This window comes from Acinonyx jubatus, chromosome B1, assembly GCF_027475565.1.
Source record: "Acinonyx jubatus isolate Ajub_Pintada_27869175 chromosome B1, VMU_Ajub_asm_v1.0, whole genome shotgun sequence".
Classification (NCBI taxonomy): domain Eukaryota; kingdom Metazoa; phylum Chordata; class Mammalia; order Carnivora; family Felidae; genus Acinonyx; species Acinonyx jubatus.
In genome coordinates, this window is record NC_069382.1 from 119,241,455 (window position 1) to 119,313,543 (window position 72,089).

At 41.6% G+C, this 72,089-nt stretch overlaps 1 pseudogene; it reads right to left on the minus strand.

Annotated features, from left to right (window-relative positions):
- Positions 1 to 16,757: 16,757 nt before the first annotated feature.
- On the minus strand, positions 16,758 to 20,549 carry LOC106978990 (ADP/ATP translocase 2-like; annotated as a pseudogene).
- Between the last annotated feature and the right edge of the window lie 51,540 nt (positions 20,550 to 72,089).

Sequence of the window (72,089 nt, forward strand, 5' to 3'; positions counted from 1 at the left end):
GCCCTCTCTTCTGGTTTCTGATGTGACCAGCTTTAGGATGACAAGGAAACAGTGAACTGAGACAGGAATAGCAGCCACAGGGCCAATTTGGGGGGGGGGGTGCCCAGGGAACACTAAGTCAGCCATCTTCCATGTTACTGTCCATAAGGCATTCATTAAAAATGCTCCACCAGGTAGGGTCCATTTCATCCACTCTGGAGCACAGGTCGTTTTAAAGCAGCCCACACGCTGAAAAACAGCTCTTCTAAAAGTAGAAAAGGAAAGAAATAAACCAGTCTTTACTAAATGCCTGTCTCCAGTACTTTGAAGAAGCACAACATGAGGGATGTAAAAATAAATAAATAAATAAATAAATAAATAAATAAATAAATAAATAAATAAAAATGCAGCTTTACTTTGGTCTCCTACCTCCCCTTCAAGATGTGTTCAGTGAGGAAAGCTTTCCTCTGGTTCAAGTGGGTGAGTGTGGTTGATTTTCCTCTTTCCCAGGTTGCTTCCCCACCACACCTCGACCAGCTGGTGAATCCCAGCTTGGGTTTACCTTGCTTCTCAGACTCTAACGTGTCTCCAGATCACCTGGAGATCTTGTTCAAGTGCAGATGATTCCATGGATCTGGGAGGGACCTAGGTTTAGCATTTGTAATGAGCTCCCAAGTAGCTGGTGCCACTCATCCCAGGACCAACCCCTGAGCAGCAAGGAGTCAGAGGACAGAGAGATGAACGAGGATAAGAAGTGTGTTATTTGGGGGGGCACCTGAGTGGCTCATTAAGTTGGGCATCTGACTTTCGCTCAGGTCATGATCTTGCCTGTTCATGGGTTCGAGCCCCACATCAGGCTCTGTGCTGATAGCTCAGAGCCTAGAGCCTGCTTCATATTCTGTGTCTCTCTCTCTCTCTCTCTTTCAAAAATAAATAAACATTAAAAAATAAGTTAAAAAATGTATTACTTGGATTAGTATGAGCATAAGTTGGCTTGGGGTCTTCTGGGCAGATATTTTAAAACAAGCTATTTTACGGGGGTTCTCATGAGGTCTTCAGAGATTTGTATCACTGGGGTTCTCTGACCAGTTACCCTGACCCGGCTTACACACCTCTCTTCTGGGTTATCACTCGCTCTTCCTTCCCCAACCCTCGGAATCTCAGATACATTTCTGTCTTCTTGTTGCTAGGGCCCTTTTGTTCTCTCTCTCTCCCTCCCTCCCTCCCTGTCTCTCTCTCTCTCTCTCTCTCTCTCACACACACACACACACACATACACACTCTCTGTCTCACTCTGGCTCCCGCTCTTGGTCTTTCTGTCAGTATCTGTGGTCCATGGAAAACCTTCGCAAAGCCTTTGCCTTGAAAAACCCTGGGGGTGCAGGCTATATCCCAAAGCAGTAGAAATTCCCCTTGTACCACCAAAGCAGTTAGTCAGTTCATCTCTCATCCTCTAGATTTCCCTGGTGAGAGTGACCTTTGCCCACTAAACCCCCAGCTGCAGGGGTCACACACTGAGCTTTCTGAGTCTTCTCCTTAAAGTCTCCGTCTCTTGGGGCACCTGGGTGGCACAGTCAGTTTAGCGTCCAACTCTTGATTCCAGCTCAGGTCATGATCCCACAGTCATGACATTGAGCCCCATGTGAGCTCTGTGCTGAACATGGAACCTGCTTAAGATTCTCTCTCTCTCTCTCTCTCTCTCTCTCTCTCTCTCTCTTTCTCTCTTTCTCTCCCCCTCCCCCTCCCTTGCACACTCTCTTTCTCTCTTTCCCCAAAAAAATAAAATCAAAAAAAATTTCTAATAAAATGGTAACACTATGACAGTGAAAGATGTAATAAATAAATAAATAAAATGAAATAAAAAACAAAGTCTCCCTCTCTGGTCTCGAAGTTAAGGAGCCATAGTCCCCACACGCTCCTCCTTTTAGGACGTTCACAGAGAGCTAGAGCTCAGAACACAGATTTCTCCAAAAACGTCTGTCTCACAAAACTGTTATGTGGTAACAGAAAAATGATAATACTGTATTTTTTTTTTAAGCAAAGGGATAATCAATACAGAATTAAAGATAGCGATGACCTCTGACAGGGTCACAGATGTAGTTTCAATAGTTTTGGAAGTGTTCTTGTTTTTTGTTTGTTTGTTTGTTTACTGTTTGTTTTTGAGAGAGAGACAAAGTGTGAGCAGGGGAGGGGCAGAGAGAGAGGGAGACACCGAATCCGAATCTGAAGCAGGCTCCAGGCTCTGAGCCATCAGCACAGGGCCCCACGAGGGGCTGGAACTCACAGACCATGAGATCACGACCTGAGCTGAAGTCAGACGCTTAACTGACTGAGCCACTCAGGCTCCCCAGAAGTGTTCCAGTTTTTATGTGGTGGGTTCACATAAGTACTATTATCATGCATTTGAGGGCTACACAGTCCCAAAATATGCTGCTTTGGCATATTGATTATTTTGAGGCAAAGACACTTGCAAAGTAGCAGATGTAAGAAGGGCCTTCTGGCTTTCCTTTCTTTTCCTGAAGGTGGGAGATGAAATGCCCATGTGAAAGATGCCCTCCCTAAGGAGGTAACCAGAAACAAGGAATGGAGGCCAAGAGAAATTGGTACAAACCAACTAAAACAACTTTTACCTTCCTTTAACCTCCTCATATATTTTAGTTATTTTTCCACAACGGCCACTCTTTGTTCAACCTCATGTGTAAGCACATAGGCCACTTCCTTAGGGCTTCATCTTCCTGTGCAGTCTCCATCTACATGTAAAATTATGTTAAATAAAATTTGTAACTTTTCTCCTGTTAATCCGTCTTTTGTCATTCGCAACCAGAAACCCTAAGAGTGTAGAAGAGAAATTTTATTTCCCTTACACACTGTGACCTATATTTCTTTTTATCTATTAATGACCACATGATAAAAAAGGAATTTTAAGTATGTGGGCATACAAGTTATTAATTGCTGCATAACAAACCACCCTCTCAGGTGGCTTAAACAATGATTTATTCTTGCTCCCAGTTTTGTCAGTTTATTAGGCATATTGTGCTCCATATCGCGTAGGTTGGAGTCACTCATGAAGCTACATTCAGCAGCTGGAGGGGCTGGGATGGAAGGTCCGAGAAGGCCTCACCTTTGCATCTAGGGTTGTGGAAGTGGCTCTTACCTGGGGCATTGTGATTCTCCTTCACAGGCCTTTTCTCTCTATGTGGTTTTGGATCATCAATTGCCTTTCCCATCACCTTCCTCTAAAGCAGGAGGGCCCAGAGTTCCTCCACAGCATGGCAGCTGGTTCCAAAATAGCAAAAACAGAAGCTGCCTGGCTGTGCCCAGAATTGGCAGTTTCACTTCTGCCATTAAACCTGTTAGTGGAAGCCTGCCACGTAGGTAGTCAAGTGCAGGGAAAGGGAAATAGAATCCACCCCTTGACGGAAAGAGTGGCCTATGCATACATAAAGGGAAGGATGTGTTGTCTGCTCTCTGTGAAGAGTATCAACCACATTAAGTCATGGAATGTTTTTTTTCCGTAGAAGAAAGGACTGTGGTCTGAGTTATAAAAACTGATCTATAGACATGAATCTGAACTTGAGAATTAGACTAATTCCACCTGTTCAAACTGTCATCACGCATACATATATCTTTAAGGTAAAAGCCCTCACATGTTAACATCAACAAGGAGAGATTACATGGAAAATAAAAGAAGGGGTCTTAGTTTAGAGACAAAGGAACATGTGTAAAGACAGGTTGTGGTGCCATCAAATTATGGGTACCTGGCAAACTAAACACCCCCCAGAACTAAATACTTGCGAGGAGGAATGTTTGACTCCAAAACTATTTGCAAAAATGAACATTAAGCAATAGCTCATTGTCACTGATGCAAACTTAGGCAGCCAGAGAAAACTCATCATTCATTTGCCCTAAATCAGCTTTATCATTTTACTACCTTATTTCTGTTAGCAGAATTACTCTTCCTCCATCAGTGAAACTCAAATTCCCTAAATGTGGTGACAGCTTTCCTTTTGTTCCTCCCATCAATCCTTCCTTCAGAGTGTTTCTCACATTCATCCTTTCTCTTCAGCTTGTATCCACAATATAGCCCAGATTTTTATAGCATTAAAACAAATAGACCATAATTTCCTTCTGTCTCTGATTTCATGCCCATCCCTGACCCAGTACACTTGAATAATGTCCTTCACAAAAACCTTCTTCAACTGTCCACACTCCCATTCAAAAAGTTTTTGACTCTTTGCCCTCTTCACTGCTCCTGGTGGGACCAGGAAGATGGTTTTCACAATCAGGTCAGAGATTTTTTCAGAAAGATGCCCCTCTTTGGAGATTCTATCCAGTGGCTGCTCTCTGCCTGCCGCACCCCCCAACCACCCTACATGCACTCAAAAAGAGACTGATAATTACTGGTGGGAGTGTTTCACAGCCATTATGATGGCGTAGGGGGAAAATAAAAAAGAGGAGAACCACTGGACTATAAGGTAAAGTCCAAATTCCTCATCAGGTACTTGAACTCATACCTCATCTATTTATGTTTTTAATATTTTTCCCACCAACCTTGACTGAAAATCAAATACTGATAAAAATAAGATTAAAACAGTAAGGGAACTTGGTCCCCAAGCTCCTAAGGCTTACCACATAATAGAAGAGAAAAACACTAAACAAAGTCATAATGTTCAGGAAAACACCAAGGTGCTAAAGGCCATGAAAGAATGCAGGCCCAGGGCTCCACAGGTGAGAGGAGACCTCTTGCATTCTCAGTCATTTTGAATTAAGAAAGAGTTTTTGGGGGGTGCCTGGATGACTCAATTGGTTGAGCATCTGACTTTGGCTCAGGTCGTGATCTCATGGGTTCAGGCCCCGCATTGAGCTCTGCACTAACAGCTCAGGGTCTGCTTCAGATTCTGTGTCTCCCCCCGACTCCCTTGGCCCCTCCCCCACTTGTGAGCGCATGTTCTCTCTCTCTCTCAAAAATAAAGAAACATTAAAAAAAAATTTTTAAGAGCGTTTCTCAAGAAAAAGAGAGAGAGAGAAAGTTTCTCCATTTAGATGTCATATAATAACTTACTCCCTATGGAAATGTTATACGAGCAACTGTTTATTCTCTTATTTGTAGGCTCACCTCATGCCAAACAAGGGTGTGGGCTAAAAAGAAGACTCAAGATCCAAAACAGCATAACAATTTTCTGACAGATCCTAAAAACAAATAAGATATATTCTGGTAGATTTTGTTAACCACCCTGCATGTCTAAAACGGGAAAGAAAACAAAACAGAACAAAAAAAGGAGAGACTGTGGGTATGTGTTGTTCATTCATATTTTGTGGGTTGTCTTACTGTTTGTTTGGTTGGCTATTTTTATTATTAATAAGCAAAACAGAAAAACAGAGTGAGTCACAAATAGAAGATGCGTATTTAGGGTCTCTGGCTAAGGATCAGGAGATGACAAAGAAAGAAAGGAGTGAGGACAGTGGCTCTCTTGAATCTAGAAAGGGCTGACTCACACAAGGGCCTCAGTTGTGCTCGTACCTCTCTCTTCCACCAGGGGGAATGTATCCTGTGCAAGCAGGTCTGGTGTGTGAGATTATCCTCCCAAGCAACCTCTTCGGGCCTACGAGGTGGAAAGAACAGTCTTTGGGACCAGATGGTCCTAGGTTTGACTCCCAGTTCCATCACTTTCTAGCCATATGAGCTTCCATTTCCTCCTCTGTGAAAAGGAAAAGATAAAACCTGTCTTGCAAATTAAGAGATGATATATGTGAAGAGACTGGTTCACAGTTGACTTTCGATAAACTGCAGCTATTATTTGACCTTGTATTAACAAGGTCACCATTATTGACCACGTAACCACATATCCCACTGAAAACACCACAGTGAGACCAACCTGCATTACCAAACCTTCCCAACAGCTCAAGAAACCATCAAAATTCACTAGCTGTAGGATTATACGCAAAGGTACTCACTTCTCTAGCTTTGTTACTCATACACTTGGGGATTATATCATTTAATTCCTAAGAATTCAGAGAAATTGTTATTTTACAGTTCAGGTCAGGTTAGTGTTTGGCATATAGAAAGTGCTCAATAATTGGTAAATGTTATCATTACTGTTCTCCTTTTACAAATTAAAAAGTGAGGAGGGGTGCCTGGGTGGCTCAGTCGGTTGAGCATCCAACTCCAACTCTTGATTTCAACCTAGGTTATCATCTCGAGGTTCATGAGTTCAAGCCCAACATCAGGCTCTGCGCTGCCCGTGGGAGCCTGCTTGGGATTCTTTCTCTCCCACTCTCTCTGCCCCTCCTCCACTTGCCAGCGCGTGCTCTCTCTCTCTCTCAAAATAAATAAACTTAAAAAAAAATTAAAAAGTGAGGAGAAAAGGCAGACACTGTTATTTTCAAGGTTTTTAATTTCCAATCATCTTATTTATCAAATGATATCGCCTCTTACCACCATCCATGAGCACAGATAAAATTAAGACCCTGCCTTTGAATTATTTTTTTTGGATCTTTTTTTTTTTCCTTTCTCTATTTTTTTTTTTCTTGCAAAGGAGGCATTAATGTTTTTACAAAGAGTCCTACTGGATTATCTATTTTATAGGCACTATTGGGAGCTCATTTTAAAAGATTTTTGGTTGGGAGATGGTAACAGAAGCACAAATAAATTTCAATATTACCACCTTTCCCTTAGATGACCATGGTTAAACTTTCCATCATGTGCAAGTAAATACAAATTACTTACTATATATATTTTGGCCGTTAGCCCTTCATAGTCTAGTTTAGCTTCCTCAAATTCCAGAAGGTGTAGACCATTTAAGATGCCTCATCTGAGGGACCTCAGAGTCATTTCACCTTCAGGAACCTCTGGGATCTCTGTGTGATAAAACTAGGTCATGTGGCAGGTGTAGTTCTGGACGGTGAGGTATGTTTCCTGTAAATATGTAAACGCTAGGTGGCTAATAGTGGATACCCTACTCTGTTAACAACGTGGGAGGCAAAAAGAACAGGAGATTATGGTGCATAAAGCATTTAGGTTTGGTTTCTTATTTTAAACTTTCATTTGGAGGGCAGATTGATGGGCGCCTGGGTGGCTCGGTCGGTGAAGCGTCCGACTTTGGCTCAGGTCATGATCTCACGGTTTGTGGGTTCGAGCCCCGCGTCGGGCTCTGTGCTGACAGCTCAGAGCCTGGAGCCTGTTTCGGATTCTGTGTCTCCCTCTCTCTCTGCCCCTCCCCTGTTCATGCTCTGTCTCTCTCTGTCTCAAAAATAAATAAACGTTAAAAAAAAAAAATTCGGAGGCAGATTGAATTGAGTCCACACAAATGTGACTTCAGCTGAAGGCCGTGTGGGGTATACACTGCAGGCCCATCAACAGTTTAAAAAATATCATTTAACTCTGGATCAACACTTAAGGAGACCCTACTCTGCACCAAGCACTGGGCTGGACCTTGTAACCCAGTTGTTTAAAGTAGAGCCTTGTTTTTTTTTTTTTCCCTGTTTCTGAATTTCCAGAGTATTGACCGGCACTTTTCTCCATACTTTAAGCCTCGCGCTTTCTTCTTTGCCAAGCCACCCTTTGCCTGGTGCTGTGGTAAAGAATCATGAGTTCCCGTTCGGCAGCAGTTCATCAGATAATTGTTCTCTTCCTTTTACGGACTTGATGTAGACACAGCCAATCCAGCTCATTCTGGTCAAGATAGCCCATTTTCCCGAAAATACTTCTCATTTTTTTAATAAAGAAATTGTTTTTTTAAGAGAGAGAGAGGGCACAAGTGAGTGGGGGAGGGGCAAGAGAGGGAGAGAGAGAATTTCAAGCAGGCTCCACGCCAAGCATGGAGTCCGATGCAGGGCTCGATCTTACGACCACGAGATCATGACCTGGGCAGAAATCAAGAGTCAGATGTTGAACCGACTGAGCCACCAGGCACCCCAATTCTTTTTTTTTTTTTTAAAGTAAGCTCTATGCCCAACATGGGGCTTGAGCTCACAACCCTGGGATCAAGAGTCAAATTCACTACCGACTGAGCCAGCCAGGCACCCCAGTAGTTCTTTTTTTCTTATCTGGACTGAAGCCCATGTGGCCCTCACCGGACTCTCTAGTAGTCACAGTGCCGGGCAGATAAAAGCTACGTAATATGTATTTGGCTGACTATACTTAGACTTTAATTTTCTATTCACAGAAGTATTGCTTCAGTTTTTTAGAGATAGATCTCACTATATACATTGAAAAGACTCCTCTGAAAGAGCCCTCACAGTCAAACCCGAAGTCTGAGGGACAGAGGACAAATAGGGTAGCACACCTGTGCATCCAGACTGACCAGGACTGTGGACTCAACCAGGCCACCGATTAGCAGGATAACAGTAGGCGAGCGGTTCAATCTCCCTGAACGTCTCCTTCCCGACCTGCACATTGAGAACAATAACCCCAACCTCATGAAGGTACTTTGAAGATTAAATAATATAACGAATGTCAAGAGCAGGGTGCCTATGCCATTTAATAAACATTCACTTCCTTTTTAATCCTCCCCAAATTTAACTTTGTCGTGAAGTTTGCCAAAGAAAGGAAAAGGTCCCCCGAAGTTGCTTGCTACTTCAAGGATTATAGATTCTCTCATTGCCCCGACTACTCAAGAAGTGTCAGGCACATTCCAAACTCCGAAGGAAATTAAATGCTGTTCCCCTGCCACCCACCAGGGCCCCAAGGCACATTAAAATAACATCAGGGCAATAATTTAAGCTGCAAGTTGGGCTGGCAGGGAAAGTACAGGCCCCACTCCTCAGAAGCTTAGCTACACCTATGGGCACAACCACAGCAAGGCTCCAGCTGGCTGACGTCACAGTCTAATGTTTTTGCCCCTGGCGCCCGTGGGAAGGAGCGGGAGGGTGAGGGAGGAGTGTGGTGCCTCCGGCGCATTGGAAAAGCCTGCTGGGGACCCCCAGTGGTCATCGGGAGTCATAGGTTTCTCTACGGAAAGAAAGCTTGTAGCCTCAGGGAAAATACCCGGGATTCAATTCTGTTTGTCTTCTTTCGCCAGTAACCAGGGCTTTTTCTCAGAAGTTAGTGGCGTGAGAGAAAGCAGCCACTTTAAAACCTCCTACACAGCCCTCAGGTCTAGAAATTGGAGTCCTATTGATGTGACAGGGACATCAGAAAGATGACTTCTGACTGGGAGGGTGATCTGAAATGGTCTTCACAATCCTCGACGGGAAAGCAGGAGGCAGAACAAGCCGACTGAGGACAGGAGAAAGTATGAGAGGATCCGTGATGAGCCCCGCTTTTCGTGAGGATGGCCGTCACCGCGACTGCATCCGAGGGCCTACTCCTCAGACCCATTTCCGCAGACACAGAAGAGAGAGAACAGGAAGTCAAGGGTGTCCTGCTCATCAACAAATTGCTGTAGCTCCTGTATCTCTGTTTCCTGAGTCTTTAGGCCTCTAACCCTCGTGAGAATAAAAAACAAAGCTATGCGATGCTAGGAATAAGTAATAAAGGGTGCGGCCTAGACTCCAAGGTGTCTGGACAACAGAGATGGACCCAACAAGAATTTATTTACACAAAGTACCAAGACTCTCCTGGGTAGGAACTTTTCTTTTTTGGGGAAAGACTGAGTGAGGTACATGTTAGCGTCAAGGAGGGCTATTGGGGGTGGTTTTTGTCACTCTGATTAATCTCCTACTCAGTCCTCCCTTTTCCTTGCAATGACGAGACCCAAAGCTCACTCCTCCTTCAGTAGTTAGAGAAGATGTTAAGTCACCAGGTGTGACACCTTCTACGAGAAGAGGCACTGGGGCGTCAGTAGCGCCCAGAGATAGCATCCTGGGCACAGTCATTAAGGACCCCACGTTGTGAAAGTTGTCTGAAACCTTAGTGTCTCTGCTCTCCCTGCTGACTGCCCTGCCCTAGTGGTCACGAGAGGTAGAGCCATCACTTTGGGCACCAACAGCGGTAGGAAACATGACCCCAGACGTCTCACATATCCTCTTCCCAGAAGAGGAAAATGGCAGACAACATAGGGAGCCAAGGAGCTAATTAGTTTGTTCATTCCTGTATCCTTCAAATGTGCTTGTTGTGGTGGATCAAATGGTGGCCCCCAAAATAGATGTCCATATTCAACCCCCTTTAACCAGTGGAGATGACCTTATTTGACAAAGGGACTTTGTGGAGCCCCTGAGTGGCTCAGTCGGTTAAGTGTCCGACTCTTGGTCATGATCTCAGGGATGTAAGATGGAGCCCCAAATTGGGCTCCACACTGGGCGTGAAGCCCGCTTGAGATCCTTCTCTCCTCTCTCTGCCCCTCCCCTGCTTGTGCTCTCTTGCTCTCTCTCAAAATAAATAAACTTAAAAAAAGAAAAGGACTTTGCAGTTGTAGTTAAGTTAAGGATATTGAGATGAGATCATCCTGGCTTACCTGGGTGGACCTTAAATCCAATGACAAGTGTCCACAGAGGAAAGGCACAGAGAGGTCGAGGAGAAAGCCATGTGAAGACAGAGGCAGAAATTGGAGCTGTGTCTGAGAACAAACTGAGGGTGGATGGGGGGTGGGAGGGAGGGGTGGGTGGGTGATGGTTATTGAGGAGGGCACCTGTTGGAATGAGCACTGGGTGTTGTATGGAAACCAATTTGACAATAAATTTCATATACTGAAAATAAAAAATTAAAAAAAAAAAAAGAAAGAAATTGGAGCTGTGTAGCCACAAGCCAAGGAATGTCAAGCCACCAGAATCTGGAAAAGGCAAGGAAAGACCTCTCCTCACAAACCCTCCAGAGGGTGTATGACTCTGCCAGCACCTGATTTCAGACTTCTGGCCTCCAGAACTGTGAAAGAATACACTGTATTGTTTTAAGCCATCAGTTTATGGTAATTCTTAAAGGCAAGCCCAGGAAACTGACCCTTTTGAAAAAAAAAAAAAAATTTACTGAGCATATTCACTGTGCCAAATACCTTGCAAGGTACTGGGGATAGAGCAGTAAACAAAACAGACTCTCATAGAGTTTATCATACCAGGAGGGAAGAGAGAAACATGCTGGCGAATAAATAAACAAGAAACTGTCTGAGAATGAAAAGTCCTACAAATAAATATGTCAAGCATGATGATTTGATAAAGAGTAATCGAGGAATGCTGCTCCAGACAGGGTAATTCAGAAAGGCCTCTTCGAGGAGGTGACATTTTAGCTGACGCCATTCAGAAATGACCAGAAAAAAATTGGGAAGAATCAGAGTCGGGATGTACTTTTTCCAAGGAAAGTCAGGATATACTTTTTCAGGATAGGCAGAAAATGCTATTTTGTAGCCACCATTATGCCCCCATAAAAGCCCCTAAATTCTTTGTTTTAGAATTTATTTTTTTTTAATGTTTATCTATTTTGAGAGAGAGAGAGCACTCTGGCACACATTTGGGGGAGGGACAGAGAGAGAGGGAGAGAGAGAATCCCAAGCAGGCTCCGTACTGTCAGCGCAAAGCCCTGCTGGGGGCTCATTCTCACTAACCAAGAGATGGTGACCTGAGCCAAAATCAAGAGTCATACTCTTAATGGACTGGGCTACTCAGGCACCTTCCCGAGTTGTTTTTTAAATTGTGTTTCTTGGAGCTGTAAGGTGTCCGGCTAAAACCTCTCCAGGAGCCATAGCTGGAGGGAGATTTGGAGGGGATTCAAGCAGGCCTTTATACCCCCGATGTCCCTGACATCAGAAAAGCAGCAGGCCCTCCAACTTTATGTACACAGCTTCCAAGTAAGCCTTTACTGAAGAAAGTACTCCATGGCTTAGAGAAAATTTGAAAAACACTGCCTCAAGTTGTCGTAGCCTAGGAAACATGAAATAATGCTATGTAGAATGTGTTTTATCCGGGGCTTCCTGCCCTTCAAAGAAAGTACAGCCAGTAGTTCAAGTTCACCAGGATCTGCACAGACAAAGGGAAAGGCATAGAACTTTATCTCTTTCTCCTGGGTTGTCTTCTCTTTGATGGACATCCACTCCTCCAAAAGATCCCATTTTCTCCTCGGGAAAGGAGGCTTTCCTTAACTAACGCTTACTTAACAAAAAGACGTGCTTTCATCTTGTGGAATAGATTTTTAACTTCATCATACAATAGTTTCGTTTTCACACTTCACCTAAATATTTTCTCAGGATCCCACCCTGGTAAGACACATGGATGGCTTCACAGCAGTGCTAAATGAAGTCAAGGACAACCAAATAGAACATCCTGTTGGCAGCAGTCTCCTCCCCTCTGTAGGGGTACACAAAGAAATAAGCAGCAGAAATAAGTGGGTACACTAAAGGTGAAGAACTCTGGGGGCAGGTGAGTGGCTCAGTCAGTTAAGCGTCTGACTCTTGGTTTTGGCTCAGGTCTTGATCCCGCGGTTCCTGAGTTCAAGCCCTGCATTGGGCTCCGTGCTGACAGCTGAGGAGCCTGCTTGGGATTCTGTCTCTCTCTCCCTCTCTCTGCCCCTCCCCCATTCACTCTCTATCACCCTCTCTCTTAAAATAAACATTAAAAAAAAAAAATAAGTTGAAGAACTCTGTGGATTTGGCTAGGCCAAATCTAGACTTCTTAGACCCCACATTTACCTGTTAGCATTAGATCATTTGTGAATAACAGAAAAAAACTGAATAACAGTGGCTTAAATAAGAGCGAAGGATTTTTTTTTTTATTCTTTTTAGGCTTATTCATTTTTGAGAGAGAGAGAGAGAGCAGGGGAGGGGCAGAGAGAGACAGGGAGACACAGAATCTGAAGCAGGCTCCAGGCTCTGAGCTGTCAGCAGAGCCCGACATGGGGCTTGAACTCACAAACCATGAGATCATGACCTGAGCCGAAGTCAGACACTTAATTGACTGAGCCACTCAGGCACCCCAAGGGAAGGATATTTTTATTTCTATCTGTAAGAAGTCTAGGTAGTCAGGCCAAGTCCAGTATGATTCTTGACACTGGTAGGGACTTGGGTTCCTTCTATCTGTCCTGCAGGGGATTTCTATCCCAACATCACTTCGTGTTTTAAAATGGCTGCTCTCTCCAAATTTCTCCCAACAGGAAGGATGAAGCGGGGGGAAAGGACATGTCTTTTCATTCTCAGGACACTTCCTGGAAGTTACTCTCAGTACCTCTGCTTAAATTTCATTGGACAAAACATAGCCACAAGGAGCTGAGAAATGCAGACCTGTTTTCCAAGTAGCCATCTTAAAACTAGGGTTTTTAGGGGCACCTGACTGGCTCAGCCTATGGAGCCGGCAACTCTTGATCTCATCAGGGTTGTGAGTTCTAGCCCCATGATGGGTATAGAGATTACTTAAAAATAAAATGTTAAAATTTTTTTAAAATAATTATAAAATGGGGTGCCTGGGTGACTCAGTCAGTTAACCATCTGACTCTTGGTCATGCTTGAGTCATGATTTCACGATTCATGAGTTCAAGCACCGCACTGGGCTCTCTGCTGTCAGCACAGAGCCCACTTCAGATCCTGTTCCCCTCTCTGTCTGCCCCTACCCCTCTCAGTGTCTCTCCTTCTCTCTCAAAAATAAACATTTAATAATAATAATAACAGAATATAATTAGGGCTTTTATTACTGCCTTCTACCTTCCTGCGTAGCCTCCCTTTGCTCTGCGCTCCGTGTCCCCTGAGCTGTCATGTGGCCTTGCTCCCAGTGCCTTGAACAAACAGATCAGCTCCTCCCAACAGAAAGTTTTTGCGTGTCGTTTTCTTCTCTGGGTCACTCTTCCCCAGCCCCACAGCACCCTTCTTACCTATTTGATTCCTACTTATCCTTCAGAACTCAGTCAACACTCTCGGTCCCAAACAGGGTCAAATGTCCCACTCCATGATCTCAGAGGAGTTTACACACTTTATCTGTGGCATAACCACGGTTACATTTTGACATTTCCTTGCGTGGTTATTTGATTCGTGATCATCTCCTCCTTTAAACACTAAGTCGGCTTGTCTGTCGTTCACAACTGTATCCCCAGTATCCCCTGTATTCTTTGCTTAGAATCTATATTTAGAAGATGCCCAAATAAATGAGTTAATGCCATTTAAAATTTGTGCTTCATAAACATGGTGCAAATTTCCTTGAAAAAAAAATCTATTTATGATAAATACAACATATGTGACTCATTACAAACTTTTCCTTCCATTTCATCTGCCAAATTATAAAATAAAACATAAATTTTTTTCTCCTTCATAATCTGGAAAATCTGTAAGGTGTTTTTTTTTGGGGGGGGGTTGAGGAGGGTCTTGTATTGGTGAAGTTAGGGAAGGGAGAGTAAGGGAGGAGGGTTTGTTTTATTTCTGTCTTTAAGTCTTCCCAATAGCTCCAGGACCTGAGGGATTTTTCTTCCCAAATTTATGTGTAGCTTGCTTTACATTTTGCATTGATCCATCCTTTAATATATTTCTTAAATATACTCACATCAGAGTAGCAGCCTTGCTTTAATATTGAGCCAATCTGACCTTTGGTCCTGTAACTTCAGCGGTTCCCCATGAGCGCCTTTATTAAAAAACATTCTGGTCTGTAATTCACCAACACTCACTGTTTTGGGGGTGGTGATGGAATTGAGGCTTGTTCGGGGGATCAGAATTGCACAACTCCCAACCCTAATCTTTCACTGAAACTGAGTCACATCTTTCTGTATCCCCTTTGTGTAGAAATAACCATGAATAATAAAATAACTATGGGAGAGAGAAAAAAAAATCAAGAACAAGCTACATATGCAGTGTTTTCCCATTGTAGCCTTCTACGTGATTCCATTGTTAAGTTACCTTGAATCATATATTGTTCTTAATACTGATAAAATAATAATAGCAGCTAGTATTTATTGAGCACTTACTACATGCCAGGCAAAACCATCAACATAAAGCATGAGAGAACAGTTGGTTAGTCTAATATTATAAAACCAAATACCCTAGAGCCCCCTATACTTGAAATTCACTGTGTCTGACAGCATATGTATATATAAATAGTACAGAAAATCCTCTACCCATGAATTGGTTGGCATAACTCATAAGACTTTTGTTTGACCTCTTTTCCTTCCACATCCAAATCTTGACATGTATCATCATGGATACCCTTCCTTCTCACTTGGGTTTCAAATTAGTAACTAAACCATCTCTCAGGGAGCAAAAATTTTTCCCTACCCTTCAAGATTCTTCTAGCTGGTACAAGAATTGAATTGACATGAGACAGATTAACAGGAAAAAGAACGAAACAAACCAAAAACACCAAAGTTTAATTACATGCACACTGAAGCCACATAATAAAATAATAATAAAATAAAGAAATGACCAAGGTATGCACTTTTATGCTTTTTAGACAAAGAAACATAAATCTGTGAGGAATTAGGGTGTCTGGGTGGCTCAGTGGATTAAGCATCCAGCTTCAGCTCAGGTCATGATTTCGTGGTTCATGAGTTCAAGCCCCATATCAGGCTCTGTGCTGACAGCTCAGAGCCTGGAGCCTGCTTCGGATTCTGTGTCTCCCTCTCTCTCTGCCCCAACCTGCTCACATTCTGTCTCTGTCTCTCTCTCTCTCAAAATAAATAAACATTAAAAAAATTTTTTTTAATCTGTGAGGAATTGACAGAACAAAGAAAATTTATATTCAAGAGCTTCGTAAGGAGTTCTAAATAAAATTTGGGCTGGAGGCTAGAATAGTAACAGGATTTGTTTAGATAGGCTTCTTTGGCTCTGAATTTCTTTGTCTCTGACAAAATGGATGTCCCTCTATCTCCTGGTGCAGGGAGGGCACGTTTCCCACAGGAGATTTATTTCCTGCTTTTTGGAGCCATAGCAGGAGGGGGTCAGAGTGTTCTTACACTGGCTGTTTCTTACGTAACTTTAATCCAAATAATCACTATGTGGCACATTTGGGGGCAGTCTGTCCTGTGCCCCCACACTACCTATTTAGGTTCTTAGTGATTTATTTCTTAGGTGTGTTTCCCCTATCGAAGGAGAGTTAAGTGAGAATCTAATACATTGATAAGCAACCCACAGCCTGCAGGCTTCATGCAGCCCACCTGGTTTCATTACCCTGTTCCATAATATAACTTCAAGAAGAAGTGAGACTATTAGTAACGGCCAATGATATCGCCCCCGTATATACATATTATAAAACATTCTCCATGGTTTTTTCTTGCTCTAGGTCTCTATCCATTCTGTTCCCACTGTCTGAAACCCCCAGCCTCCTCTTCTTTGGCAAATTCTGAATCATCCATCATCAGATCTCAGCTCTCATATCTCTCTAAATCCAAATATCCAATGGATGCTCTCATTGTGTAGCATTTACCATGATCTACCATACAGGTGCTATTTATTGGTCTTTATTGCTCAATGGACTATAAACTTCAAACAGTGAAGATCATGTCTTCTATTTGCCTATTTCCTTTTTAGCATAAAATCCAAGTAGAATAAATATCTGTTGAAGATGTATACAAACATATTGACTATTTGGCACAGCCCTGGCTATAACCAAGGAGGTTATGTCTTCAACACTGCTTAATGGCTAGGTCTAAGTTGCCCGATTCTCAAACATAAACTATACCACAGATTCTTTTGCTTTCATTGCAAAAGCAACAGCCACCCAACTGTGTGAACATGAGCAAACCCATCCAACTACTCCATCCCAAAATAAATGACCATTTTAGGATTCCTTGCCATCAAGTGTATCTCCAATCAGTCTTTAGTTAGAGAGACTGAAAAAATTATGGGGGACCATTTAATATGAATGTGAGAACTTATCTAAATATTTGAATACACTCATCATGTTTCTTAAATGCTCACAACTTGCAATGGCTCCCTAATATCTGTAGAATAAATGTCCGTATATCTGAGGCAGGCATTCAAGGCTACTTACAAACTTGCTCCTCCCTGCCTTCCCAGCCATTTCTTCCCAACTAAGCACACACACACTCTATGTTCTGGGCAAATAAATTTGTTTTTCTCCATATGAGTCCAAAATGTGCACTCTTTTGCACTATAATGGTAATAACTGACCCTCAAAGAGTTTATTATGTGCCAGGCTCCCTTCTAAGTGCTTTACTTTTTTTTTTTTTAAGTTTATTTATTTAAGAGAGAGAGGTCACAACACGGGGCTCAATTCCACAGCCCTGGGATCATGACCTGAGCCGAAATCAAGAGGAGTATGCTTAACCCACTGAGTCACCCAGGTGCCCCACTAAATGCTTTACTTTAGTTAGCTCACTTAATCCTTACAACAACACTGTTTGCTGGATATTATTATGATCCTCATTTTAGAGATGAGGTGCCTCAGGCACCTTGCTTGAGGTCAAAGTTAGTATACAGCAAAGCCTGGCTATGAGGTGACTGACGGTGCATGTGTCTCTCACCATCCAGCAGACTCACCCGGGGCTGTTCACAGACGGTGGCACAATTCCAGGAGAGAGCCATGGCGCAAAAGTCTGGTTGAAACCGAGGCTCAGAATTGGCACAGTATCTTACCCACTGCAATCTATTAGGCAAACAAGTGATAACACCAGCTCATATTCCAAAGGAGGAGGCATATTCTGTTTCTTGAAAGGACAGCAGCAAAGTGACATGTGGATACAGGGAAGGAAATAATGGCAATCAGTTTGCAAGTACTCTGCCACACACGGCCAAAACTAGGTGCCAAGAAAGGTGAGAGAGTCTTCAGATGGCAGCCATGAGCTCATGAGCAGAAGAACAGATTCAGCGGGAACAGATTAGCAGTCTGTGAAGACTTCTCTTGTTTTCTTTCAGATTTTTTTTTTTATTATTTCTTCAAATTTGTTTATCAGGAGTGACTGAAAAAATGACAGTTGAGTCCCATCATCACGGAAATGGCTTTAGGAGAAGACTGGTCAGATGAATAGTATTGCTTCCCATTTCCAACCAGTCAATAGTTGCCATTGATAAATAGACAGCCAACAGTCTGTCAAGAATGCTCAAGATATGTTATACACTACAACATGCCTGTTCACAGGGTGAAAAGGCCAGGAAATAACTCACGTGAACTTCTCGATTTCATCATGCAAGACAAGCACAAAAGCACCGCCCAGGCCTCTGCGAACATTGCACAAAGCCCCCTTGAGAAAAGCTTTGGCTCCTTCATCACGAGCAGTATTCCTCCGGCAGTCAAGCATGAGTGTGCACATGATATCAGTTCCTTTGCGCCCTGACTATACCATCACACGGCGACAAAGAGTGTCAACCCGATAGAAAGTCAACACAGCAACCTCTGTGATGGATTGTGCGATCATCCAGCTGATGGAGATGTGAGTACTCTTGGGATCTGGATGCATTCCCTTTGCAGTGTCAGATACTGAAGTAGGCAGCTCAGTAGATGAGGTTACCCTGCGCAGAAACATTAAAGCCTTTCTACAGGACCTTAATCCCATGAGATTTGTAGTTCTTAACCAGGCAGTCACGGAGGCCCCTGAATTCCCTTTCAGCTCCAGCTTTGCCCACGTCAGCTGCTAGAAGGGTATGGGCAAAATCAAGAGGAGACACAAAACACAGAGACGTGGCCCCAGAGGCGCCACCTGACCCGATTCCCTGCAAAGTAACACCAAAACTGGGTTCTTTTCTCCACACCACCCAGGAAGATCTGCTTGTATTTAACTTGAAAGGCAAAGTTAAGAGCCTGAGTGGGGAAGTATCTGATGATATTGGCCAGCCAAGTTACCACACCAGAAGGACAGGACTCCCTGCTCCTTGGAGATACGAACCACACAGTCTCTAATGCCCGTGTAGTGCTTATCTGCGGTGATTTGCTTGCTGGCATGTTGCACCTGCAGCAGCAGCTTGATCCGCTCGATGGGTGCTACCGAGGGGTCTTGGAGGTGGCCGCAGACACTCCACCCACCAGGAAGTCCTCGACAAAGGACACAGCAGCATTGGTCACGTTGAAAGGAAAGAGGAGGCAGGAGATGGCAGAGTAGTTCGTAAAGAGTTCAGTTGTCCCCTAATTCTACACAAATCACTACAGAGGTTTCTGGGGGAACTCGACAATTTGATTTTTAAATTTATGCAGAAAAGCAAATGGCTTTTTTAGATAAGATAAGAAAAGCCAAGGCAACGCTAAAGAAGAACGAGATGGGGACACTTGTCCTCGCACATGTCAGGACCAATGGAACAGACCAGAGGCCAGAAACAAACTCATGCATATATGGAAGCTCAATTATAAAGGAGTATGTATCGCATTATCTGTGGGAAATTAAACACTTTGCAAAAGGCAAAACCAGAATAACTTTAGAAGGCAATATAGAATATTTTACAATATAGAAGAAAAGAAGGATTCCTTATGCAAGACCCCAAATCACCAGGCAGTTGGGGAGGAAGGCCACATTTACCACACTGAAATTTGGGCTTTCCAGGAGTTCATCAAAAGACACTAGAAAGAACATGACCAGACAATCCAGTGTAGAAATGGAACAGGGGTAGGTCGATAAAATAGAGCAGCAAAGCAGAAATGACTCAAACTGATCACAAGCCACAAATTGAGAAAGAATATTTGCAATATAAACAATCAATAAAAGATTGTTATCCAGAATTGCTGAAGAACTCTTCTAAGGAAAAGAACCAGAACAAAAGATACACCAGTTATTTCATAAAAGAGGAAATGCTAATGGTGAAAAAATATGTAAAAGATGTCCAGTCTCATTCATAATTAAGTCAAAAAAAAAATTGAAATCAAAATCAGATGCCATTTTATGCCTCCTTGCTTTTGCAAATTTTAAAATATCTGACAATGTCAAGTGTCTTCATAATGAAGATGTTTAGCAACAGAAACACTCACACACTGCCAGTGGGAGCACAATCCGCGTGGAAAACAGTTTGACACTATGTAATAAAGCTGCACATAACATATTCTATACCTCACAGTTTCTCTCCTGGGTATATGTGCTACAGGAGATAAGGAGACATATATAATAGTCATAGAAACATTGTTCATAGAAGCAAAATCTGAAAAGAAAAAACCCACATATCTAATTCTACTGAAATGGATACATAAAATACATATATATTTTCATACTTTGGAATTCTGTCTATAGTAGTTAAAAGCGAACAGATCAGCAGGATGGAATCTCAAAAACCAAAGCTAACAACCCCAACAAAAAGACAAAAGCGAGTCGTAGAAAAAACTAAGCTGCATGGTTCGTGATAATAAAGTGCGGCCCAAACTCAACAATACTGAGCGTCAGGATTCACTCATAGGCAGCAGCGCTGGTGTATTTCATTGCCAGTCTGGCTAAGCTAGAAACTACAAATCCCAGAGTTCCCTTCCCTATGTGGTTGGAGGTCAAACCTGACCAAAAGAGGAACTTAAATAAGATACGGGAGGCAGAAGGGGAGCAGCAGCCCATTTTCTTGGAAGGCACGTGCAGTCAAAAGCGGCCATGGTGCTGGGTTCCTACTTACACTCCTCTCCTCTCCGCAGCTGTCAGCCCTTCTATCCACTGCCGGCCCTTCGGCCAACTGCAGGCTGATGGCAGCGGACTGGAAGAGGGACCACCTCGCAGAGGCCGTCCCTTCCCACCGTCTCCTGCAGCTGCCTCTTTGCAGCCCCGCTCGGTGGCCCGGATTCTTAGCTTCTCCTTGAGATGCTGGCTGGCCCATCCGCACGCAGCTTCAGAAGGCTGGTTAGTGGTTTTTCCTCCATCTTTCCCACAGTCCCTTCCAGATCTTCACTAAAGGTAGAAGGTGTTAATTCCTAGAAGAAACCCCTTATCCCACATCGCTGTAAAGATGAGCAAGGGAATATCTTGCACAAGTTTCCTCAAGTGGGGAGGAGAAAGGGCAGCATTAAGGAGGGCCACAAGGCGCCTGGGTGGCTCAGTCGGTTAAGTGGCCTACTTCGGCTCAGGTCGTGATCTCACAGTCGGTGAGTTCGAGCCCCGCGTCGGGCTCTGTGCTGACAGCTCAGAGCCTGGAGCCTGTTTCAGATTCTGTGTCTCCCTCTCTCTGACCCTCCCCCGTTCATGCTCTGTCTCTCTCTGTCTCAAAAATAAATAAACATTTAAAAAAAAAAAAAAAGAGGGCACAAGGGACATCTGAGTCACCAGAATGTTTTTTTCTTAAGTTGGGTGGTGGGTACAAAGTACCCATTTTATTAATATTATTTACATTGTACGAGATATGATGTTATAATTCAGAGTTAAAAATGAAGACAAAAGTGGGTGGGGGAAATAAATAAAAGAGATTAATTAAGAGCACACATACCTCGATGAGCTCTGAGTAATGTACAGAATTGTTGAATCATTATGTCATGCACAGGAGGAGAATATAACACTTTATCTTCATTGTACTTCAATAAAAAATATATTTTTTAAAAAAGTTAAAAAGGGACGCCTGGGTGAATCAGTTGGTTAAGTGTCCAACTCTTGACTTCAGCTCAGGTCTTGATCTCACAATTTGTGATATCTGTCGGGCTCTGTCCTGACAGCGCAGAGCCTGCTTGGGATTCTCTCTCTCTCCCTCTCTCTTTCTGCCCCTCCCTGACTCATTCTCTCTCTCTCTCTCAAAATAAATAAGCATGAAAATTTTTTTCTAATTTTTTTAAGTTAAAAAAATAGAAACATGTAGTGAGGTTTTCCAAACCAGAGAGTCCAGATCTTTAGGGAAAATCAATATGAATTTAAATGTGAGAGGGGCGCCTGGGTGGCTCAGTCGGTTAAGCCGCTGACTTCGGCTCAGGTCGTTATCTCACAGTCCGTGAGTTCGAGCCCTGCGTCAGGCTCTGTGCTGACAGCTCAGAGCCTGGAGCCTGCTTCAGATTCTGTGTCTCCCTCTCTCTGACCCTCCCCTGTTCATGCTCTGTCTCTCCCTGTCTCAAAAATAAACGTTAAAAAAAAAAAAAATTTTAATGTGAGGGAGAGAAAGAGTCTCGATGGTAAAAGGAAAAAGCAATGTGAACTCCGTGGGACTTGTTCCCTGTACAGAGAGAGGAAGAAGCTGTCAGATCGAGACCAGATACCCCAGACCCTGAAGGTGAGATGACGGACTGCTCCCAACGATGGAAGGTGGGCAGAGGGCTGATGGTGTCAGGACAGGCAGGGGGATGGCAGGGACTCTCCCCAGCAGACAGCCAGGTACTCAAAGCAGCAAGGTACCTTGATTTTAGCTGGAATGGGAGGCGTTGTCAGGAAAAGGCAGTGTGTCCCACGTGGGTGGCCACAGCCAGAAGCAGTGTTTACAATGGAAGTGCTCTCCTGGAGAGAAACTGAAAGACACAAGGTGGGATTTTTCCAAATGGCCCCTTACTGGAGAACCAGAGAGCTGGAGTGAGGGGTGGCCCTCAAATAAGGAAATCTGGGGGAAATTATGATAATAACGCCAGCAGCTACCATTTTAGGAATGCTTACTCATCTCCCTGACGTCTGAGCATTGGTCCCTTCTCTTTTCTACCTAAACTCACTTCTCTGACCATCTCTTTCAGTCTCGTGGTTCTTTTTTTTTTTTTTAACCTTATTTATTTTTGAGACAGAGAGAGATGGAACATGAATGGGGGAGGGTCAGAGAGAGGGAGACACAGAATCCGAAACAGGCTCCAGGCTCTGAACTGTCAGCACAGAGCCCGACGCAGGGCTCGAACTCACGGACCGCGAGATCACGACCTGAGCCGAAGTCGGACGCCCAACCGACTGAGCCACCCAGGCGCCCCAGTCTCGTGGTTTTCAATACCAGCTACTGCTGATTTCCATTTCAGCCTGGATCTTTCTCCTGAACTCCAGGTTTTCATATCCAAAGGCGTCCTCGGGGCACCTTAGCTCAGTCGGTTGAGCAACCAACTTCGGCTCAGGTCCCGATCTTCTGGTCTGTGAGTTCAAGCCCCACATCCAACTGTGTGCTGTTAGCGAAGAGCCCACTTGGGATCCTCTGTCCTCCTCTCTCTGCACCTCTCCCACTTACCTTCTCTTTCTCTCTCTCAAAAATAAATAGACATTTAAAAATTAAAATAAAATAAAATAAAATAAAGGCCTCCTCAACATCTCACCACGGATGTTTAATTAGCATCTCAAAGGCAACTGTCCACAACTGAGGTCTTGACCTTGCCCGCATCAACTACCCTGCCTCCATCAACCTACCCTAGCCCCACACTTGCACCTCCCTCCATTATTCCCATCTCAGTAAATGAACACTACATCCTTACTGTTGCTTAGGCAAAGAACATGGCATCTGTCTTGACGCTTCTCTCTTTCACCCTATATGTGATCCCTTGGCAAATTCTGTTATTCTAGGGGCACCTGGTGGCCTAGTCAGTTAAGCATCTGACTCTTGATTTTGACTCAGGTCATTATCTCACGGTTCTTGAGTTCAAGCCCCACATCAGGATTCTCTCTCCCTCTCTCTCTCTCTCTGCCCCTCCCCAGGTTGTGCAGGATACGGTCACTCATGTGCCCTCTCTCTCTCTCTCTCTTCCTCTCTCTCTCTCAAAATAAATAAACATTATTTTTTTTAATTCTGTTGCTCCAGCTACACTGGTCTCCTTAATTTTTCACTAGCCCATCAGATCTGCCTCAGGGCCTTTACACTGATTATTCCTTCAACCGGATACACTTGGTCATGAGAAAATTGCCTGGCTGGCTGGTTCCTCTGCCTCGTTTGGTCTTTACTCAAGTATCTTCTTAATGAGGCCTCCTTAATTCCCCTAATTAAAATCACAAACCAGCCCCCCAACAGTTTCTCTTTTTTCTTTGCCTTTGACAGGAACATCACCCCTCTAAGACTTGGGGTTTTTAATTGGTAAAATAAGAATGCTAGTGGCCTCTACTCACAAGATTGCTTAAAACATGAGGTAATGCATATAAGGTGCTTAGAACAAGACTCGGGGTGTAAATGAAAGCTCCATATATTAGCCATTATCATTGTTATTCCTCAGACTTATTTCCTACTGGGCTAGACTCTAGGTCTTAAAGGTCTTGGGTAGACAGCATGAACAAAATTTGCTCTCACGGAATGTGTGTGCCATCAGTCTCCGGGTTGGATAGGCCAAATCTACTTCTAGACAAAGAACCCCTGGGACAGCAGTTGCCCTTTGCACCCTTCAGCCTCCACACCCCCCCCCCCCCACTTCTCCACAGAGAAGCAGAATTTGATGGTCACAAGCCAGAAGAACATGAGCACATTCTGTGGTACATGCCATGCCTGATCCTGCTTAGACCTGTCATCTTACCAGTGAGGGCACTGGGACTTAGAAGTCTATCAGGTCAGATGAGGGGAGATCCAGGGAAGGAAATCCAAAGCCGGGTTCCAATGGAAAGTATCTGTAAGTATTTCAAATAGAGAGAGGCAACCCAGGGAGTCAGTCTTTGAGACAATAAATTGCTACTGCCTAAGCATCCATTGAAAGGCCAGATCAGGAAGGAAGGGTGGAAAGAAATTTGAGGAAAGCTCTCTAGAAAATATTGAATGGAAGCTCACTCAGAATTAAAATTGCATAGTAGTATATACTACTTCATGATGGGACATCTTACTGCTGCAAAATGCAAAACGCTACTAAATATTGTACTACTAACATTATAGCATATCTATGTTGGTTGAGAACTGATAAAATCTGAAAACATAATCTGGAATGAGGGCAGAAAATAAGGTTGTGCAAATGGATTTGTAAACTAGAAAATGAAATGGCCACAGGATGGCAGTACAAGGTAAGAGATGAGGATAAGCCGTGTATTTTCTTAACCCTTGAGAATGTTTTAAGATCTACAAAAACATCAAGTGCCTGAATATAACCTGTATAGCATTCTTAAAATTAGATTTAAAAAATCTTAAACACCAGAACTCTTTGACTAAAATCGGTTTCGAGGAAAATGATGCCCAGTTTTGGTTATGACATCTTACAGATTCTGTGCCTCCTGTATCTCTCCCTTCAAGTTCGAGCCAATATGATTACAAGTAAATTATAAGGTAACCATGTTACATTTTAAAGGGAATTCAAAAGCCTAAGGCAAACTTTCCATCTCAGTTTCCTTTGAGTTCTCGACTTTTGATGCTCGACCTCTGACTTCATCCCATTTCCAATTAAAATCATTATCTAAATCCTTTCAGGCAGTTAAGGAGCCTTGACTGTCTTTAGTTCAAAATTGTCTTCATGCCAAAGAGGCACATTCTGGGTGGCAGATTCTATTGCCCTTCAGGGGCAGGGAATCGAAGATGAGCCTGGAAAAGTAGCAGGAAGCCTGGCAAACCTTATTAAAAATTTAGATGTCATTCTGATGGCATTAAGAAGTCACTAAAGGGGAGCCTGGGTGGCTCCGTCGGCTGAGTCTCTGACTTCGGCTCAGGTCATGATCTCGCAGTTCGTAAGTTCAAACCCCGCATCGGGCTCTGTGCTGACGGCTCAGAGCCTGGAGCCTGCTTCGGATTCTGTGTCTCCCTCTCTCTCTGCTCCTCCCCTACTCAGGCTCTGTCTCCCTCTCTCCCTCTTTCAAAAATAAACATTTTTTAAAATTTTAATTAAAAAATAAAGTAGGGGTGCCTGGGTGGCTCAGTCGGTTAAGCGTCCGACTTCGGCTCAGGTCATGATCTCATGGTTTGTGGGTTCGAGCCCCGCGTCGGGCTCTGTGCTAACAGCTCAGAGCCTGAAGCCCATTTCAGATTCTGTGTCTCCCTCTGTCTCTGCCCCTCCCCTGTTCATGCTCTGTCTCTCTCTGTCTCAAAAATAAATAAACATTAAAAAAAAAATTTAAAAAAAACCAAAAAAATAAATTAAATAAAATAAAATGTCACTAAAACTTTTACTAAAACAGGAGTGACGTTAATCACCTTGCACTCTAAAAAGATTAGCTACGCTCTGCAATGAATTGCCCACTCTGCAGCCAATCTTACCACTTTTGGATTAAAAAACCTCGGGTGCCTGGGTGGCTCAGTCGGTTAAGCGTCCGACTTCAGCTCAGGTCACGATCTCACAGTCCGTGATTTTGAGCCCCGCATCGGGCTCTGGGCTGATGGCTCAGAGCCTGGAGCCTGCTTCTGATTCTGTGTCTCCCTCTCTCTCTGCCCCTCCCCCGTTCATGCTCTGTCTCTCTCTGTCTCAAAAATAAATAAACGTTTAAAAAAAAAATTTTTTTTAAATAAAAAAAATAAAAAAACCTCAAGTGACTTCCAACAGCCCTTAGAATAAAAAACCAAATTTTCACTTTTTTTTACAGGGCCCTTCTAGAGCTGAGCCTGAAGGCTAACTTACCTAACCTACCTGGCCCCTAAATGCTAGTCTTTTCCTTTTTCCTGGGCATCATTCAGCCTCTCCCGGTGTTCCACTTGGGGCATTCTTGAGCCAACACCCCTTGGCTTGCCCTCTGCTTGGTGAATTCCTCCTCAACCTTCCGGCCTCAGATTAAAGACCCTCTGGGCTCCTCCGGAAGCTTTTCTCTGCACTCCCAGACTTTCCTTTCCTCTGTAATGAGATCCCAGAAGCCCAACACACTCAGTATTTGAATGATCACCCGTTTAACGTGTCTGTCCCCACTAGGCTATAAACTGGGCAGAGGCAGAGGCTGTGGGGCCTCACGGCAGGGTCTAAAGAGTGAGCCGCCAATGACAGCACGGAATAGACAAGCTCAGTGAGTGGATATAAACAAATGGAGGAAAAGACGCCTCCTGGAAGCACGATTCCAGTTAAAAACTATTCTAACAACGGAGAGGAGATGAAAGGGGTGGAGTTGGAGAGGAATGGGCCAGCTGCAAGAGCTATTTGAGATGTACGATCGACAGGACACGAGTTATATTTTATATGCTCGGCTAATTGCACTTTACCTGGCGGCTGGGTGTCTTCTCTGGCATAGGTTTCTTCTTGCAGCCCAGCACTACCATGAAGTCCCATTTAGCTAATGCAGTGGGAGAATCGTGACCCTAAAGAATTTATGAAGCTTGAGCAGACTGATGTATCTCCTTTTTCTTTCTGGTAAGCTCCACCCTGCCCACCCCAAGGCAAGGCAGAAGAGAAATCAAATGCTAATTCCTCTACTTCAGAAGATAATAGCAACTGCGACTTTGGAGGAGGGCTGGGTGCCTTTTAACTTGAAAGAACATTTCCTTTCTCAATAACTCCCTTGAAATGTAATGTCTGTCCTTGAGAGATATCCTTGAGTTTAACCGAATTGGTCCATAATTGGAGGAGCCAGGATATCAGCAGCTCTCAAGACAGGACTTTCAAAAGATCCACCCCTGAGGACTCCCCTGTGTCCTTAAACACAAACAGTTCTGACGGGAGCCCAGTCTTTACCTGTGACTCCAGGAGAAAGAAACACTGAGGGAATCTTCTTTATAACCCCCAGAAAAATTTCTCTGACATGCTTCCAAACTTTCTAGCCTCTTCAAATTTCTCTACATGTTCTTTCTTAACATGGTCTCCTAAAACTCCCTTTCTACTCCCTCAAACCTATCAACTTTTTTCTTTCTCCACTCCTTATTCTGTGCACTTTGCTTCTCCTACCAAGAATCTCGGCCCTTTTCTTTTCACCGCAGAGTTCCTGTTGCAGACCCCTCCTATGGCTGAGGAGTTTACACAGTGCACGGAAGCACCCAGCTCAAGGATTAAGTAGATGCTAATAGCAAACTTGGGCTCTTCTTACACCCACGTGGCTGCTGGTATCCCCCACGCCAGCGGGGCTTCCCCCATCTTGGTGACCTTTGCCAGGTATCTGCTCAGAAGCAGACCCTCCTCTGGAGTGTAGGGAAAGGTAGGGAGCAGGAGCAAATAGTTTTCCCTTTTGGGGGTGGACAGGAGTAGAGCTGGGCATACTCACAGGTGAATTAAAATTAAGTGTAGGGACACCTGGGTGACTTTGTCCTTAAGCATCCGACTCTTGATTTCCGGTTCAGGTCATGATTTCACGGTTCGTGAGTTTGAGCCCCAAATCGGGGTCTGTGCTAAGTGTGGAGCCTGCTTGAGATTCTCTCTTTCTCTCTCTCAAAAATAAATAAATAAACATTAAAAAAAAAAACCTGCTTGAGATTCTCTCTTTCTTTCTCTCTTTCAAAAATAAACATTAAAAAAAAAACCTGCTTGAGATTCTCTCTCTCTTTCTTTCTCTCTTTCAAAAATAAATAAATAAGCATTAAAAAAAAACAACTAAGTACAGATTCCTTAAGTTCATACACTTTATATCATAAGGCCACATCAAACTTACAAATTCTATCTTAAACACTAAAAAGCGCTAAATTCAAATTTACACATCAATTTAATACAAAAATTAAAGTCATTTTACTCAATCTAAGTTGCCACATCTCATCTGTTAGTACATGATGGCTTTGAGTTTGTGATATATATATATATATTGTCCTGTGCTAGGTGATGGCTCAGTTTTGTCATTTGTCACCACTCTACTCAAACTACTGTTCTGCGAAATGATCGGTTCTTCAGTGCCCAAATGACGCTACTTGGCCTTGACAAGAGTGCTTCATTTACATAGAGTCTGCTTCTGTTTTTTCTCAGCCTGTGATGATTGAAATGGTACTGTTGGGGGCCAGCATAATTATGAACACAAACAGAAGCAAAGAAATGGAGACAGCCCTCATTTAGAAGGTGATCCAGGGGATCTCAAGTGTATGCAAATACTAATTTCTTAGATTAGCGTCAAAATGGGGGGGGGAGCATATTTTTCAATTTGTTATAGATTCTTAAGATTTCTCGGAGGTCTTAGGACCCCATTGGAGAAACACAGCTCTAAGGGTATTGCTTGATGACTGTCTGTCCCAATAGTCATATAACCACTCTCTTTCAGCCTTCTACATTATCACTTCCCCATAAGGGAAGCAACCAGCTCTTATCCACTTATGAGATCCAGCTTTTAGAAAGGAAGTCTATCTTAAATGTTCCCCAAAAGTTCTAAAATTCCAAGTGGCCTCTCCCTCCTGTTTCTGCACTCAAAGCATTTATTAAACTTAACAATTGACAATCCATCACTAAAACCTTTTCTGTGTATTGCATTATCTACTGTTATTATTTAATGAGTGAATGTCTGGTCTCTACTAGATTTGATCTCCACTACAACTCCCAAAGAGCAGTAACCAGAATCTTTTTTTTATTTTTAAGTTTATTTTTTTATTTTGAAAGAGAGAGAGCCAGAGGAAGAGGAGGAGGAGGAGGAGAGAGAGAGAGAGAGAGAGAGAGAGAGAGAGAAAGAGAACACCAAGCAGACTCCACACTGTCAACACAGAGCCTACCATGGGGTTTAAACCCAGGAACCATGAGATCGTGACCTGAGCTGAGATCAAGAGTCAGATGCTTAACCAATTGAGCCACCCGGGTGCCCACAATAACCAGAATCTTGTTTTAACATTTATTTGGATACTTACACTATGTGGAGACGTAATAGTCATGCTGACTGATAAGAAAGGTTATCATTTTTATAATTTTGTGCTCTTTTGAAGACACCCACACAGGTCCTCCTGTGATGTTTATAATTCCTCTTGACTCTGCCAATAATAATCAGTCATTTACAGTGTGTCAGTTTGGATCCTCTGAGAAACAGATGCCAAAACAAGATGAGAGATGCAAGAGATTTATTGGAGGAAATGTCTGAAGGGAAACAAGCAAGAGAAGGCAGGGAGAGCCTTCAGCCCATGATAGAGGTCTGCCGTCTGCAGAAAGAGAAGAAAGAAGGGATCAGGCAGGAAGAGCCTCAGAGAGAAACACAATTCTTAGAAAGTCTTAACCACCCACTGCCAGGGTAGCTCAGCCAGTAAAGTGTCAGACTCTTGATTTAGGCTCTGGTCATGATCTCACAGTTCATGGGATCAAGGTCCACACGGAGCTCTCTCTCTTTTCTCTCTCTCTCCCTTTACCTCTCTCCCTCTCTCTCTCTCTCTCTCTCTCTCTCTCTCTCTCTCTCTCAAAATAAATAAACACTAAAAAGAGAAAAAGAAAATCTCATGTAGCCAATGAGGCATCCCCACACCAAATGTGAGCTGGCTCTGGCATCCCCACAGTGATCAGTGATTGGCTGGGAGCAGCTGGGGGAAGTGTGACCTCACGTCTTTGCAGGGATGAATCCTAGGGGACAACAGCTGAGCTGTCAGTTCACTGTGTCTCCCACTGCAGATTCTCTTAAAGAGATACTGGTGGGGGCACCTGGATGGCTCAGTCAGCTGAGCAGATGCTGACTCTTGATCTCAGTTCAGGTCTCGATCTCAGGGTAGTGAGTTCAAGGCCCATACTGGGTGTGAAGCCTAGTTTTAAAAAAGTACCCCCATGGCTGCTACATATAGCTTATTGTGAGTGGTATATTTTGAAGTGTGGATGCCTCTGAGGATGTTCGCATACAAACTCTTGCTCAGATATCTGCATTTTAAACTTGATGGCAAATTATGAGATAAACCTTGCATTGCACATGTGAGAGATTTGGACAGAGAAGGAATTAGGGGCCTCTGATAAATGCATAAGACTCTAAAGACTTCCAAGGAAGAAAGAAAACAGTCTCCCACCTTTCCCTTCCCAGTCCTGAAGCATCTCCTCATAAAGCTCTTCATTAAGTCAAAGTATGTCACATGACAGAGTCAGGTAACTCTTAACTAAACAATGCCACTCCTACAGAGAATGAAGTTTGGGAATAGAGTATCCAACTTTTTCCCATACCAACCAATTTTACAGAATAAGTTCCATGTCTCAACTCAGTCTTGCTGCACTGTTCGGGTACAACCACAATGTGTTCCCAATGGAGGGGGCAGTCAACAACTTGAGAAAACTCAAACTTTCCGTTCGAGCCAGCCTCAAGTAAAAGTAGGATGTCTCTGGCACATTTATGTATGTGTGTGGTATGTATGTATGTAAGTATGTGTGGAGTCAGGCTGCATTATAAATAATAAGAGTTTTTGAATAAATGCTTGAGAAAAATACATTAGAAATACGCGGGGTTTTTTTGTTTTCTGTGGTGTGTATGTTTTCTGATCATAGCCCAAGGGAAGAAGGCAAGCCGTGTCTAAATCAGTTAGGCTGCTGTAAAAACATACCGTAGGCCAGATGGCTTAAACAATAAATACTTATTTCTCACAGTGCTAGAGTCTGGAAGTCTGAAATCGGGATGCCATCACGGTAGAGCTCTTGGTGAGGACGTTCTCCCTGGTTTCTAGACAACAGGCACCTTCTTGCTATATCCTCACACAGCAGAGAAAGCGAGCTAGCTCTCTGGTCTCTTCTAAGGACAGTAATCCCATCATGAGGACCTCACGTAAACCTAATCACCTTCCAAACGTCCCATCTCCAAACACCATCACATTGGAGGTTAGAGTTTCAACACATAAACTTGAGGGGTGTGGGAGACGACATTCGGTCCATAGCAGGCGGAACAACAGAAGAGAAGGGGCATGGAAATGTCTTTGTGTTCTTAAGGGTATCTTAGAGAAGAAGGCACACCTGAGGGGACACCTTGTCATCAGCCTCCGAATTGTCACAATTACTGAAGCTCACTCTGTTTTTGGTTTTGTTTGTTTGTTTGTTTTGTTTTTTCTTTAACCTACAGGAGCCAAGGGTGTAAAGTAAATGAGCAAGGGAGACCTGAAGAAGCATTGCTGAATACATGTGGAGGGATGGACACTGTGACAAATTCGAGAGGACTTGGCCCATTTAAATAGGACAGTGGCAGTGTAGCTTCTGTCTCATGAGAATGTAGTTTTGCCATATCCCGTAGTGCTTAAAGGTGATAGAGTAGCGTAGGTTCTCATGTGATGTCTTCTTATGATTGAATGTTGGCTTAAAAAGATCTAGAAAACACTCTTTAGTCCAAACAAACAGGGCTACAAACCAGTCTTATTTCACAGGCCACTTAATGTCAGCCTTTCCTCTGCTGTGATGACTTTCCCAAAGATATTTATAGTACAATGGCTTGGAAACATTTAAAGGGAAAAACTCTGGCAAGTTAAATTTTCAGACTAAAGAAAGGGGAAGATATTGGACACTGTGCCTCCTCGGTGCCCCCCAAATGTCAAAGGTACACTATGCCCCATTTCGACTACGTCTAAGACTAATTCTGATTAGAAAACACGGTCTAAATGAACACTTTGATTTTCTGCAAGAAGCACGTCCATCTTCCGTAATAATTTTATTTCGCAACACATACAAAAGTGCACAGTTGTTCTTTTGGTAAGTACTCCAATCCAATTTAAGAAGTAAACCTCTTGGCTTAGAGGAGCTTTTCCCTAGCTGGTGTATTATAAGAATGACAAGCCTTCCGGGCTCACCTTGGACCTCACATTTGGCTGGTCATAGACTGCATGTGCTGTCAGTCGCCACCCCTAATTTGAGAGCGACCAGTATAAAGGAAAAAAGTAATTATCTGTTCGGGGCCTGATTCTACTGCTTAACTGCTTGAATGGCTCCAGAAAATTCCACTGGGAACCACAGGCACAGAGTGCGAGAGCATCTCATCTTTTCTGTTGAAAAGTTAAAATAGGGCATCTTATCACCATGGTTACAGAGTTCTGGGGGTAGTCCTGGTCCCTTACTAACCAAAAAGATCAGTTAAGTGACCAGCAGGGAATCTGAACGGCAGCTGCACTGACATGCCGGTAACGGCAAAGGAGCCCACAGGCAACCTGAGGCATCTTGGAACTGACATGTGCCTTCACATATCAGGGAAAAAAAGTCTTAAATGTGTTTTCCACTGTGTCTAATTGTAAATAGCGGTGGGAATTTGTGTGTACTTTAGCAACGAATTCGAAGTTACAAGACTCATTATAAATAGATAGAAGGATAATTTGCATTAATACTCATTACATGAATTTAAGATTAACAAAATTAAATTGAATCTGAGAGAAGCAAAATGTACAGTCTTCCCGAAAAAGTAGAAACGAAAACAAATGTGCCTATTCCGTTAACACCGAATTTTGGGTGTTAGTGTTGGATATCTTCTACGCAATAGACCTAGTGTTGGATGTGGTGGCTCATACAGCCATGAGAGGCAATATCCTCATTGCAAATTGCTCCTAAGCTAATCAGAGATTTGTGATGGACAAATTATTAGCCAGCATAACAAGTGCTGGGTAAATGTTATCTATAAATTGTTAGAGGGCCCAAGAGGCAAGAATAATTGTTTGGGGGAATGCAGGGAAGCTTCCAAGTGGAAAGGGCATTGGGGCAGGCTGTAGATGATGGGCAGGAGAGAGCCTGTGCAAAGGTCCAGCTATGAAAGGGCGCCACCTATAGGCAGTGACAGTAAGAAGCCCGTTGCAACTAGAGTTGTGGAAGTCCATGACGAGGGCAGGGGAAGTCATTTGAAGCCAGAATCGGCAAAACCTTTCATACTAGATTTAATACTGTAGGCGACAAGGAGCCAGTTGGACTTTAGTCGGAAAGCAAGATGATCAGACTTGATCTCAAAAGTCTCCCCAGCCGCCATAGGGAGAACCAGAATAGTTAGAAACCTATAGGAAATATAAAATGAGCATACTGCCCTGATGTGATGTGCCAGCTTTTGTGTTGTTCAAAGCATTCTTCTTTTATTATATATGTATTCGTAAGAAAAATTTCTGAAAATATACAGATCAATTTTATAGTAGACTGTATCCATATCCCCAAGGATTTTGTGTATCACATCTCATGTGATACCTTTGTATAGTCTCTAATAAGAGAATGGGCTTAATTAATCACGTTTTCAGAATTCAGAGACCCAAAGATTTGTTCATTTGACTCTCATGCGTTTTGCATTTCAGAACCTTGAAAATATGTCCCTGCACAGAGCTCAAAGAAGTTCGGGATTATTTTAAAAACTGACAAAAGAAAAAAAAATATCCACAGCATTCACTTGGAAAGAAATTAATTCTGGCATCCGTAATGTATTCTTAGGAAAAGAACTGCAGAAAAAGAAAAGTTATGCTATAGAATAAAAAGAGGGTAAATTCAACAACAACAAAAGGGACCCTGTATTGTACCTCATTCCCTGGGTAACAGGAAATATTTCTTACCTTCCTCCTCTACCACCCTAACGAGTCATGAAATCCAGACATGAAACCTAGACATTTAATCACAGCTACATTCACCACTAATCATCAATAGACACATCCCGGTAGCTTGTGTCAACCATGGGAGCCCCAGGCAAAAAGAATCCTCAAGAGTAACAGGAATAAGACTTCACTCAGAGCCCTGTAATAATTTTCTGCTGAGTCCACAAGAGAAGGTAACTGAATTTAATTTGTGAAAAAAGATGACTGTGACCATATATCCAAGAAACGTGCTAATCATCTACATTATCTATTGTATCTGTTGTAATAATACAATACCCCATTCTCCCCATTTTACAGGTGAGAGAACAGCCCTAGAGAAACTAATGTTCCTTAAGTCACATAGCTGGTAAGTAGCCCAAATAGGATTGGACCCATGACTTCTTGATTCTAAAGCTGGTGCTCTCATTTGAGGAGAGCTACAAGGAGGAATTCAAGTGCCAGCTGAGTAAGACGAGTGAATTCCATAGTTTTTAGGAGACAGAGTCCCCCCTGTCTGGGCTGAAGGGTCCAGGAAGACTTCCTGGTGAGGGTGGCATTTGACCTGAGTCTTATGTACTGGGCAAGTCAAAAGATGATGGAAGCCCATTCCAGGTTTGAATTTAATAGCAAACATGAAAAGATATAAATCTATAAGTGACATTAAGACATAAATTTGTACCTAATTATCCACTCAGTAAACATATTATGCACCCATTATACGTCAGATACAAATAGTGGAGATAGGGTGGTGAACAAGAAGGTTGTGTGAGGACTACTACGTTCCTTTAAAAATTGTTTTAAGCATCCCTGCCTTTCAGGGTCACTAGGTTAACTAATATAACTCCAGCAAGGAGTTGGTAGAGAAGAAAAATAAGACAAGGCTGTCACTGCAATTTAGAGTCAAAGTTGTGGGATAACAAATTTGTAATTATGATGGCTCTTTTCATGTCACACCTCAATATAAAATAATTTTGATGTGGCTTACAAAGATACTATGGTAAACAGAACGAAATGTAAAACTCTGAGGAAATTGGAATGAAGAAAGAAATGTATAAAAAATAAGATGAAGTCGGAGTAAAGCCAGTCAAAAAGTTGAATACCTACTGGAAAGGGCTATAAATTTGGCTTCATATTTTCTATACTTTCTAAACTCCCCCTCCCCAAATCATCAGTTATGATTCCATAAGACAAAACAACTATTCAATTAAAAAATGAAACTTAAGGGCACTTGGATGGCTCAGTAGGTTAAGCATCCGACTCTTGATATCGGCTCAGGTCACCATCTTGGCTCAGTTCATGATCTCGCTTTTGTGAGATCAAACCCCATGTTAAGCTCCATGCTCTGTGTGAAGCCTGTTTGGGATTTTCTCTCCTTCTCTCTGCTCCTCCCCAGCTCCCACACACACCCTCTCCCTCTCCCTCTCTCTCTCAAAATAAATAAGCATTAAAAAAAATAATAAAATTTAATTTAATTTAATTTCTGATAGCAGGAATAAGACTAGCTAACCTTTATTGCTTATCATTTGCGATTAGAATATGGGGCTTAATTAATTTATATGTATTTTCTCGCTTGGTGATCATAGAAACTTCATGCAATAGGTACTATCATAGTCTGCATTTTATAGAGAAGAAACTATGCTTTAGGGAAATTAAATAAATTTCCCCAAAGCACCTAACCAATACGTGGGACGAGCAGTCTCGGGTCGAGCAAACTCTTTATTACCCCAGACCCAGGAACTGAACTGCTAGGTCATATCTGAAATAAGTTTTCCGCGTAAGTCGTCAAGGAAATAGAGCAAGCAGTGAAGCGCAGTGCATCTCATTTTTCAGTGAGCATATAAACCACCTGGGGATTTTAAGCTACAGATTTTGATTCCACAGATCTGGGGTGGGTCTTGGGGTTTCTAACCAGCTCTCCAGAGATACTCATGTCGTTGGTCCAGACCACACTGCGACTCGCAAAGCTGTAGCAAATAATATTTCTACAGGTTCCGGGGGGTTATATATTACAGCATCTCTCAAAGGAAATGGATGGCCTATAACCAAAGCATTTCAAGAAAAGCATCGTTTTTAAAAAGCAAAATTAGGGGCGCCTTGGTGAATCGGTTGGTTAAGTGTCTGACTCTTGATGTCAGCTCAGGTCATGATCTCGTAATTCTTGGGGTCAAGCCACATGTCGGGCTCTGTGCTAACAGCATGGAGCCTACTTGGAATTCTCTCTCTCCCTCTCTCTCTCTGCCCCTCCCCTGCTTGTGCTCTCTCTCTCTCTCAAAATACATAAACTTTAAAAAAAAAAAAAAGCAAAATTATGCAAGGAATGTACTACTGGAACGGTTTGGCCTAACCAAGAAATTTAAAGTATCTGGAGAAAAAAAAAATGGGTATTCTATTAATAATATACCTTATGGTCATACTAGTCTGTATTTAATTGCAACAAAACTGTAATGAATCCCTGCAACTAGAGACAGGTACTGATGACTAGATCTCAAGGAGGTGGGTGTTCAGTGCTAATTACACATATGGCTCTGGTTTACTTCGAGAAAGTAAAAAGGGCCAAAGCAGAGAGAGGCTCAAAAGGGAAATGGCCTCAGATTCTCGGGCCTAGAAAACAGATTTTGGTAAAATAACTGCTACATGGCAACATCCAACATCAAGAACCTCTCTTTTTCAATTAACAAAGGATGGGAGAGAGCTTCTGAGACGACTGTTTCACAGCCTATCATTTTATAACAAAATTGCATCCGTTCAATTGCTATTTTGCTTTTAACTTCAAACCTATTGCCAAGGAAACATCAATATCTAAGCACGCTTGAGGCAAATCTTTCTTCCTGTTTTTGAAGTGAATCAGTAGCAAGGTAACAGCAAGTTATAGAGTTTCACTAATCCAGGAGTTAGTTGGATTTAATCCCAATCACTGTAGCCTTGATAAATCAGGTGGACCTTCTCCTGCCTCCGTTTCTTTACCCATAAAGTGACTATGATTATACTGTTGTACTCTCTCACAACTTACTTCTGCAGCATAGTCCCTTTATCTAATGGATGCTTTGTCATCTTACGATGCGTGGTCAGGAATCTCCAGATTCAAAGGCTTCTGTGTGTTTACACTGGGAAGGAAGGGGACTATGAACCCGCATTTTCTCTTCAGGAACGCAAAGTCAATACTCAACTTGCCAAAAGGAACTAAAGCAATGTGAGAGCAGAAGGAAATGTTTATTGTTTTTCTTCCAAGTTTTACTTAAATTCCAGTTAGTTAACATACAGTTTCAGGTATAAGATTTAGTGATTCATCACTTCCTTACAAAACCCAGTGCTCATAACAAGTGTCCTCCTCAATGCCCATTACCCATCTAGCTCAACACCCTCCAGCAACCTTCAGTTTGTTCTCTGTAGTTTAGAGTCCGGTTTTTGGTGTGCCTCCCTCTTTCCCCCCAACCCCCCCATGTTCACCTGTTACATAGAATGAAGTTTTTAAAAATCCCATCCCTGCAACCATTATGTGGTTCAGGTTTCTCAGTTTCATGGTGCTTCAGAACTAAAAGCCAAGGAAAGCCTCAAGCTGAGGTGTGTCTAACAAGGTTCTTCTGGGTCACTGGTTCCTAGGTGGAAATTCTCACGAATGGACAGATTCAGGTAGCATGCCTCAGAAGCTTATGCAATTTGAAGGCTCTTTCTAGAAACAAATGCAAACTTGTGAATCCCAAAACAAGTACAAGTGTATCAAGGAATAAGAAAAGAAATCACAACAAATAACGAATTGAAAACTGACAAACACTGTCAACATCCAGAAAAATAACGTAATTTTATTAACTTCCTGACACACCTTCTATTAGCCTTTTTTTTTTTTTACTGTTCTTTGCACTTCATGCCCTTTGAGCAACTTTTTGTATGACAATTATTTTATAATTTCCATAGAGAGAATGGACTTCAGTATCTCCGGAAGCAAGTTTGTTCAAAATATATCGATAGTTTAGAGAAGCTTCTTTCGACGTCACGGCTCCTTACTCATAACTTCATATAAATTTTTAAGATTGTGGTCAGTACTGGGAAGGCTTTTATCAAGTGTTTCAACATGTGAGTTCTAGGGCTTGGGGGAATTTTCTACCAGTTACATCGAGTTGAGTACATATCAAACCATTTCCTCCTCTGCCAGCCACATGCCTCTGACGCTGGGTACAATGCACACATTCAGCAGCTTGACCACACCTCTGACCTCGCACCTAAGCAAATCACCGTGGGAGCTGCTTTTTCTAGAAGTCATTCCAACACCAAGACAGCTAGCGAGCAGTAACTCACTTGTGTAGAAGTGTGAGTCAAATGTATCCCATAAACCCAAACAAAACAGATTCCCAGACTCAACTTTCCCATCACTGAAACCCAAAAATGCCTCCAGTGCCCCCATGCCAGTTGATGGGAGGGCATGCGATAGAAAGCAAAGTCAAAGTGATCCTAGCCAACTGCAGTTAAAATATCTTATTGTGACTACAAAATATCTTCCTTTGACTCCCTGCTAGTGAGGCCCTGAAGTGTAAACAGCATTTGCTTCATTGTAAGTCCACTTCTGACAGAAAATGGCTCTTCTCTCATTTTCTCATGCCAGGCAACTTTAATATACTCACCATCAGTTTGTCACTTCGTGCAAAGAGTTGTGCCAGGTGCTTTTTTGTTTTTCAGTTTCTTTATTTATTTTGAGAGGGAGAGTGAGAGCACGAGCAGGGGATGGGGTACAGAGAGAGGGAGGGAGAGAAAGAATCCCAAGCAGACTCCACACTGTCAGTGCGGAGCCTGATGCAGGGCTCAATCCCATGACCATGAGATCATGACCTGAACTGAAATCAAGAGTCAGACACTTAACCGACTGAGCCACCCAGGTGCCCCTGTGCTATGTGATGTTTTAAACATTAGTTTATGATGAGGTGCCTGGGTGGCTCAGTCAGTCAAGCATCTGACTTTGGCTCAGGTCATGATCTCGAATGATCTCGCCGTCTGTGAGTTCAAGCCCCAAGTCGAGCTCTGTGCTGACACTTCAGAGCCTGGAGCCTGCTTCGGATTCTGTGTCTCCCTCTCTCTCTGCCCCTGCCCCACTCATGCTCTGTCTCTCTCTCTCTCTGTCAACAATAAATAAACATTAAAAAAAAAAAATTAGGTCTCTTGCTGCAGCAACGGGAGTGGGAGCACCAGTCGCTGGGCTCCAGGCGGAACTCCAGGGATCCCTTTAAGAAAAGGGCAGACAAGCCAGACATGGGGGAAATCGCCAGCTTGGATAAGGCCAAGCTGAAGAAAACGGAGACGCAGGAGAACACCCTGCCGACCAAAGAGACCATTGAGCAGGAGAAGCGGAGCGAAATTTCCTAAGAACCTAAAGGATTCCCCACCCCCGTCATCTTTGAGACACCCTCGTCGTGGAGGAAGAAGAGCCACCTGCAAGATGGACACGAGCGACAAGCTGCACTGTGAACCCGGGCCCTCCGTGCAGATGCCACCGGCCTGCGGGTCTCTGAGCCCACCCTCCCCGCCCCAATCGGACTGCCAAATTCTCCAGTTTGCCCTGGGATATTATAGCAAATTATTTGTATGATTCATGAAATTAAAACACACCTCGTGGCAAAAAAAAAAATTAAACATTAGCTCCTGTCACCCTCACAACAAACTGGGGGCCAGTTATTATTACACAGCTGAGGAAACTTGGGCTCTGAAAGGTGAAGCCATTTTGTTCAAGGTTGCAAAACTAGCACAATCGTTGCCAAAGCTGGTACACGTGCAAGTGTGCGATCTTGTTTTCCTGAGAGAAAAGCATGAGCTTAAGGCAGAAGAACAAGAGGATTTACTATGCTTTCTTTAGCACCAGCAAAACAAACGAAAAAACAGGGAGAGATCTCAAAGTCTCATCAAGCAGTTCAAGTGCTGCGTCAATACCTTCTAGTAGTAAGTTGGACCCTAGGCTGAGAATCCAAACGGTTCACTCAGGGGCACCAGGGTGGCTCAGTTGGTTCAGCGTCTGACCCTTGATTTCAACTCTGGTCAAGATCTCAGGGTTTGTGAGTGCCAGCGCCCCCCATCCCAGGAGACCCCACGTTGAGCTCCAGGTTGACAGTGGGGAGCCTGCTTGGGATTCTCTGTCTCTCTGCCTCTCTCTCTCTCTCAAAAATTAATAAGTAAATATTAAAATTTTTTTCAAAAAAATAGTTCATTCAGACATTAGTGCTGCCTTTGGGTAACTTGTGTAAACCATTCACCAACAGTTGAACTCCGTTTTTATCATATGCCAAGTAACACTTTCCAGTAAATTTTAAAATACCTTATTTTCATTTTTGAATCAAGATCCAATGAACCTTACTAAATAACATATAAATGGCCTGATTTGATATTTCTTACTAGGGCCATCTGTATAGATTGTACCCTAGAAGAATCTGGGTAAGTAAAGCATGATTATAATAAAATTATTCTGCTTAAACTACCGGTTATAATTCTCTTCGGTTTCCTGGCTAAGCTTACATCCATTATCCCAGGAAATCCTAGAGTGACGTCTTCCCACCAAAACCCTAACTCTACTCAGACCACTGAAAGCCACTTACTCATTATTTAGGTTTGCAGTATTAGCCTATCCCAAATCCCTCTGAGAATGTGGCCACACCAGAAAGTTCAACTCCAGGAAACCATAGAACGACTCTTTTGTGGGGGATCTTAAATGCAATACGTGCTGCGTTTATGACCCAACTTCCCTCCATCACACTTTCAAACGGATGTGCTCCCCATGATTACTCATCAGAGAAATGCAAATTGAAACTACAATAAGATACCACTCTGCAGTGACCAGAAGAGCTTACATTTAAAGACTGACATATCCAAATGTTGGCAAGGATGTGGAAAACACTGGAACTCTCAAAAACTGATGGTGGGAATGTAAAATGGCACAACCACATGGCAGAAATATTGGGTAGAACAAACTAAAGCTGAACCTACGTATACCATATATAGCCCAGCAACTCTATGCCTGGGAGTGTATCCAAAAGAAATGAGTGCATATCCCCGCCGAAAGACATGTACATGGAGCACCTGGGTGGCTCAGTGGTTAAGCATCTGACTCTTGATTTCAGCTCAGGTCATGATCTCACGGTTGAAGAGTTCGAGCCCCACGTCAGGCTTTGCGCTGACAGCATGGAATAAAGTGAAATAAAGTGGTAATTTAAGTTATTGAAAAAGCCTAACTGCAATTAGAAACACCATATAAGGACCCACTATAAAACCCCTTCAATTTTGACTTTCTTATTCCTTGAGGGCTAAATAAGGCATGACCTGTCCATCCATTGAACCGGTTGAAGCGAAACCCTTCATGCAAAAGGGTTGGGATTCATGCTGAGATTCCATCTCTCTCCTTTTTTCTGTGCCCCTCCTGTGTGCACTCTCTCTCTCTCTCAAAAGAAATAAGTAAACTTAAAAAATAAAAAGACATGTACAAGAATGTTCACAGGTATTCTTTGTAATCGCCAAAGACTGCAAACAACCTAAATGCACACCAAAAGTAGAAAGGGTATATTGTGGTGTAACCACACTCTGGAATACTATGCAGAAAAGACAATGAACTAACTTCAACTGTAGGCAACAAGGATAAATCTCACAAACAAGCATGAGTGAAAGAATACAAATACAACAGACTGAATAGGATAACTTTTATTTATTTTTAATTTAATGTTTTTATTTATTTTTGAGAGAGAGAGAGAGAGAGAAACAGAGACAGAGCACCAGCAGGGGAGGGGCAGAAAGAGAGGGAGACACAGAATCCAAAACAGGCTCCAGGCTCTGAGCTGTCAGCACAGAGTCTGACACAGGGCTCGAACCCACAAACCGTGAGATCATGACCTGAGCCGAAGTCAGGCACTTAATCCACTGAGCCACCCAGGCACCCCATGTATAGGATAATTTTTATAACCAAATTCACACACACATATGACAACATTCACAAGCAGGCAAAACTAATCCATAGTGATAGATAACAGGAGAGTGGTTACTTGGGGGTATCGACTAGGAAGGAATATTGGAAATCAAAATCCTCTGAGTGGTGGCTATGTGATATATGTGCAAAATTCATTGAGTTACAGGCTTAAGATCTGTGTACCATAAATCTATACCTGATGTAAAATATTTTTTTAGGGGCGCCTGGGTGGCTCAGTCAGTTGAGCGTCTGACTTCGGCTGAGGTCATGATCTCGCAGTTTGTGAGTTCGAGCCCCGCATCGGGCTCTGTGCTGACAGCTCGGAGCCTGGAACCTGCTTCCACCTGAGGACCTGGGTGGGGAAAAACACACATTGTAAATCAATGCTGGGAGTGTCTGACCATAGCAAACTCCCTCCAGCAAAAGTTTCCACTTAAGAGCATAACAGGCACACCTACTCCCCCTCAGGTTTCCCTCAGGAATCTGACACAAGACCTGACTAAAAATAAGTAGCAGACCATGGAACGTATGACCCACGAGGAATGATATGGCCACAGGCCACCCCTCGTACGCTGGAAATGAGCCAATCAAAAAGGGATGAGTAGGCATTTAGAGTCACCTAGCCAGGAAGGGCAGAACCTGAGAAGGAACAAGGGAGAAGGAAGAGGGAAGGTAGAGACCATATAAAACAAAGTCCCTTGCCAATTGTCGCAGGCATTCATTTTCGAATGCCCCATCTGTATAAAGAGAGCGTTCATTCTATTCTTACTTTCTAATCTTATCTTATACTCTAATAAGCTCTTGCCTGCTGCTCATATTATTTTGTGTCCACCTCTTCATTCTTTGAAGCGTCAAGAGAATGAATCCTGGGTACTGAGGTAAAAAAAAAAAAAGAAAAAAAAATCTGCAACATTAGCATCCTAAAACACCTAAAATCAATGTTAGTTCGTTGGAGATATTTGCAGACGTCACCTAAAGGATTATTTTTTGTTTTTAATAAAGACATTGAACATCATTTAGTGGTTATTCTAGGGTAGATTCACAATGGCAGGCTTTGGTTATCACGGTAAACAAGACTTTGAAACACTACTTTAAAATGCACTATAGAAAAGTGGTATCATTGTGAAGATAAAAAAAAAAAAATGCGGGGGCGCCTGGGTGGCTCAGTCGGTTGGGCATCCCACTTCGGCTCAGGTCATGATCTCGCGGTCCGTGGGTTCGAGCCCGCGTCGGGCTCTGTGCTGACAGCTCGGAGCCTGGAGCGTGTTTCAGATTCTGTGTCTCCCTCTCTCTCAGACCTTCCCCCATTCATACTCTGTCTCTCTCTGTCTCAAAAATGAATAAACGTTAAAATTTTTTTTTTTAAATGCGTATTTACATGATGATCAAAATGATTGCCCTAGTATCACGCAAATGCTATTCAAGGCTCAGGATACATTTTCCCAAGCTTTATCTCAAACAGCATCGACTGAAATGAAGACTATGTCCTCTGAGAAAATGTAAGAGACTTTAAAGTGGTTCTGGGGATGATGAACATCTTACCAAAGTTTCAAGTGAATAATTGGGCTTATGGATTTTGGTTTTTCTATGTTGCAAAGTTTTTAATCGGTCCATAAAATATGAACGCAGAATAAAAATCAAAACAAAACAGTCTTGGACCATTTCATCTATATCCTTAAGTTTGAGCACTTGTGGGCAAAAACTGTTACTGAAAACCAACCTCCTTGCTTTGGAGTCAAAATACAACGTAAAGAGTTTGAGATAAAAAGGAGCAATAGCTTTCTTGCTTTGCCAGGCAAAGGAGGCTGCAGCAGACTCTGTCCTTCCAAACCTGCAAGCCCTCCTTGAAGGCAAGGACTGCGGAGGGGGGAGCTTAGAGGGAAATACAGGCCCTAACCGTGTTTTTAACCAGAATCATACATGCTACCAGTCTCCTTCATCTTGTCTTTAGGGGGGTACCAGGTTGCTGACACAAAAGGCTAAGAAGGGGGTGGGGGGGAGAAGAGGATTGGGGAAGACAGGGAAAAGGCTACTTTAAAAAAACGAGCTTTGCTGAAGCATTAGGGCAGCCATTTTGATTTTTGTTCAACTTTATGGTTTGAAGCAGTTTCATAAGAAGACTGCCTGAGATTCAGTCATCTTGCATATATATATGGACGGTATAAAGGCACTCAAACTTAAAAGTGAAAAAAGTATTTGAAAGAGCTGAATCATTTTACTGAATTCTAGTTTGACACTCTTTTCATCCTCACATGTTTCTGATTTTGTATTCCCAGGAGAGAGTTGCGTTATAATCTAAATGCAATAAATTAAAGGTAACTTTATTTACGGTTAAAAGTGCTATTTTGGAAGTTTAGGAATATGTGGCTCATGCTCAAAACAAAAAAAGAAAGAAAAAAGAAAAAGACACAGAAAATGTGGCTGAGTATTGATAAGCTAATTTAAGTTCTCACTATATACTAGTAATAAACCAAGTACCTGCTCTTAAAGGATCTTTGAAATTGTTAGGAAAAAGATTGGGGAGTGTAATGTTGTAGAATTAGTTAAGAAGTTCGAAATCCTATCCTGCCACTCACTCCATGACCCTGCACCTATTACTTAATCTCTACACCTTAATTTCCACATCTGTAAAATGGGAATGATAATAGTATGATAGGCAAAAAAAAAAAAAAAATGGGATAAATTAGAGAGGGAAAGGATTAGGACCTGAGGTCCTGGAGTGGGGAAAGACATATTTTAGAACAATGCTGGGATTGGTGACTACAGCAAACACCCTCAGGTGTAAGGCTTCTCTTAAGAATGTAACAGGGCACCTGGGTCGCTCAGTCAAGCATCTGACTCTTGATTTCAGCTCAGGTCACGATCTCACGGTTTGTGAGTTTGAGCCCCATGCCGGGCTCTGTGCTGAGCCCTCCTCTCTCCCGCCTCTCTCTCTACCCCTCGGCCACTCACGCTGTCTCTGTCTCCCTCAAAATAAATACATAAACTTAAAAAAAAAAAAAAAAAGGAATGTAGCAGACTTATTCCCCCTCAGGTATCCCTCAGGAATGTAACAAAAGACCTGACTAAAAATAAGTAGTAGACCATAAAATGTATAACCCACAAGGTAGGATATGGCCACAGATCACCCCTCATACAATGGAAATGAGCCAATCGGGAATGGACGACCCAGCACCTAGAGCTACCAAGCCAAGGGGGGGTAGGACCTGAGAAGGAACGAGAGGGAAGGGAAAGGAAGGGGGGCTACCAGAACCTGATAAAAGAAGGACCCTTGCCTCTCCAGCATTCACCTTCAAATTTCCCCTCTCTGTAAAGAGAGGTTTCCTACTATTCTTACTTTCTAATCTTACACTCTATTAAACTTTTGCCTGCTGCTCATTCTGTGTCCACCTCTACATTCTTCAAAGCAGCGAGACAACCATTCCCAGGTATTGAGGTAAAAAATCCTGCAACAATACTACCCACCTTCATAAGGCTTTTATAACTAGTGAATGCCAAAATACTTAAAAGCAGTTAGGATGAAACCTTACAACATGGCAGGTGCTCAATAAATGTGAGCTCTTATACTTTATCCTTTTGTCTTTTGTTGGCAATATTCACAGCCTTTTTATCCCCCCCCCCCATAAAGGACTTTTTATAAAAAGTAGTACAAAAAGCAAATACAATAAAACACCCTAGAAACCTAATGCCACAGCAAATTGAAAGGTAGAGCCATGAAAACAAGTTTATTTTAAGCAGAACACCACATGTCAGAGATTAGGTGAATGACGAGTTCAGCTACTCTCTGACATGTGGGTGCCAACTAACACCTCCATGAAGCCAGATCCCTGGTGACAGGTTTCTTCCTTCTTTCCCTCCCACCACTTCATATACTGCTCGCTGACTTGAAACCAAGCTGAGGTGAGCAGCGATGAAATCCAAATAAAATACTCCTCCATCCAGAAGAGGTCACACTTGGATCCCAGGAGAATACAAGCAACGCCTTGCTGAAAGGATTTAGGCTGATTGATAACACAGCAGCACAGAAAACTATAACTAAAAGCCACTTGCACTGATAGCTGCACCAAGCGTTGCGAGGCCACAGTGAGTGAGGGAGAGTGAAGCATCCCCATCCAGGCAGGGCAAGCAGCACACGGGCTAAAAGACCCTCATTTTTTTAGTCGGCGAGAGCTTGCCTCTGGTCCAGATAACATTTTCCAGAAGTTCCTGGGCTTCTTGGACCCCCTGTCTTGCAGCAACGTTAAGGAGTATCTCTACATCCCTAAAAGAAGCAGTTATTTAGTACAAAGAAAAAGTAAAGCTTTTAACTTTAAGAAAAAGTAAACCAAAAGCACCTGCACATCCAGTGTTTAGGCTAAGGGCCAGGTTAACACCTGTTGGGACTCGTTCTAAGGCACTGAGGGAAACACGTGCCATTTCATCTGGGTTTTATCTTGAGTGTCTTCATAATCAAATCAAAGCCACCCACAGCAATCGTGTCACAACATTAGAGTCCAGCTGGATTTTTTTGCCCTGTTTAGAAGAGTTTTTCTAGCCAAGACTCTTAGGTAATGTCTGAGACCCCTCTCTTGCCAGCAAATTCTGTATTTTGGTTTGGAAATGGTAACTGGAGAGAGGCCCCATTTAACATGCCTGCCCATCAGCTGTGAAACTACCAACCGTCAGTCATAACAAGAACATACTGACTATACCATTTTGACTTGGCTGCTTCAAAAGGGTCATTTCAAAATTTCATTACCAATAATACATGCAACCGATATCCCTGAGTATTTTATCAATTCCCAAGGCTCACCCTACCCATCAGTGCCTCACTGAGACGCCCTCTTTCTGGACCTTGCCCACCCATCAGTCGGAGGTCGATTAAGGGATGGAATTTGGAGGAGGGGGTTGGTTGTACACATTTCTTGGTAATGGAATATATGTCAGTTACATTAGTTAAAAAAAAAAAAAAGCTGAAAGTTTAATGGTTTATTTTTGGTTCCCTATCAAAATAGGGTCTTTTGGGGGTCTTTGCCTCAAAATAGCTGTATAATAACCATGCCAGTCTGTGAACTATTCACAAACATTAAGAACTTCTCCAGAGAGAATAACAGTACTTCTCTTGATGACTGTGAGTAACCAAAAGGGGATTGGTACAATAGACACCAGAAGAATTGGTGCCCAGATAGAGCTATCTACCTTATATTCTTGCATGTTCCATTCTGTTTAAAAGAAAATGCTACAAGGCCGTAAACACGGTACATCCAGGGTATGGGAGATTGTAAGGACCATGAGATAATCTGGCCTTTCATCTCAAGCTCATAGAATGCCATAACAGTATAATCAATGAATCTGTGCAAAGATTTGAATGTTGGATTCCCTGGCTTTGTGACTTTTATCATAACTCATAGCAATGTAAGCACATAAAAAGGCAAGAGTAGGAAGTGAACTATATATAAAAAGCTTTTGTCTGTCAATTGCAGGTAATATATGGGGGCAGGTTTAGGACGAATGACATCTCAGCTAGAAGGGAAAAGACAGTTCATTTCATTACCCTACTTCCATGGACCCAGTCATGTTTTTCAGTTTTCCTACTGCAAGGTTAAAGGAAGCACGGGGATGGCCTTGCTTGGAGGCTTGTCTAAAAAAAGAAAGGAAGAGAAAAGGGGACTGGTGATATGGGCTGGAAAGGTAATGGGGAATGAGTATGCAATAAAAAAATGAAAAATGAAAAACAGTCCCTTGAAAAAGCATCTGCTTGGGCAGTGCCAATACAAATATGTAACCATTACTGGAAACCATCACCTCCATCTTACAGATCTAGACCAAATGTTAGTAAGTCTCTTTCATCAAAAATGTCTCTTATTTGAAACATGTACAGTACTTAAAAAAAAAAAGTAAGAATATTTAAATCACTTATTTGCTCCATACCCATTCAACAGCTTTTTCAAAGATCAAAATAATTATACTCTTATCTCCAAAATATACAGGAAATCAAAATACAGGAAAAAAACATCTGGGAATGTTAGGAATTCAGTACAATGTAAGCTGATCCTTAAGCACTATTTCCAATTGCTATAATATAAATGTAATATGCCAGTACTTTCCAATAGAAATTTCTCCAAAGATAGAAATGTTCTAGGGGCGCCTGGGTGGCGCAGTCGGTTAAGCGTCCGACTTCAACCAGGTCACGATCTCGCGGTCCGGGAGTTCGAGCCCCGCGTCAGGCTCTGGGCTGATGGCTCAGAGCCTGGAGCCTGTTTCCGATTCTGTGTCTCCCTCTCTTTCTGCCCCTCCCCCGTTCATGCTCTGTCTCTCTCTGTCCCAAAAATAAATAAACGTTGAAAAAAAAAAAAAAAAAAGAAATGTTCTATATCTACTCTGTCCAATACAGTAGCTACTAGTCATGAGTGACTATTAAATACTTGAAATGTATAGTGCAACTGAAGAACTGAATTTTTAATTTTAATTCATTTAAATTAAAATGGCCACATGTGGCTGATAGTCACCATATTGGACAATACAGATTATATAATTATTACCTTCTTACCTTGCAGGGTTTTTTTTTTTCAAATTATTAGGATGGGGGCAGGGGGAAGGTGTTAGAAATACAATACAAGGAAATGTACAAAAGTTGGCTATTTTTAATGCATAAAAATTTTGGAAAATGAGTAGGAAAATAAATCCAAAGGAAAAATGGGCAGACAACATGAACAGGCAATTTGCAGAAAAAGAAATAAAAATTACAACAGATGTTTCTTAAAAATGTTCAACTTCACAATTGATAAAAATAAAAAAATTTTTAAATGAGACCTCTTATGGTGCTATTCAAGTTGGCAAAGATTAGCAAATGATCAAAAACAATATTGATAAGACTATAAGTATATACTAGAGTGGACTTGGGCAATCTTTCAGAATAGTTTTACAATACATATAAAAGCTTTAGGAATGATAATTCTGATAATTCTATTTTTAGTCATTTTTTTAAATTTTTGTTTTTTTGGTAAGGAAATCAGGTGTGCAAAAAGGTACATATGAATGGCTCTTTCCAATGACAGTTTGTGATAGTAAGAAACTAGGAAAAGGGCTAAACATAAAATAGTGAAATCTTCAAGTAAATTAAGGAATATTATAAATACATTAATTGAAAAAAGTCTAGAAGAATACCCATCAAAATGTTTATAGCATAGTTTTACTATGCTATATGATATAGGTGATTTTTGTTTTTCCAATGTTTTTCACATCAGGCATAAATTTATTTTTATAAGTTATAAACTATAAATTCTGTTTTAAAAGTATATGAGTGGAAATCTTGCTCTTGTAATGCTTTTCCCACCCCGTTCCTGACAGGAGAAGCCATCACTGAAAGATGGAAAGGTTTTTCAAACTGGCCTTTAATTGCATGGTCCCAAGCACGAAAGGACCTCGCTTCCAAAATGTTGTTTAGGGAAACTTTACTTACTGGTCACCCCCAGAAACTTGTTAAAGTGAAGTTTCTGCTTTAGTAGGGCTGGGTTAGGGCTTCAGATGCTGTATTTATAACAAGTGCCCACCGGGTGATGCCAAAGCTACAGGTGTGTGGCCTACACTCCCAGTACCAGGGGCTTCAGCCTCCTATAGTCAGTCACCAACCACATTTAGCTACTCTAGAGCCATGTCATTCTCCTCCTGATTCTCAAAGTTATTTGGCAGGTGAACTTTATCAGAACATCCAGTTTAAACTTTGTGGTGAAATGGGTTACTGAAATGACTTCCCATGCTGGTTCGTGTTTACTTTATAACCACTGTAGATCTCTAGAGTAGTGGTTTGATCTGGTCATACATTTACAGTCACTCGGGGCTTTTTCTGCTCACTTAAGTCAATCTGGAGCTAAGCCTCACTATGTTTCAAAGCTCCCCGGGGGATGGATTCTAATAAGGAGCCAACTTGGTCAACCACTATTCTAGAGAGAAGAAAGGCAACCTCTGAGATGCATGAGCTCATCGGTTCATGGGTAATGGCAAAGTCATAAATGTGTTCACTTTTCTCTAAGATAACCGAACATTTCTCAGGATCATGAGAGACTGCACTTCAGCATTATCTAATAGAAATATAATGCAAGCTGTGCATAATTTTGAATTTCCTGGTGACCATATTAAAAGTTCTCAAAGAAATAGGTAAAGTTAATTTAAACATTTTATTTAACCCTGTCACACATTATCTTTCAACATATAATCAATATAAAGAATTATTAATGAGATGATTTATATTCCTTTCTTCACATTAAATCTTGGGGATCCATTGTGTATTTTATATCTCCATTCAAACTAGCCACATTTTGTGCTCAATAATCTTTGTGGCTAGTGGATGCCATATTGGACAATACAGCTTAAAGAGTACCATAACAAAATTCTACTTTCAGATAAATTGAGACTGTATGAATTCAAAGCCAGTTCTCTATATTAAGTGACTCTTGCTTTGTACCTAACTTGTCCTTATTTTCTACCACAGTCTCCATATAAAATAGAGTTTCTAACATCTCAGAGCCAATTTATTTCCATTTTTTAACCTCTAGAGTGTGAGGTGGGGTGTTCAAGTGTATGTTTCCAAAGTTATTTTTGTTTTCTCAAATGGAAAATATAATAACATGGGATATTTTTCTTTGAGGATTCATCAGGCCAAGACTACACAATCAAAATCAAGAAAGCTGCCTGTGAAAAATTTAGAACACTGAATATAAAACAGTTGAATAAAATTTGGACCAAAAAAAATGGACTAAACAATAAGTAATATGTATTTCCACTTTTAAATTTCAAATTAATGTGTCTTTTACAGTCAAGAGCTCAAAATTTTAATAAGCAAGACAGTGCTAACATAGAACACTGTTAATAAAATTACTGGTGTTCTGAATCTTGACCTAGAAAGTTACATGTGCTCCAAGTTAGCTCTTTTAAAGTTAACCTAAATAGAACTACCCTATAACCCAGCAATTGCACTACCGGGCATTTATCCACAGGATACAGACGTGCTGTTTCGAAGGGGCACATGCATCCCAGTGTTTACAGCAGCACTATCAACAATAGCTAAAGTATGGAAAGAGCCTAAATGCCCATCTATGGATGAATGGATAAAGAAGATGTGGTGTATATATACAATGGAGTATTACTCGGCAATCAAAAAGAATGAAATCTTGCCATTTGCAACTACGTGGATGGAACTGGAGGGTATTACACTAAGCAAAATTAGTCCGCCAGAGAAAGACAAATTTCATATGACTTCACTCATATAAGGACTTTCAGATACAAAACAGATGAACATAAGGGAGGGGGAGCAAAAATAATGTAAAAACAGGGAGAGGGACAAAACAGAAGAGACTCATAAACATGGAGAACAAACTGAGGGTTGCTGGAGGGGTTGTGGGGGGATGATGGGCTAAATGGGTAAGGGGCATTAAGGAATCTACTTGTGAAATCATTGTTGCACTATATGCTAACTAATTTAGATGTGAATTAAAAAGAAATATAATTAATTAATTAAAAAAATAATAATAAAATAAAAAAACAATAAAGTTAACCTAGCATTTGCTTACATTGTGAAAACTATTTTTAAGTGCATCAGCCCCATCATCATGCTTCACTGCAAAGTGGAAAAAGTAGAGAAGGTACCAAGACTTTGGCATTAAGAGAGTTTGTATCTCCATCTTATTTATGTTCTAGGGAAAAAAGCACCAAAAATCATAAAGTTTTATATTTCAGCACTTCCTGAATAATTTGCAGTTTTGCTGTTGGTAGATATCATCTTTCTTACCTAAACCAATGCATTGCCATTTCTTCATCCTTCACCACACCAGCTCCTGGGTATAAAACCAGAAAGCAGGAAAAAAAGGCGGGGGGGGGAGTCTGTTAACTGCTTGGTGCTAAAATCCTCTATAAACCTACAGATACAGAAATCCAATGAGCAAGTTGCCTCCCGCCCAGTCCCCAGGAAAATGAGCACCAGAGGAACAAAGAAGCTACCTTTCAGGTATCTCTGGCCAACAATAAGCTGGGCACTGGAATACCCGAAGCGTGCATAAACATGTGCCACATGGAAATGGAAGCTCTGGGAATACAGCCACATATAAAACAGAGAGATCATGGTTCCCATTATGACCAGGATCTGCAAAAAGAAGAAAAAAAAAAAAGAGGAACAGGAAGAATAATGTGAGGATCTACTTCAGATATGGTTCAGATGTGGAAGCAATGAGTATATTCCATAAGAAAGGTATTTCAGGATGAGAGGCATATGATTTAAAGATAAGGTGTGCCCTTAATAGGTCTCTGTTGGGAAAAAATATTTACTATCACTAGTGTTTTAACATGTTTTTAGTCATTCTGACAGTACATTCCTTGGGTGATGCAAGATAACTAGATTGGGTAATTAACTGGGATTGGATGCTGACCAATAGGATTTTGGCAATTTATAAAAGGGGAAAATGGAGGCAGAAACAAAAGAGGAAGAGAGGAAAAAAAGAATTAATGTGTTTGTTCTTTGGGCAGAAACATGGTAGGGAGCTAAGATGGGGAGGGAGTTTCCTGACCTGCTCTACCACAGTCTGGGGAAGTCATAGCCTTGCTTTGTTCTTCTCATACCATCAGCTGCTTCTACAGAAATAGGAGACCTTCTGACCACACTTTCAGCTTCCTCCCTGAAAAGATCTAGGTAAGTCAGTAGCATCCAGAAGACAAAGGAAGATGAGAATTACAGTTTGTTAAGGCTGCCATTACCAAAGTACGATTGAGTGGGTGGCTTACACAACAGAAATTTCTCTTCTCACAATCTGGAGCAAGATGATCCAGATCAAGGTGTCAGCAGGGTTGCTTTCTTTAGATGACTGTCTTCTTCCTGTATCTTCACATCATCTTTCCTCTGTACATTTCTGTGGTCAAATTTCCTACTCTTATAAGGACATTGGTCATGCTGGATCAGGGTCCACCCTAATGACCTTATTTTAACTAAATTACCTCTCTGAAGATCCTGTATCAAATACAGTCATATTCTGAGGTACTGGGGGTTAGGACTTTAACATATGAATTTGGGGTTGAGGGACACAATTCAGCCCATACCAGTAGCCTAAGTTGACAGTATAAGGATCCTTCCTAAAAGAACCAGTGAACTGGCAGGAACTTTGGAATCACCCTTCTCTAGCTTGAACGTGCTACTCACTTCTCTTCAAGAAGTCCTTCTAAGTGAGGTCCTTTCCCATTATGAGAAGCTGGTACCTCAGCAATGGATTCATGCCCAGAGCAAGTTTACATTGTCCAATAACCAAATCAGCACGGCCATGGCTATTTCCAGAGACAGAGCAAATGCCATCTGAGATGTCAATTCATGCAGGTTCGGTGGCTGACAGGAAACTGGGGAAGGAAGTGCAGCAAGACCACAAACTTCTCCCTAGACAGTCCAGGGGCCTCGGATCCATTCCCTGGTTGTACTCAGCTGGCTTGTAAGGAGGAGTTCATACTCTGAAGAAAATGCAATGGGATTGACATCTTCCCTTTTGGGTGCGACCCTACTTCTAGGAGAAGATAGGAACGCAGCTTCTAACCTAAAAACCCAACTCTCAGTGGCTAGAATGAAAGGTAAAAATGAATTACTGATTCCTATACCAAGAACTGAACTTGAACACAGACTATTTTAACTCAAGTCTTTTGCCAAACAAATCAATCAGGAATTGAAAACTCGGAGAATAACAGAGGAGTTTCGCAGACTTTAATTCAGAATTATTATAAGTGCAAAACATGGATCACTAAACATTTTTAATGGTCATACTGAAGATACGAGAGAGAAGAATATGGTAACCTTACCGTAATAAAATATGGGCAAAATTATAAGTTATAATTATAACTATTTAAATTTATATGATAAATATATGTTGCTTATAAGTTATGTGTTACTCTAAATAATTTCCATAATATAACTTCAAATTTGATGATATATTTCCCTTCTCATTAGGGAATTGTTGGTTATTCACAACAATGAATGGCAAAGTCTATGTCAATCTGTGTGTGTATGTGTGTATGTGTGTGTGACATTAGTGGTGTTCTTTGTTGTTGGAGATGCGTTTTGTCTTTTCTGGGTGTTGTGAAGGAGGTATTTTATTTTAATTTTTTATCCTCTTATCAGGACATCCAAACTCATCTCTATTGATTCTTCTTCATGAACAGGTGGCCTTTCACATATTTCTGTATGTTATAATGTTTCACAAAAGATGAATGTTTTAAAACTCTTGAAATCCTTTTTGAAATTATTTTATTTATTCAGTATTCGTCTTGAAGGTGTCTGACACTATTCTAACCACTGTGGGTAAACTAATAAAACTAGCAAAATTCACTGCTCTGTGGTAGCTTACATTATAACTGGGCAAAAAAATGAGGAAACAGATAATAAATAAAACAAATAAGTAAAACATATGATATATTGAATGGTAATAAATGCCATAAAGAATATGAGAGTAGAGAATAATTTGAGCTAAAGTTTACAAATTTTAAAAGGATGGGAGCACTGGCTCTTGATCTCAGGGTTGTGAGTTTGAGTTCCACGCTGTGTGTAGAGATTACTTAAAAAAATGTTAAGTTAAAAAATTGAAAATAAATAAAAGGACGGAGCACCTGGGTGTCTCAGTTGGTTGAGCATCCGACTCTTTTTTTTTTAATTTCTACTTTTTTTTAAGTTTATCTATTTATTTCGAGACAGACAGAGATAGCACAAGTGAGGAAGGGGCAGAGAGAGAGAGAGAGAGAGAGAAGAAGACAGAGAATCCCAAATAGGCTCCACATTGTCAGCGCAGAGCCTGATGCAAGACTAGAACCCACGAAACTGTGAGATCAGGACCTGAGCCAAAACCAAGAGCCAGATGCCTAACAGTCTGAGCCACCCAGGCGGCCCAACATCTGACTCTTGATTTCCACTCAGGTCATGATCCCAGGGTCTTGAGATCAGGCCCTGAGTGGAGCTCCATGCTAAGCATGAAGCTTGCTTAAGATTCTCTCTCTTTTTCTCTCTCTCCCTCTACCTCCTCCCCTGCTTGTGCTCATTCTCTCTCTTTCTCAAATATATATATATATATATATATATATATATACACACATACAGGTGTATATATATATATATATATATATATATACACACACATACAGGTGTATATATATATATATGTTTTATAAAGAGAATATAATATAAATATATAAAATATATATAAAAATATATATATATATAAAATATATATAAAATATATATATAAATATATATATAAATATATATAAATATATATAAAAATATATATAATATATATATAAATATATAAATATATATATATATATAAAAATATATATTTTACATATATATATGTAAAAGGATGAATAGAAAGAATGGGCAAAGAAAAATAAAGAAGGGCTTATCTCAAAAAGACATGTGGTTGTGGCTTTGTCTAATGGAGTAAAACCCAAAGAATTTCAGAGCACCTGGCTCAGGGTAGCTCAGTAGGTTAAGCATCTGAAGCACTTAAATACGTATCAGCCCACAGTTTACAATCTCATAGCTTCATGGGTTCGAGTCCCCACTGGGCTCTGCACTGGCACTGTGGAGCCTGCTTGGGATTCTCTCTCTCCTTCTCTCTCTGCCCCTCCCCCACTTGTACTGTCTCTGTCTCTCTCAAACTTAAAAACAACAACAACAATAACAACAATGAGTTTCACAGGAAACCCAGAAAGATTTGAGAGAATTGTATCAGCAGAACACTTCCGGCCTTAACTTAAAGGGACAGATAGTACAAAATGAGAAGAGGTCATTGGATCCCCAAATTTCTACTTCCAGCAAGTGGACTAAGAAAAGTACTCAGCTGCAAACACATGCTACCTTTTATGAAGAAAGGAAGGGATAGAACAGAGAGTGGAGCCAACAGCTCAGAGGGTGGAACCAAAAGCCAAGAAGAATTATTCCCAGAACTTGAGACCCAATCAAAGAACTTTGAACCTTTGCCTGACTGGATTTCAGAACTGCTGTGGATTGAACACTCCTTTGTGACTCCCATTTTCCCCTAATTGAACTGATATGTCTAGGGCAGTTTTCCTAAGCCTGTCTCACCATTGTATGTTGGGTGTATGGAGTAAAATAACTTGTCTCTTTAGTCTCTCAGGTCACAGATAGAAAAAAAAAAAAACTATATTCGAAGAGTTTAGATGCTGAGATTCTATGTGTTCAGGTAATACTATATTCAGATGAGAATTTGGGGCACCTTGGGAGAGGGTGAGGAATACATTTTGCACAGAAGTGGAAGATGAATCATTGGAGCCAATGAACAGAATGTGATAGACAAACTCTAAAGTGGCTTCCAATGTTCACTGCCTACTGGTGTTGACATCTCATATAAGCCCTTCCCCTTGAGTACTGGCTGAATCTAGAGACTCACTTCTAGCCAATAGAATACAAGAGTAATAGGATGTCACCAGCTATGTCATTTGTAGGGCCTACTACAAAATGAACTCATAGAACCCTTGGTTCAAGAATTATTAGGAATATTCAGAAACCAGAGAATTAAGCCAAGTGTGGGCTTTTTTTTTTTAAAGCACAGAGCTCTATGCAAATGCATAAGTCACACAACCATGAAGCCATCCTCAGATATCACCTCTGTGACTAGATTATAAAAAGACTGTGACGGGGCACCTGGGTGGCTCAACTAGTTGAGCGTCTGACTTCAGCTAAGGTCATGATCTAATGGTTTGTGAGTTGGAGCCCCACATCAGGTTCTCTGCTGTCAGCTCAGAGCCTGCTTCAGATCCTCTGTCCTGCTCTTTCTCTGCCTCTCCGCTGCTCATGCTCTCTCACTCTCTCCCTCAAAAAAAAAAAAAAAAAAAAAAAGACTGTGACATTTGTCCTTCCCTCTCTCTCTCTCTACCAGGACCTCAAAATATGACCTTCCTATTTGGAAACAAGGTATTTGCAGATATAATGAGTTAAGATGACATTATACTGGGTTGGGGGGCCCTAAACCTAATGACTGCTGGACTTATAAAAAGGCCACGTGTGGGGCGCCTGGGTGGCTCAGTCGGTTAAGCGGTCGACTTCGGCTCAGGTCATGATCTCGCGGTCGGTGGGTTCGAGCCCCGCATCGGGCTCTGTGCTGACAGCTCAGAGCCCGGAGCCTGTTTCGGATTCTGTGTCTCCCTCTCTCTGACCCTCCCCTGTTCATGCTCTGTCTCTCTCTGTCTCAAAAATAAATAAACGTTAAAAAAAAATTAATAAAAAAAAAAGGCCACGTGAACACTCAGAGACATATAGGGAAGAATCCCATGTGACAATGGAAGCAGAGATTGGAGTGATGCATCTGCAAACCAGGGAACCCCAGATTAGCATACCCACCGGAAGCGAGGAGAAAGGTGTGCAACAGATTCTCCCTCAGAGCTTCCAGAAAGGACCAAACCTGCCAACAACTGGATTTTGGACTTCTGGCCCCCCAAACTGTGAGAGAATAAATTTCTGTTGTTTTTCACCCAGTTATAGTACTTCACAAAGTTACAGTACTGTGCTATGAGAGCCCTGGAAAACAAGTATACCCTTCAAAGCAAACGCTACACAGGCTTACTGTCTATTATAAAAGATTTGAATTTCCAAACATCGGAGTCCCTGTGCCGTAATTCAACCCACTGCATGTGCAGGTATCACTTGACTCTCTTGGCATCACCCTGTGGGCATCGGGCTCAGAGAACTGTCACAAATGCTGAAGTTCTGGCTACTGCTATTGCTGTAATAAACCATCCTTTGTCTCTGAGCCAGCGGTCTCACATGCCCCACCAACATCCCTGAAACCATGGCAGGTGATTCGTTAGCTTCTGTGCAGGTAAAAATCTCAGACTCTTCATCGTTCGTGATAGGGCTGACAGGACTTGGTGAATCAGATATGAAGAGTTAGATAAAGAGAAGAAGCAAAGATAACCTCAAGGCTCATGACCTGAGCAATAGGGTGAATAGTAGTTTTCTTTCCTGAGACGGGGCAGACTGTGGCAGAAAAAGGGATTTCATTCTTTGCATTCTGTGCCTTGATCATACCCCGAACTTACTGAAAATTCCATACAGTTAAATCAGCACCAGCCGCTCACCTAATTGTTCTAACACTCCGCTTAAATTTTTCTAGTTTTGTCTTCCAAACATCATGAGATATTTTGCTAAAATTCACAAACAACATATCTACATCATCGCTATTAATATCTATATCATGGCTGGGGCGCCTGGGTGGCTAGGTTGCTTAAGCATCCGACTTCAGCTCAGGTCGTGATCTCGCAGTTTGTGAGTTCGAGCCCCGTGTTGGGTTCTGTGCCAACAGCTCGGAGCCTGGAGCCTACTTCAGATTCTATGTCTCCCCCTCTCTCTACTCCTCCCCTGCTCACGCTCTGTGTCTCTCTGTCTCTCGATAATAAACATGAAAAAAATGTTTTTTTAATATCTATATCACAGCTATTGATTCCATTTAAAAAGACAATGAGGTTTGTTTGTAATTTTGTTTGGAAGCATTGCTGGCTCATAAGGATCACCACACTCCTTTTCCTGAGCATTTACGCCCATGTCTGTTACCACTCTTTCTGGCTCTCTGATCATGAAATATCAGATCAATACAATAGAAATTCACTTAGAGTTGCTGTGGGCGAGTGGCTAAGGCTTTCTCACCTTCAGCAACAGTGTTAGTTGTCAATGAGTCCAGGTAGTTTGAGATCCAGTAAGGATAGATCATATTATATTCAAAAACTGGCAAGAACTGTGTGAATTCTCAAATATCCTGTTGAGGAGCGCCTGGATGGCTCAGCCAGTTAAGCATCTGACTCTCGATTTCAGCTCAGGTCATGCTCCTATGGTTCATAAATTCGAGCCCCCCGTCAGGCTCTGTATTGTGAGTGCAGAGAGCCCGCTTGAGATTCTCTTGCTCTCTCTCTGCCCCTCCCCTGCTCTCTCTCTCTCTCTCTCTCTCTCTCAAAATAAATAAACTTTTAAAAATATATATCTTGTTGGGATTTTCCAACTTCTCATCTTTTCTTTTCTTCCCATCTTTTTTTCCCGTCCTTCCATTTTTGCCCACCATGGAGATGTCAGTGAACCCAGGTCCAAGTAAGACCAGTGTGGTAAGGAGGTGATATGCAGAGGAAGCTACTGAGTGGCTGGAAATTTTATTACAATGAGAAAACGAGTTAATTGTTAAGCATATAGGGAGATATATTGACGTTAATAAAACCACATTTCTATCTGAGAAGGAATTTGCAACATATACAGAATCTTCAAGAAAGAACCCCAAGGCATAGGAGGAAAATAGGATGATTTCACCATGATATCAAATTTAAAGCACACACACGGATAGTTATAATTGGATATGTGTGTATACATCCATGCATGTGTGTATATATATATATATATATATATATATATATATACATATATATGTATATATATATATACACACACACACATATATATGTATATATATGTATATATATACACACACACACACATATATATGTATATATATGTATATACACACACACACACACACACACACAAATATATACAATACACATAGATTTCTAACTTTCTTCACTGAAAAGCTCTAGATGCAATAACAGTTCAGTAACAATGATGATACTGAGAACCCAGACTTTTATTTCTAAATATTACCCTCTGCCAAAAGAAACCAAGGCTCCTCTAAGAAATGGCTCTTCCAGGGCTAGAGTATGGAATGAACAAAATGTGCCTGGAGCATCTTATCTCTGAAAGTAATGTTCAATGAATGATGGGGACATGTCAAGAGGATTCAGAAGCCAGCATGAAGGAGCTCCCACAGGCTAAATCTGTGACAATTTCTGCATCACAATAACTAATGAGATTATCAGATTATAAACCATTAAATAAAACTGGAATCCATGAGTCTATCCTGAAACAAACAAAAAGAGGGAGAAAGGAAAGTTCTTCCTTACAGTGGAATGGAAATTACTAAATGTAAAATGAATGATGCAAATGAGGAATCACCATTTGACAGCCTTCAGTATGATGGTTGATTCAGATGGGAGTTATCAATGAATACTAAGGCTGATGTAGAAAACTTGATGAGGAACAAGACATGAGAGTAAAACCTTAGAAGCCCTGCCTCCAAATGTTGATTGATAATTGAAGGAGAACTGAGGAACTTACAGTGACAAGCTGGTAGACACAAATAGGGGGGGGAAAAAACATTGTCGGGACAGTTGGCAAAATGTGAATGAAGTCACATTTCCATGGTAGTTTTATATCAGTGTTAATTTTCTTTTGCTTTTACTTTTTTCTTTTCTTTTCTTTTCTTTTCTTTTTTTTTTTTTTTTGAGAGAGAGAGAGAGAGCACAAACAGGGGAAAGGCAGAGAGAGAGGGAGAGAGGGAGAATCCCAAGCAGTCCCCTCCTGTCAGAGTGGAGCCTAATGCAGGACTTAAACTCACAAACCAAGAGATCATGAGCTGGGCCAAAACCAAGAGTTGGACACTTAACCGACTCAGCCACCCAGGTGCCCCAATGTTGATTTTCTTATTGATCATAGTGTCTGTTGTTACATATTCCAGTTTGGGGGTATAACTGGAGCATGTAGGGGATGATAGGCATCATGCTGAGTGGGGAGAGAAAGGAAAGAGAACAAATGAAGTGAAATGCTAATTGGCCACCCACACAGATGATGAAGATGTAAAAGTTGTTGGTCTGTTCTGGTAACATTAATGTACATTTGAAACTAGTTCAAAAAAATGTTTTTAACATAAAAAGCAATATCATATGTATACATTTATATACGTATATGGGATTATTAACCATATATATACATATATATATATGGTTAATGATCCCATCAGCGACCTTTTGTTTTTTATTTTTTTTTAATGTTTTTTTTCTTTTTTTTGAGAGAGAGATAGAGTGCGAGCAGGGGAAGGCAGAGAGAGAGGGAGACCCAGAATCCGAAGCAGGCTTCAGCCTCCGAGCTGTCAGCACAGAGCCCAATGTGGGGCTTAAACTCATGAACTATGAGATCATGATCTGAGCTGATGTCGGATGCTTAATGAACTGAGCCACCCAGGCGCCCCCCATCAGTCACCTTTTTCTGTTTCTAGGTATATAATTCATTTGGACCAAAAAAATATATAGGTTAACCTAAGAGAATAATTAGGCCATTTTCCACAATCTGCATACCCAAATGGCAATACTGATAAAGAAATAAAAACCCAATGGTCAATGTTTTGTCACTGTCATCTCCAAAATAAATGTATTACCATTTTTATTGTCTTTTCTAATCTTAAAAAGCCTCCGTTTTCTTCTCATAAGCACATAAATGTTACTTACTTATATTCCCCCTTTATTGTTTGAGCCTTGAGTTTTTACACGTCCTTCTTTTATTGGGTTCATTGACAAATGCCCTATGTAAATATTAATCTTTTGAGAGAATGCTTTATCTTCTTTCTCTTTGGATCATTTTTTCAATTAAAAAAAAAATGAGCCAGGCCCTATGCTAGATATTACAGAATGAACAAAAACAGATCAAAACAAAACAAGAATGAAAACATATATAACTTTTGGTATGGGAGAGAAATAGTTTATTGTTATTATTTTTAATGTTTGTTCATTTCTTTTTTGAGAGAAAGAGAGAGAACAAGCTGGGAAGGGGCCAAGAGACAGTGAGAGAGAAATCCCAAGCAGGCTCAGAGCTCTCAGCTCAGAGCCCAATGCAGGTCTAGAACTCACAAATTGACATCGTGACCTAAGCCAAAACCAATCGTCGGACACTTAACCAACTGAGCCACCCAGACGTCCTGGGAGATAGATACTTTAAAAAAATAATAAAATATGCAAGGAAAAGTACAACTCAGGTTAGTACTAGAATGAATAGGGAGTTTCATTTCTTCATTTTCCTGTATCCAAGAGCTACGAGTTCATTTTGGTAAGATGATGCTGGGGAGGGAGATAGAGGACAAATTATGAAAAGCTTTGCTCAAAGGCCACGTAAAGGATTTTTGTCTTCATTTTAAGAGCAATAAGAAAACTCTGGAATGTTAATAGGTATGTGGTACAGGGAGATGATGAGTTGGGGAGGAACATAACCACTTCTGAGTTTCAACAATATCACTCTGACTGCAGTATGGAGCTACAGCTGCCAAAGCGAAGCACACAGGATGTTTCACTGGGGAGCGAGGAAAATATTTCAACTTGTTTTCATATATTGTATTAAAAACTTAAACCTTCCTGAGAGCCCAGGGATTCACTCAGTGTATATGTCTGGTGATCATATGTCACTTAGGGTACTTGAGGTAATGTGAGGAAGCATGACTATTCCCTGGGGTCTGTTCATGACTTGCACATACTGGCTGTGTTTCAGTTTGTGTATCAGGTCAAGTGTATTTATGGACAAAATGCTAGTTTAACTGAAATAAGCTTCATAAAGTGGACGCGATCTTAAAAAGATTCCTGTAAAAAAACCAAAAACCATGGAATGAAGTAAATACTAATGTCGTAAGTGTCTGTGACGAAGAAATTTCGTGGGTGTCTGACTCGCATGACTCCAGTCAATGGGCTAAGAGGACGAGGATCCGATGGGTCGAGGAGGGAGGGTGCAGGGGTGATTTTTGTTTGGATTGTATCTGGCTCAAAGACGTGCTGTAAAGCAGACTGTTGGATACGGGTGTTGAGAATTCTACAGATGTCTAGACTAAACATTGGAGCCACCTGAATAAAGGTGGTAATTTCAGCTATACAGACTTAATTACATAGTCACTTTAAGTAGCAAAATTTTAGTTTTTGAAAGCTTCATATCTTTTGTGATCTATCTTCCTCTATCATCAATAATTAGAATTCTATATATATTCTAATGTTTTTAAAGTTATGCTTTCTAAAGTTAAGGGCAAATATTTCGTATCTGGGTTCTTAGAAGAGAAGTTCACAGTATTTTTGTTTCCATGAGTAAATACATCAACAGCTTTTTATAGGAGTTGTTTAAAAGAGCTATTTGAAATCAGCTGTTTCATCTTTTAAAGCATATAATTTTCAAACATACAGAACATAAATTAGATTATTCATGCACCCACCGGCCATATATGGTTTGTTTATATTTTGCCATATTTGCTCCAGAGTTTTTGTTTTTGTTTTTGTTTTTTTTAATAAAAGAAATACAACATTGTAGAAATAATGACACATCCACTCTCACCGCTTACCTGCTCTTTTCCTAGAGGTAACCACCAAGGCTGTGTTAAGGTTGCAACATTCTTTTTTTTTTTTAATTTTTTTTAATGCTTTTATTTATTTTTGAGAGAGAGACAGAGAGAACACAAGCCAGGGAGAGGCAGAAAGAGAGGGAGACACAGAATCTGAGGCAGGCTCCAGGTTCCACGCTGTCAACACAGAGCCTGATGCAGGGCTCAAACTCATGAACTGTGAGATCGTGACCTGAGCTGAAGTCGGACCCTTAACCGACTGAGCCACCCAGACCCCCAGGTTGCAACATTCTAATGAATGTTTCTAGGCAAGAATGGGCTTAAGTTGGATATATCAACAGGGACAAATCTCAAAAATAAATGTTAAGGAGAATAAAAGGAAGCCTCAAGCTATTTCAGTGAAGATAATATTCAACTACAATAGTATTGCTAAAGCTAAAACATCAAATTGCTTTACTCTTGGTTGGAATTTTTTTTTTAGCCAGTATAGTGTTTATATCAACAGTGATCAGGAGCCAGAGATTATTTTTAAATTGCAGTTTGTTTGAGAGAGATCTGCTAAGACACAAAATTCATTAAGGAGGAAACTAGTTTTAAATGGGTCCTTATGTGATGACAAGACTGGAATCAAGATTTCAGTCCCTTACTATGGCCAATTCTGTAAGTTTGAGGATGTAATTTGTGCTACACTCTGTGGTCACAGAGATAAACGTATGACCCAGACCTTGCTCTCAAGCATTTCAAAGTTGTGGAGCAGAGATATAAGCAAATTGCAAAACAGCACGATGAGCTCCTTAATAAAGATGCAAAATGTACGAAATTCCAAGGATGAGAGGATGGTATCTAATTCTGCCTCGTGGATTTCTTCCAAAACTTCTGCCACTGATGCGACCAACATTTTTTGACCCAGAGAGGAGTATAAACACTGTTCAACTCGTCCAAAATTAAATTCCCTATTTTCTGCCTCACAACTGACACCCTTCTCATTTCCTCTGCATTCAGTCAGTTACTAGTCCCTCCTGATCAGACCCCTGGTGTCTCTCATGTGACCGTTATCCTCCCCGCTATCACAGACTTGATTCAGCCAGCACCATCTCACCCAGAGTTATTCAGCAGTCTTTAGCTCATCTCCAGGCCCTGCCTTGGGCCCCACTGTCCATCTGTAAATGACAGCCAGTGGATTAGGTGATCCTCATTTTCCTCCATAGCACCACCTTGCAGTTGGAAAGCAGCCACGCCCCTCTGTGAAACAGTTTCCCACATCTCTATCTTTTGAAGACAGCTTTGCCCTATTGATGGTCAATATTCACCTTCGTATTGTGAGGGGGCATTTTTCTATGATGTGTTCATAACAATGTTAATTTCAATAAAATGAATGATATCCACACAACAATTAAAAAACACACACCCACATTCTGTAAGTTCCACAAAGGAAACAGTGTTTTGTGTATTGTCATTTACTTTTGTATTCCGGGGCACCTGGGTGGTTCAGTCGGTTAAGCGTCCAACTCTCAGTTTCGGCTCAGGTCATGATCCCATGCTTTCGTGGATTCGAGCCCTGCATCGAGATTCTCTGTCTCCCTCTCTTTCTACCCCTCCCCTACTCACGCTGTCTCTGTCTCTCTTAAAATAAATAAATTAAAAAAACTTTTAAAAAATTTATTTTTGTATTCCTACTGCCTGGCTAACTGCCTCATATACTGTGGTTCATGTAATATTTGAATGAGTGAGTTTGAGTGGAGGATTCCTTGAACTGAATTTACAGAATTTACTGGTTATCTGTCTTTGTTCTTAGCTTCAATTCTTAAGAAAAACCAGTTTAGAACATTCAAGTATTTATTGAGAAATATAAAAACATGACATACGTTGGTAATTTATACAATGGAAATAGCTTAAGTTACTAAAAAACAAAACAAAACCAAACCAAAAACACAAAAATAACCTGAGATAACAGTTTTGAATTCACCTTGGAGGTGCTGCAATGGCCGTTACTAGTCCAAACTGACAATCAGACTCACAAGCCACCAATAGGCTTTAGTCTCACACCATGTTAGCTGAGCTTTGTAGAGGGAAATGGGACAGGAAATACAGTAAGTGCAGTCCCCGCATGTCATCAAGAGCCACCCACCATCCACAGCTCGTGGGGCGGCCACAGAGCACATGTGTGGTCACTGGCCACAGGGAAGCCACCCTCCGCTTCCCCGCTATCTTTTAAACTCTTCCAGTCATATCATCCTGAGACCTGCATACCAACTCACAGAACCCCTAGCCCACATGCGGTTTGCACAGAGAAGGGTAAATAAAGCACAGGAGACACAACATTCCACAGTTTATCTTAACTCTGCAGTGGCCAAGGCAATCTTACCCAGAGAGAGGAGGCGGTCCTTCCTCTTGCATCAGCCCAATCCTGGTGTTAACCCTTTACTCACAGCCCATGATTTTTTCATGTCCTCAGTGCTGATAAATAACTCATCAGCAGGCAGGTAACTTGGGACGGAAAAAATAATCTTGAGTTAAATTGCAAGATAAAGAAGACCTATGACTTCTCCAATTACATGTGTGTCTCCTACATTATCCTACATATTTATTCTTCTTGAGAGTGCTTAGCCAGTAGTAGTGGGAGAAATTCTGCAAATACTTCCTGAATGACAGACTTGGTCTTCAGGTTGGAAGAGGAAGCCCCCAGCAGTGCCTGTAATCCATGGGTGTGCCTGTGTTATCAGGCACATTTTCTGTGTGTCAGAAAACATTGGTCCTGGGTGGCTCAGTTGGTTAAGCATCCAACTCTTGGTTTTGGCTGCTTGGGATTCTCTCCTTCTCTCTGCCCCTCCTTCCCTCACTCGCGCACACTCTCTCTCAAAATAAATTTAAAAACTTTCAAAAAAAAAAAAAATACTGGTCCTGATTAACATGGGGGTGGGTGGGTATGTTGAAAACTACTGTTAGCTAAGAAAGAGCTACAATAATTAGTTATGGGAACATTAATTTTTTTTGTTTATTTATTTATTTTGAAAGAGATCAAGCAAGCGAGGGACAGAGAGTGGAGAGGGAGAATCCCAAGCAGGTTCTGCTCATGAACCTAACTCAACCATGAGATCACAACCTGAGCCAAAATCAAGAGTCAGACACTAAACCAACTGAGCCACCCAGGCACCCCGAGCATTAATTCTTAAATGTCCCTCAAATCAAAATTATATGGACAGAAGGCTACAAAAATTGAGTCCAAACTAGAATGAAATTAGACTTTTCTTCTCTTCCCTATAAATTAAAAAGAAAATTCTAATGACTCTAGCGTTTTTTAAATCAGGTCAGTAGTAAAAAGGACATGTCTGGATTCTGTTCGTTGCATGTTTTATGGCCACAAGAGTGCTGCTAATATTTAAGAGAAGTTTTTTATTTATTTTTTCTAATGTTTATTTATTTATTTTTGAGAGAAAGAGAGAGCAGTGGAGGGGTAGAGAGAGAGGGAGACAGAATCCCGAGCAGGCTCCATGCCATCAGCACAGAGCCAGATATGGAGCTCAAACCCACAAACCGTGAGATCATGACCTGAGCCCAAACCAAGAGTCAGACGCTTAACGAACTGAGCCACCCAGGTGCTCTAAGACCAGTTTAATCTTAGGGACAAGGTAGAGATTCCACACAAGTGATTGATTTTGTTTTCCTTTCTCTCCCTTGAGAATTGAAATAACTTCCCTATTCTAAACTGTGTGAATGCCTTTCTAGACTGTTTAATAAGTATTTTGTCAGTCAGCCTCACAGAAATTTTCATGTGAGATCATTTCATATTTGAATAAAAAAGGATAATCCTATACCAATTGTCTGTTTAGTCACTGGCCTTTTATAATCTGGTTACCCACTAGTTCTTAGGGAGTAGTTAGTTCTCTGCAAAACTTTAGCTTCTTCATGATTGTCAGACTGTGGTTATATATGGTGCAATAAAAATATATTTATGTTCTCTCCTAAAATATATTATGTCCTAAAACTTCACTAAATTGGCAGGAAACCAATGAGAGAGAGAGAGAGAGATACAGAGAACAAGAAGACAAAAAAATAAAAGAGAATTAGAGCACCTTTCCAGGAAATCTGACTTCCAAATAATAAGAGGTCCATGAAGAAATCAGAAAAAATGAAAAGAAGAAAATGATCAAAAAATGATTCAAGAAAATCTTCTCAAACTGAAAAACAGTTTTCAGACTAAAAGGTCACAACATGAGGAAAGGTGTATAATACAATAAGGGAAGTAAAAACATATAAACACATATCACTAAGAAACTTCACAACATTGGCTATAGAAAATAAGATTTTAATAGCTTCCAGGGGGGGATGGGGGAAAGGAAAAGAAAAGGAAGAAGATTTCACATACTAAGTAGCATGAATCAGAATATACCAATGTATAGTATCAAAACTATATTACCTAGAACACAGTAGAACAATCGCTCCAAATCTGAAGAATAAAGTATTTCAAATCTAGAATTCTACACCCAGTCTAACTGGAAAATAAATCTGATGATAGAATTAGAAAATTTCCATTTGCAGATATGCAAAGGTCTCCAGGTTTGAGTGCTCCACAAGAATAGGGAAGTGAACTAAGAAGAAGGGGGGTTCAGGGATCCAAGAATGAGGAATCTAGAACAGGAGGAAGGCAAAGGGAATTTCCAGGATGATGTGATGGGAAATCCCAGGAAGGCAGCAGGGAAGCAGGTGGCGAGGACAAAGAGCCCAAATTGGAGCAGCAGAGTGGAGGGTGTGTCTTCAAGAAAATGGGGAAACTGGGGCGCCTGGGTGGCTCAGTCAGTTGGGCTTGGGCATCTGACTTTGGCTCAGGTTATGATCTCATGGCATGTGAGTTTGTGCCCCACGTCGGGCTCTGTGCCTAAGGCTTGCAGCCTGGGGCCTGCTTCTGTGTCTCCCTCTCTGTCTCTGCCACTCCCCCACTCCCACTCTGTCTCTCTCTGTCTCTCAAAAATGAATAAATGTTAAAAAAAAAAGGGGGGGGGAACTGAGAGGTTACCCAAAGTGCTAGAATATATTAGGAGGTTGCTTTGTGAAGCAACACAGAATAAATTAGATATCAGCACATAGAAAACTAACCAAAAAAAAAAAAAAAAAAAAAAAAAAGGAATTGTAACTACCTAGAAAACAAAGTTATAGAAGAAAGTAATTATAAGCATGATAATCACGAGGTTCAAAACAGGATACCCAAAATATGGCACCTTGGCCTATTGAATATTTTAAGCTGAAAGAGTTTGAGGAAACTGCAGAATCAGGAAGATTTCTCTGATCTTCTCTCGTCCTTCTCCCCTGAAGCAGTTCATAAGACCCTCATCAGACAGCTACCCTCTCTACCCACAGGAAAGGCTCATCCTTGTCTCTGAGACCCAGAATCCAAATGGAGAAGCTTGCTGAGTTTGTCCCAGGTGGCTACACTTAGCTCATAGCTTTTGTCCTGTTTGTCCGTGAAGTCCAACGTTCCATCAAAGCCTGCAGAGAAACACTCAGATTCAGTAATTTTTTCAGGATGTCATTTCCTTATGAAGATCCCCACGTCACGTGAAACTGTTATATTAAGTACACTTGTATGCTTTTCTCCTGTTTTTGTTAGTTTGATTTTTCAGACTCGACCAAGGATCCTAAGAGGGCCAAGGAAAACGTTTTCCTCCCCTACATTATATTACTATTTAAATGGTCATAATAACGAAAATGGAATATTTAGCCAAAAATGAAGTTGTGGTTATACTAGAAAGAGGAGAGGAGAATTCTATGTTTGAGGGGAAAGAGAGCAGGGGTTAGAAATAGAGAATTGATCAATAGCACACAAATTGAACAAAATAGCATGAAATGAATGTTATTTAGAGAGATGGCGGTGGACACCAGGAAAAAGCCTAAAAGTTGAAAGTGGTTTTCTCTGAGGGGCAATAATCAGGAGAAGGAAGGAGGCGAAGAGTGCTAGTATTAAATTACGAGCCTTATGAAATACTGGGCTTTTTCAACTACATCTGCATATAGCTTTGAAGATTAAAATTTAGTTTAGAGGAGCACACGGGTGGCTCAGTCAGTTAAGTGACCGACTCTTGGTTGCTTAAGATCACTTATATAAATAAACTTTTTTTTTTTCAACGTTTATTTATTTTTGGGACAGAGAGAGACAGAGCATGAACGGGGGAGGGGCAGAGAGAGAGGGAGACACAGAATCGGAAACAGGCTCCAGGCTCTGAGCCATCAGCCCAGAGCCTGACGCGGGGCTCGAACTCCCGGACCGCGAGATCGTGACCTGGCTGAAGTCGGACGCTTAACCGACTGCGCCACCCAGGCGCCCCAAAACTTTAAAAGATTAGTTTAGAAAGTAGAAAAAAAATATATGACTGCTTTATCATCAGACATCCAAATTTAATTTATAAATAAAGACAAATATTAGATGGGTGACCTAAGAAAATAAATATTAAACAGGTTTAGACCCTTGTGACTTTCTGCTGAGGGTGTAGTAATTCATAGACGGCGATACTATTAGAATCCTTCCCAAGATCTGGCATTCCCATCTTGAATCCCATCAGTGGATAACTGTCCTGCCAAAACTCAACAGAGCTCCTAGAGGCAGAGTCCTATTTTTTCTTTAAGTTTACTTATTTATTTTGAGAGACAGAGTGCGGAGGAGGGGCAGACACAGGGAGAGAGAGAGAATCCCAAGCACGGTCAGCACAGAATCTGATGTAGGGCTCAAACTCTCAAACTGCGAGAACTGCGAGATCATGACCAGAGTCGAAACCAAGAGTCCCATGCTCAACCGACTAAACCATCCAGGTGCCCCTGCAGAGTCCTATTTGCACCCAGTGTTCCACCTCTCCCGCTGCTAAATGGACCAATTTAGGTGTGAACAGGGAATAAAAACAGTGATGTCATTATTCCTGTCACAATTGTTCCCATTTTAGCTCATATTTATAGCTCAAAGAACTAACACAGCACCAGCATTTAGTTAACTCTACTATACGTGCCAAAAAATGAAAAATAAAACGTTGGCATTGTAAGAGCCAAAGTGGGTATTTTAGGTATTTTGATGGGGACTTTCTGCTGTACCATCCTGGTAAGTCTTCAGTGGTCTCAAATTATAAATATTTTGGAGACATTATTGATTTTAAAGCACTTGGAACCCTGAAGATCTATTGTTGAATTATTAATAATCGGCATTTTCTACGGACAAAATAGCCATATAACTTTATCAGCACTCCGCACAAGAGGAAGATGTGCACCTTCTCCCGGTCTTTTTTTAGTCAGTGTATTTTCATGTGGCTGGCGATAATTCACCCAAAGTAGATAGGAAACCCTAGATATAACAACAAAAAAACCCGAGAGTGACATGTCTCCTTTCACAGTCCAAGGCCACCCGTATCATTCAACCTATGTAAGTAAATAATATTCATTTTATGTTTTTATTCGGACTCAGCTGTAATTAGGTGGCAATGAACTAATGAAACGGGGTGCATTAAGGGAGGACAGCATCCTGGGGGTGGCTTTATCTTGTCCCTAGAGAAAAGATCTCACTCCTAAAGCAGAATCAGGACCATTCCTGGTAATCTTCTTGTAATCTCCTTCCCTAGGGCATTAGTGTTGCTTGTTAGCACAGCGGTTACAATAGTTTTTGTTCAAGAATATTCTGTAAAACTGACTTCTACATTAATAAATCCCCTAGCTTCTTTTCCTTAGGAGTACATCATGACTTCTTCCTAGCTTCCTTTGGTTTCTGGTGGTTGTGTGTGTGTGTGTGTGTGTGTAGCTGGAAGCTGAATTTCTTGCTCCCTGAAAGTGCTTCTCGCTTCCTGTCTTTGGAGTGCTATGTCTGTTAGCCAGCAAGCAAGAGAAAAATGCAGAGAGATAGATGCAGCTGGAAGGAGTAATATAAATCAAGACTGGTCTCCTTAAAGGGCCCCAAGTTGTATTTCTAGCTGCAAGATCTAAAATAAGAATGAACTTGTACTTTTTCCTCTCCTGATTTGCCATCCCAAAATTGCTGACATATCCCCATCCACCACCTCTGCAGCCCCCATCCCCTTTATTTACTTGGGTTTTATATAATCCACTCTCTATTAACTTAAGGTAAGAGCATATTAAAATATGAAGGGTCTGAAAATACTGATAGCAAACAGATCTGGTAGCAGATTTTTATTCTTTCCCCACAGAATTTCTTAAAAAAAAAAAAAAGCTCTAAATCTTCAATACGAAGCTAATTTTCAAACGATGGACACCTTAAGTGAAATTGATGTGAGTCGTCCAATTTTCCAGCTAAGTTGGCATAAATTAAGCCGTGTTTATACAATTCCTAGAGGCAGGCTGAGAGGAGAGAAGAGAGAAGAGGGGGTGTGGGGGAGAGGAAGAGGGGAGGAAAGAAGAGAGGGGAGGGGAGGAGAGGGGAAGGGAGGGAAGAAGAGAGGGGAGGAGAGGAAAGAAAAATGTAAAGCAATCTGGTGTCAAATAATTTTTCTCGCCATATTTTAATGAGGTGTTTTTTTTTCCTCTTGCGAATTGTTTTTAAAGAAATTAACGGGTTAATTCAGGAATCCCAGACTCGTGTGTAATCTTGAATAAATCTTTCTTCCATATATTTTCCAAGAAAACTGACCTCCTTCTTCGGTAAACTCTGAACTCCAGCGCGGTTCCTATTGCACGTGACTAGGACTTACAACTGGTAACATCCTGTCCATTTCCCCAGGTGCCTCCTGCCTGGGTCGCGGAATTTGAGCACCTACCTCCCATTTACTCCAGGAAGGCAGAGGAAGCGCCTTGTACTTCCAGGACGAATTGGCTTCCAAGGCAGAGGTGTCACTTGCCCGGGGTCTTCTTTTCTGCTTCTGAGGCATCCGGGGCTTCATCTCGTTCTTCTCAGGTTGGCTTCTCTGCTGGCCCGTGCTCCTCGGAAGGGTAGAGGACTTCCGCGTGCAGGGTTTGGCCCAGCGCGGACTCTCCAGGGGTCCTTCATTCTTCCCCTCCCCTCTCTCAACTTTTATCCCCTTTCATCCTCCCTCCAGGCCCAGGCTGTTCTCCGGGAGCCGCTTTTGCTTTTCTGATTTATGCCCGAGGTAAAGCAGCTGTCTTTTAAAGATAAGAACTGGAGAACAG